Source organism: Ambystoma mexicanum, chromosome 1p (assembly GCF_040938575.1).
Source record: "Ambystoma mexicanum isolate Mex_15411 chromosome 1p, UKY_AmexF1_1, whole genome shotgun sequence".
In the NCBI taxonomy this organism is placed as follows: domain Eukaryota; kingdom Metazoa; phylum Chordata; class Amphibia; order Caudata; family Ambystomatidae; genus Ambystoma; species Ambystoma mexicanum.
In genome coordinates, this window is record NC_090921.1 from 113,506,572 (window position 1) to 113,578,660 (window position 72,089).

A 72,089-nucleotide genomic window follows, 5' to 3' on the forward strand; every position below is an offset into this window, starting at 1 on the left:
CTTTCTTCTTACACACTCATTCTGCAGGTGCTCTACCATCACCTGTATCACTTTCTTTTGCATTTCTAACGTATACTGACTATATGTGTCATATACGTCATCTGGAGTTATCGACATATCCGAAATCCATCTTATCGCGTCCTTTGTACAAATTCGTGCTTCCTCACCTTTTAATTCTCGACGAGGAGAAAACCGTTTCTGTAAGTACATAATACCTAAACTATCACCATCTATTTCCTCGTTCTGTAACTCTTCCAACTCCTTCATACACTCAAAACTCCTCTCGACATGCCCATATACCTTCTCCGCAGTATCTCTGGACAACGCTAAGGCGTTTAAATCCCCTAACCCTTGTGGGAAATGTACATCATTTAGTCTATTCCACATTATACTTAAATGAATCCCTAACCCTTCGATAAAAACATTTTTCTCAGGCATATCTTTTAAATTTTCGAGTGTGGAAAAAACATTAGCTTGTTCACCCTTCTCCATACAATGTTTAGCACAAGCAGTCAATTCACTCCTCTTGTCTGGGGACACAGTATTACGAGTCACAACCCTTGGTCTTGTTCCCTGGTCTACTACAAGCAATGCAGGATCACTTGGAAGAGGAAGAGTAGGCACATTCTGTCCATGTTCCTAACTGTCTCCAATTGTTTATTTTAATCATATAACCGTGTCTTTTCGACACTCGTCATATGTCGACGCATATGTTTCTCTCTACTCTTTTGTTGCTGCAAAGCTTCTGTTTTCCAACTGTGCAACGTGTCAAATACTGCAGGTCTAGCCTTTTTCTTTACTAATACAGACTCTAAACATTCTATACAAGGGATTTCAAAACTACCATTGGTTGGCCACCGGAGATTAGAATTATGTCTGGTTTGTCTGTGCCCCAAATGTCATTAAATGCTATACTACCAAAGCCTTTCTTACAGTACATAGTACATGCCGGCGACCCCTCCTGTGGTGCGGGACGGCTATCTTCCAAAGATTGTCTGTCACTGCGGAAAAATGCCCTAAAGCAGGCAGACAATTTCCCAGGCATATCAAAGTTCTGGTGTTACCTGGTTAAATAATTGTGCTCGCGAGTACAATGCTCCAAATTCAAATTTGTCAGGGTTAGATTAAGAATCGGGACACGATTCACCCAACCAAAGGACTGGGAGGCCCAATCGGGTTACTAAGGACAATGGAAAGGACCCACGTGTCTGGTGATTTTCGGCAAATTTACCCACCTCAAATATATGGGCCCTCGTCAAGACGTCGTCTCGGGCTACAGCTCACCGTCCAGGGATCGGATCGTGCAGTTTCGTCGAGGAATTCACTTCTCGTCTTAGAGTGGCCGGTTCTGTTGGCACCGTCCGATCCCGGTCCGATAGCCAAGCCAACCTTCAACGAGACAAAGTCAATATTGAGGGTCCATATACGGGCGCCATCTGTGGAATCAGAAAAAATACAATATTACGGCTGTTACACCGAGCAAATGAAAATACACCCACACGGGCTTATAAAGATTCCCAGAATCTTTATTACAAAACTGAACAGTATTCAACAATGTACACAAATAGCTATTTGGCCGTCAATACATCACAGAGACCACCAGCAGGGTTCAATGTGAGCAGTGACAGAATTTCCTAGCTGGACATCGACGCATTTATACAATTTGTAAAATGATGTCCAGCCCTCTTACAGGTTAATCATACACTGGGCTAGGGTCACGCCAGGTTCACTTTCCTAATTTACATATCTTGTGCATGCGGTTTACTTTTCCATACATTTACTAACACACTCCATTATTCTTTAATTTAACATTTACACTCTTTGCATATTGTTTTAATACAGACCAAACAAATGTTTTGCAAATTATATTCGGATAGCATTACTGTTCTTGTATACTTGTAGTTTAACATTGCTGATTCAAGTAATCCCCTGCTCCCGAGGTCAACAAAGGACAAGGTCTACATGACCCTAACATATAGCCTGAGGGCAGGTTGGACATTAACTGCCCTACAGAGGTTGGAGAGGTTAAGGCAAGAACAAGGACACACGAGACGGCCATTTTAGATTACAGGGTGACTTTGTATAAAACCCCAAAATGGCGGTTTCTAACCTAAAATGGAGGCTTGATTCAAGATGGCGGCTTACATCAATTTCTAAGGTCAAGACCTTGCCACAGAGAGTTATTCGCGTACAATTTAAAGCAACTTGGCATAGGCCAATATACATACAAATCGTTTGTAATAAGAGGCATAATTTAATACCCGGTTTGACAAAGGGGGGAGCATGACGTTTTGATCATGAAAATATGACCTATGCACTATTCGGGTCAGGCAGCGGAACCTGTCGCTCTCATCAAGGCATTTAGAGCCTCTCAAGGACGGTGTGTCGCCATCTACTCCGACTCGGCATATATCACGACAATGCTGCATGCAGGTTTGTGTCAGTGGAAGAGGAGAGGGTTTTGGAGGGAAGATGGCTCTATAGTGCGGCATGCAAGGCTGTTGGAAGAACTCATTGAAGTATTATCATGGCCCTCCACTGTGGCAGTCATCAAATGCACTGCCCATACTAATGCCATGGATGAAATCTCTAAGGGCAACGCGGCTGCGGACCAGGTGGCCAAGTTGCATCCTATCTCTCAGATACAATGTTAACCGAGTGTATAGTGACCACCCCTGTAGAAAGCGAGACCACAGTTCCATACACAGCATTGCCCATATCACAGATCATAGAGTTGCAAAGGAGCGTGCCTGAGGAGGAAAAAGAGCTATGGTTGCAGAGGGGATGTAAACAGTCTCCCACTGATTTATTGTGGAGGCAGGAGATTTCTGGGAAGGTGGTGATGCCCCAAGAATTACCCTCTGTAGCATTTGAGCAACTACATTTCCCCTCCCACAGCTCTAAACAACATATTGTGGCAGATATCCAGAAGGACTGGTTTGTGCCAAACCTCCAATAGATAATTTTGAAAAAAGTAATACACTGCCTGACACGCCAATGTTTCAGCACAGGGATGACATTACGTACATTAAGAGGTACAGTGCCTCGCCCTACACAGCCATTCCGTGAATTGCATGTAGATTATCCAGATATGGGGGAAAGGTGCAATGAATATAGGTACCTTATTGTGGTGGTTTGCCCCTTTTCAAGGTGGGTGGAAGCAGGACCATGTGCACACCCAGATGTGGGGCAAGGTGTTCAGAGAGGTGTTTTCATACTGGGGCGTGTGCGAAGTATTGATAGTGGATAATGGCACATATTTCTTTAATGCGCTGTTTCAGCCAGTTGCAGTGCTATTGGGAATAAAACATTAAATGTGCTCAATTTACCACCCTCAGACTAATTGTGTTGTGGAGAGGATCAATGGGCTTTTGATAAGTAAACTGTCAAAATTGTGTTCCACGTTGAAGAAAAACTGGATACACTGTTTGCCCTTGGCCCTCTTCAGTTTACGCACACAGCCCAGTAAGAACCACCATTTGACATCACATGAAATAGTCACAGCAGGCGCATGCAATCCCCCATATCCCCTGTGATGAAAGCATCAGATGCACATCAAGCAGCGACAGTGCTAGGAGTGGAATTTAGGGAATATTTAACAGCACTAACATGTGCTATCAAATATATCTCCCAACAGATTACGCCACCCAGGAGTGAAGGACAGGACACACTTGAAGGGAAGGAGACAGCAACTGCAAACACATCTGCCACAACTGGACTATTATTACCTGGGGAGCTGATGTACGTGAAAAACGTTGATAGTCGATGAAACAGTCCCAGGTTTCAAGGTCCATATGAGGTGGTGTTCTGTACACCTCTCGCCGTCCGTGTGAAGGAGTTCTGATATTGGGTGCATCTCTCAGATGTCCGAAGAGCACCTGAGACAAGTGCATTGCAAAGAACAATTGACAGATCAAAGACATAACTGATGAAGAAGACGTTTAGTAAAGTGTCCATGCCAGTGCGGTGTGCAGAGGCACACCCCTTATTTACCTTTTTTTCTTTTCAATTTTTGAAGGTCTAGAACGCGGTCGGCCCTAGTGGGAATAGGGTCACTTTCTCTCACTACTTTTCTTCTTTCTTCTTTCTTCCTTTCTTCCTTACTTTCTTTCTTTCTCTCTATCTTGCTCTTCCTTTTTCTTGGTAACCTGTTTTTCTACTCTCCAGGGAAAAGCAAGGATGCCTGACCGACGTGTTCAAACCTCCCTGTTATGTAGGGATAACGGCAAACTGAATGTAATTCATTCTAGGAATTATGCATCATACTTTCTTGGTAGACCGGTGATTATATTGTTGTGTGTGACACTGTATGAAGGAATGTCTGTTGTATGGGGTGGCCATATGACGGGGGGTGGACAGTTACATATAAAGGAGAATAATGTTAATAGATTTGTGAACAATGGTATAAATATGTCTATGATAAATAAGAATCAAACAATGTCTCACTTTTTGCCGGCCACCCACACAGATTTTCTTAGACGAATAAGACGGGAAGTACGAATGATGTATGATTTATATAAGGGATTGGGCATTGACGTCCTTTCTGACATTCAGCATTCAGAGTCGTCTAATAGCTGGTACTCCAATATGCGTACTGTGGGAAGGAATGTGATGAATGAAAGCTGTTACGTGTGTACAGTGTGCACTCATCCTGCATGCGTCACAGTCTCCTATGGTTTTAGTTCCACGACCAGTCCCAATTATAGAGGCACAATGTCTGGTACATCTGGTACATCTTGCACTATGTAGGATAAAGGACACATTGCAGGCACACAGAATTCAGTTGAAGAGCAACAATCTAGACCCAGCACTATGCAATGGCAGTACAAAATACAGCAAGTATCTACAAGCACCATATTTTTCCATGGGAGGTCACTCACAGGTCAACAACAAATGGCAGAGTTCCACAGTGATGTGCCTGGCAGATGGACTGATCGAATGCAGCAAATAAATAATAGCCTGAGTAGAGACTATGTGCGTGCAAATATGGTCCCATTACATCAGAAGGCAGACATGGTTTGCGGCAATGGAGAAGCCAGTGCGAATACATAGAGACATGGACTATGAAATTTGTTTTAGAAATGAAGGAACAGTTCTTGTTGGCACAAAGAAAGAGTGCAACCAAACTCTTGTGATCCATGATATGATGAAAGGTATGGGTGCAGTGATGGATTACTACTGGGTTTGTGGCCGACAAGCCTACTTGCTCTTCCCATCATCCGGGAAGGGCAAGTGTTCACTGGCCACGCTGCACTCAGTACTACTGGTAATCCCAAAAGAACATCCGAAGAGAAAAGAACTGCCTATAAAGGTGCCCTCAACCACTGCAGCACCTAAAGAAGCATAGAGACACTAGCAGATCACACAATAATTTTGTATGCTGCCAGAAAAAGAACAATTTCAACAGCTGAAAAGAAAGAAGAGATCGAACTATATCTCAAAAGACTCTTCCGCACTGCTCAGAGGGATATCTGACGAGGATTGACTTTTTAGCTCAGCTGAGAATTTCTTTTCATCTTTTTTTGACTCCTGGGTTACAAGCAGCTGCTAACGCCAAGTGGGTTCAAATCGTCTGATGAGAGCTACTCCAGCTCGCCAATGATACAGAGAATGGGTTCAACACCATCAAAGTAGCGCTCCGTGCGTTGAGACTCATGACGATGCAGAACCACTATATGCTGGATCTATTAACAGCCATAGAAGGAGGAGTGTGTAAAAAGTTGGGAAGCCGCTACTGCACTTTTATACCCCTGGAGGATGCCGAGAATGGGTCACTATCCCACATCATCGAGGCAGTGAGCAATCTAGGTGTTCAAATGAAGAAAGAAGGTGGAGTACAGAACATGGATTGGCTATTGCTTGCCTTTGATTGGGTACCGTCATTGCTGGGGCAGCAATGAAAATACTGGTACCTGTTATCGTGTTCTTCTTGGTTCTCTTCTGCACAGGCCAACTGAGTCTCTGATGTTGTGCCAATGTAGTACCTGGTGGTGCAAAGATGATGGTATCAATTGGGGGTTCTAATGCACCTTGCCATACAATAAACAGCGAAACTCAAACTTATATTTTTGGGGTTGTAGATATGTTGGATGGGGATGAGTTAGTTACTGTAGAAGTAACAAAAGGAGGGAATGTCAGGAAGGAACAGGGTCCTCCCTAACCCCCAAGCGATTTAGAGTTGGGCAAGACATCTTCAAGGCACTTTAATGGACTAGGGAAGAGGGGTGGCACTGGGAAGGCTCTCTCATGCAAGCATAATCACATTCACAGGCATAGGAGAGCACTGAAGAAGGTAGTTATTGTCTACAGAAAGATATATAAGGCGCAAGGAACTATTAGTTGGATAGATTTGTAATATCAGATCCCAGGCATGGTAAAAGCTTAGTTAGTGCTCTCCTCCCCAGAAGGAATGTGGCCTCTGGGGTCTCAATAGACCACAGTCGCTTAGTGTGCAGCATTCTTCACTATGGCCAAAGCACGAACTGATTCACCAGATGTCCACTGTCCGTGAAGGGTCCATGCGGGTTAAGAATAGGACTTGCATGTGTTGTTCGGCAAAGTGTAGAATGAGATAAAATATGAGTCTAAATTGAGGAGGAAACTACAGACTCAGATAACGTGAGCAAGATGAATGGAATATGGATGGATGAAATATGTTTGTACATGGATAACAATGTTTAGTTTTCCTTGGGCTAGGCCTCAATGTTTGTAAAAGTCTGCAGCGGTGCAGTGCCTTTTTGCATAGTTAGCAAAATGGAGGAAAGCATGAGCTGCAGTGTGTTTTTGCATAGCTAGCTAAATGTAGAACAGCATGCCCTGACAAAACCTTTGACAACGAAGAAACAAGGCTTTGAAGCATCCCTATTATGGAAAAAGGACAGATTGGGCTGAAGTCATGATCCAGCTCCAATGACATCACCATGGCAAGTTGGATTTATATAAGCCCCTGCTTGAAACCACTTCACTTAGGCAGAAAGGAACGGGGAAAGGGACAGGAGAAGAATGTTCAGGCAGCAGAGCCCTTTGCTACCATCCGCATTTGTAAGATTAAACTTGTTATCCTGATGTATTTAACTTAAGTCGCAATCATCTTCTGCCTATCCTTACCTCTCTTTCTACTTTTCTCTAACCCTGTTGCCAGTTCGCTTGCCTGTTGTATCTCGCCCCCAGCTGCTTGCTTTTGATGTCAGTAGGCCTCCTCCTGATGTCCCCTCCTCTCTCCTCTCCCCCTTCCTTCACTGTATCATCCTTAGTACTTACCCTATCAGATGTGGCCCTTGACCTATTTTGTTCTTCTCCTTCTCCCTGCTCCCCCCCACCTCGTGTAAAATTCCGGCACTACCCTCAATTGTCATCAGGCCTAGTAGCTTGTCTGTCTCATTCTCCCTCCCACCTGCCCCCCCTATCATTGTCAATAGCTCTTACTCTATCAGAAATGTTGCCTGACTTGTTTGATAGCAGCATGTTTGTCTCTTCCCCCCCTCCCTCATTTGTTCTACTCCCTCTACCCCTCCCCTATCTGAAATTTCGTCAGGCATAGTATGATGGGTGTTTGTTTTGTTCTTGTTCTTCTCCTACTCCCTGCTCCCCCCCCCCAACTCATGTAAAATTACGTCACTACCTCAGGCCTAGTAAGGTAGCCAGCCGCTTGTCTGTCTCATTCTCCTTCCCACCTTCCCCTTATTATTGTCAAATGCTCTTGCACTATCAAAAATGTCGCTAGGCCAAGTATTATAGTTAATTTCTCATTCTTAATGAATCAAGGATCTGTAAGATGTTCACTGTATTCTCCCTGTTCCCTCCCTGCCTTGAAGCGCTTTGAAACACATTGTGTATAGGCGCTATATAAATAAATAGCAATCAATTCAATGTGGCGGTTGTGATCAGAAGTAACACCATGCACTATGCCTGAATTTAGGCATAGCTTTTATTTAGAGTTCACCCTGCAAGCAGTATGATTCATGATCATCAGTTTTGGGTACGGTGGGGCAGATCTTAAATGCTTCCTCTGCGACACAGGTACTGGGATGTCTCTGTGGCTGTCAAGTAGGCATCTCATGACCTTTGAACCCGCTCTGTGCCACGAGTAGAGCATGTGCCGCAGGTCAGACTACTGATGTGGCAGGGTACAATGCACAATGCTTTTGGCATGAAGTCGACGGGAAAGGGGGAATCTGATTGGCAGATTTCCCCTTTTTGAGACGAAATTAGAGTAATCATTCTATTTGTTAATACACATTTTTAAAAGGCAGGGTTTACCATCCTTGCCAGGTGGCAATTCCTCACACTGCCTACTCTGCCATATCTCAGGTCATCTTGCCTCATCCAAAAAAGTGTATTTCCATGTCTTTGTCCCATCCATTGCAGCCATATTTATAATCAATTTTAGGCTAAGTTGCACGAAATGTGTATCTAACCGGTAACTCAGTTCTATTTACAAGTTAATACCTCGACCCGTGGCCAACCTGGGTAAATGACTGTGAATTGAACAGATAGGTTCATGTTTTTTAATTGAAGCTAAGCTGACTTCACCAGAAGCACACAAAGGTATCATCATGCTCAGAAACCGAACATTCCTTTGATGTTACCAATCTTACCTATTTATTTATTTATTTATTTATTATTTGATTTCTAAGGCGCCGGTAGCCCGCAGGCATAAGGGCACACATACACACAAAGACAGCAAGAAACGGGACAGGGCAAGTCTAACTCAAACAGGGGAGCGGGCCAATTACTTGAAGAGCCTGGTCTTTAGTGTTCTCCTGAGCAAGTTTTCTTCAAGTCTCAATTTAGGAGAGAGGGAATTCCACAGCTGGGCTGCACGGACTGGGAAAGATCTTCCCAGGCCTTTGGAGCATTTGAACCAGGTCAGACGAGCGCAGTGGTATTACTGGCGAGTGACGGAAAATGGCAGATTCATGCCGTAAAGAACGAGGTGGACAAGGGTGCATGTTTTGAACTTGATCCGATCTTGTATACACAGCCAGTGAAGAGCTTTCTGATATTCCAAAATGTGTTCTTTCCATGGGACATTCTTTATAATTTGTATTGCATCCTTCTGGATGTTATGGCATCTTTTTAGGCTGGTAGTGTTTGCCCCGAGTAGTAAAGCTTTACAGTAGTACAATCGCTGGAAAATAATAGCATGGGCAATGGGAGCAGAATTCTCCTCAGTTAAGAATGGTCTAATTTTTCTTATCAGTCCGAGATAGTAATTACATTTTTTGCTGATCAAATTGGTATGTTCGTCAGCATTGAGAGAGGATACAAGAATGACACCCAAAGTTTTTACCTTATTCTGAACTGGGGTGCCATTGATGAGAATATTTTCATATTTAGCCCTAAACTTACATCTAACCTTGTGAGAGCCAGAAATCAAGAGCTCGGTCTTTCCTCCATTGATACCCATCCAGTTTTGAGACATCTGATTGTATAGAGAGAGAAGTCTCAAGGAGTCTTGGGAAAAACCCCAACTGAGTTCCATAACCAACTGCGTGTCATCCGTGTAGTTGGTAACAAATAGGCCTGAGTTCCAGTGATGAACAGACTCCCTGCTGCACCCCTCATTCGATGAGAGCTTGTGGGGGAAGAGTGCCCTCCCAATGTATTATGGACACTCGGTGGGTTTAGAGAGATTAAAACCATTCAAATGCAGTTTCTAATAGAGTCAAGTGCATTCAGAAGGCTTTGGTGGTCAAGCAGGTCCAGGAGGACCAGTAGGTCTGACTTGCCTTTCTCCATGATCCCCAACACGTAGGATTGTAAATCTACGATGGCCGTTTCGGTGCTTTGGGCTGGCCTAAAACCCGATTGGCCACTTTGCAATATGTTGTTGGCCTCCACAAATAATTGTAATTGTGTTGTTGCAACTTTATCCAAGATCTTCAAATGAATCACGGTAACCACTTTGATGGAAGCAGGGATATGCCTGTCACAGAAAGAGGAGTTAACTATACGAGTCAGGAGAGGGGGGAACGCAGCTCCATGTTCAAGGATGATTTTTGGCGGAAGGAGGTTTTTGGCGCAGGAAGTAGGTTTCAGGGTGGAGAGTAACTTCTCCATGTCTGGTATCACGAAAGAAATTAAGGAGAATTGCGGGAGTGTATTATGGCCCCGCAAAGATATAGGTGGATTACCACTTGATTTCAGAGATATTTGGGAGGCCGAGACCTTTTCGCTAGACATAGCAATTTTAATTTCAAAAGCAACTTGAACAATCACATGCTAAGGGCTTCAGTCTTTTCCAGAGATTTAAATAGTTAAATATATGAGTTTTCCCGATTTGAGGCATCTTCAATTTCTGTGTTAAAAAACATACTTTTTTGTTTCAGTTATTTTAAGTTTATAACTTTTTTCTAGAGCTTTCAAAAGCTCCTTGTTCTCATCGGGAGGATGTTTCAACCATTTAGCTTCGAGAGAACGTTTGGATTTCTTGAGAGCACATAGTTCTGGGGTGAGCCAATTATGATGCCTTGGATTGACTCTAGTCAGCCTTACTCGAAGCAGGGCAATTTGATCAATCATCCCTTGAAAGGAAGTGGTATAAGAATTTACAGAGAATTCAACATGATCCGAGTCAGCCGTGAATGCCATGATTGATTTTAGGCACGATTGAATGTCGGTGGATGAAATATTTTTAAAATTCTGACTCATAACCCTCTTAATAGGGTTAAGAGTTTTTTGAAGATGAATCTTAAAAATTCTATTGAGAATTCAATTACATAGTAATCGACCTACTGCAAGGAGTAGTTTGTTGGATTTGAACTGTTAGGTTTTGGGCTGTAACCCAATCTAGCATGTTATTATTGTCATTTGTGGGTTCATAATTTATGACCTGGTATTCAACGTTGAGAAGTGTCTGTTACAAATCGATGGTGTCTCTATTCAGGGCCTTTCCACGCCAGGAATTTAGGTCACCCAAGAATAGAGTGAAACTGTTGGGCCCATTAAATTTGCTCAAAAAATGTGTGATTTCCTCATTGAAATCTGACACTGTATGGGGAGGATGGTAGATAAGTACAAAATTAATACTAGATTGGGTGGTTGTCGTCGTTTTAATATGTAATATTTCACATTCGAAGCAATCACATGGCGAAGTAAAAAGCTGAAGTTCAGTTTTAGCAACAAAAGCCACTCGTATTCCCCTGCCCAACTCCGTTTTACAAAAGAATGAGTAGCCTTCAGGGACGGCTATGTTTTAATCATGGGTCCACTGGCTTCCTTAACCCAAGTCTCAGTGAAACACATAATATCAAAATCTTTCTGAATAATAAAATCATGAATTCCCTTAGCAGGATTGTTTAGGGACCTTGTGTGCAATGTTTAGCATTTTGTTGGAAATGGTTTGGAAAGGGGGTATTTTCTCTGCTGTCTTTGCAGGTAAAGACCCCCAGGAAGCAACGACAGTGACCATACGAGTCTGTGGCAAATAACTAGGTTGACTAAAAGAATGTGATCGATTCAGAGAAGGGGTGAGGTTTGAAATGATATCTTCATTGTTAGCTAAGTTTTCTTTAGCAGGCACATTTAAAGCATTAAGCTGATCAGCCGACTTTACTTTACTTTATAACATTTGTATTGCGCAGCCATAGACCCGTGGGAGTGAGGGCGTGGACAAAGACAAACATGACAAAAAAACAGGCAGAAGGTATCCTGAGGTCAAAGAGATGCCAGAGAGAGAGGATATCAGATGGAAGCTTATTTAAAAAGAAGTGTTTTTAAACCCTTTTTGAAATTACTCAAGACTGAGGAATTACTCAGGTGACTAGGCAGGGCGTTCCAGAGTGCCGGGGCCACAAAACCAAAGGCACCCAATTGCGCTTTTTTGGTTTTAGATCTTGGCTGGTTAAGGAGGTTAAGATTGTCAGATCTTAAATTTCTGAGGCAGGTTTTTTTTCTTATATACCCCTTTGTAGGTAAGGGGGCATCATTCCCTTAAGACATTTGAAGGTGATAACCAAAAGTCTAAAGGGTATCCCAGACTCCACAGGGAGCCAGTGCAAGGCTCGACGTGCTTCTGAGACATGGGCTCTATACGAGAGTCCCACTTCGACTCTGACCGCGCCATTCTGAACCACCTGGAGACGATTGATGGTGGATTTACTGGTGCCTGCTAGCAGGCTGCAGCAATAATCCAATTTAGCTCCTACAATCGCTCGGGCAATAGACTCGGCATTCTGTTGAGAGATGAGCGGTCTCAAATGCGCCAACAATTTGATATAGTAGGTAGCAGATGAAACTATGCTGGCTACATAGGGCTTCATGTTAAGCGACTGATCCAGGAACACACCCAGGAGTTTTACTTTAGGGAGAGTGGGGATTGGATCATCCCCTAACTGGAAATGCTTATAAGCTGGATCAAGTTTAGCTAAAATGCCCTCCGATCCAACCACCATAAGTTCAGTCTTACCGCGATTGAGTGCGAGGTTATTTAACATCATCCATTGTTCGATAATGGAAAATATGCAATTGAGTTTCTTCTCGTCCTGGTCATGCTGACACGTGAGAGGGATGACACATTGTGTGTCATCAGCATAATTAGAAAATAAAATACCCTCTTGAGCGAGATGGGCAAAGAAGGGAGCCATGAATATATTGTAAATACAAGGAGATAGATTAGCTCCCTGTGGAACTCCAAAGAGCACCTGAATGGCCGGTGCCTTTGCCTCATTGGCACACACCCTTCTGACTCTGTTAGATAAAAATGAGAGCAGCCATTTGGTGGCAGCCTGGGAGCAGTTGGCAACTGACATAAGCCTGTCTGTCAGGATGGAATGGTCGACGAGGTCAAATGCCGCAGATTGGTACAACGAGATTAACAGCGAAATCTGCTGGTTGACCAGGACTGTCACACTGTGGGTGGAAGATGCCATAATGGTAAAATGGGGGGCGTTGCTGTATATTGACCAGGTGAAGGTGAGAGGGTTCCCAAGTGAGGCTTCAAGAGCATCTAGTTTTATTTGTACACAGCGGTGTTGCTAGGTCTGGAAAAGATCTGGGGATACGTTAATGTCGGGACTGTCAGGAATGTCGTGATATACAAAGTACCAATTTGCTAATTAGGGCTTTAGATGACAGCATTAGCCACTGAATGCCAATAGTTCATTCAAAGTATGTGCTAAATGCTGAAAGTAATGCTGACAGTAATCTGTGGCAGCGCCTCCATTATGCTTTAGTGAGCTACAAGGAATATATAGGCCTAGTAGGGGTGGTAGGTCACATTTTGCATTGTAGATAGACAGGCAGGGTGAAGGCCGCAGTTCTGTAGCTAATAGAGACATTATTGGAGGGTTTGGAGCATTATAGCACCTATATAGCGCTTAGATATTTGAAGCGCTGGACTTGGTTCGAACAAGAGAGTGTCCGGAAACTGATGCTCTGTCGGCACCCTGCAGCGCTGTCATCTGAGCGGGGCTGGCAACAGTTAGCTTATGAGGGCCAGGGTCCCCCAGCGCTGATTGAAGGGGCGTAAGACTGTTTCTCTATGTTTCTCTAAGTTCTATGTTTCTCTATATTTTGTGTTTGCTCTAATGAGCTTTGTAATCTTCGCTAATACTTGAATTACAAAGTGTTGGTAAATTTACTGTTTATGCTTTTTTGTCTAATAAATGGTAAACATTTTGAAGGTGTCATTTGTCACTAGCATGAGTTCACTGCTCAGCACGATAGAACCTGTATTTTGGGCTGAATTGGGTAATTTATGTTAATAAGGGCTGATCCCGAGGAAGATTTTCCCCTTTCCAAGACAGGGACTCAGGGCTAGCTAGCCTTTTGCTTGTAGCCACTGAGCTGCTGTCCGGGATTACAACCAAAAGACCCGGGTCATAGCCCCCTCTGCACCCTCCTAGCAACTAAGCTGTTTTAGCCTCTGTGCAGTAAGTAAAAGGACAGATGAAATGAGTTCGATGTAGAAGGAGGCAGAATCCTGCTACCGTCTTCAGTGTTGACACACTTACTTTAATATGAGAAACTGGAAACCGTGCAGCCAATGGTAGTCGACGCGGCGATGACCGGCAGGTCACTGAAGCGCCTGACGTTTCGATTTGTAGCGTGAGAAAGCTGGGAAATGTAATTCCTGTGAACACGGCAAAACTTCAATTTCGGCAATTTGCTACACAAAGCTTTATGAGAGTGCTTCTCTCTCTGCAAAACAAAAGTATGGCGCACACGCGCTGTTGTGTTCAATTCTACATGTTAAAATAAACAAGTCAGTACCTACAAACAAAGTGAGGGAAAACCAGAAGAGTAATGGAAGCACGAGTGAATTTCAAAAGGTGCCCAAAGCAGCGTAGTCTCAAAAAGTACATTTAGCAATCTTAAATTTAACGGAAAATGCAGCAGTGTCTGGCCGTATGAGCCCAGGGATCTGTAACGAAAAATGTAAGAATAGCAATTGGAGTCATTATGAGATGTCCTATGTTACTCACATCTGCTCTTGGCCAGAGATCTGCCAATCTGCATATGTAAAATGTAACGGCGTCCGTCTTCTTTGACTATTTAATCTGCATAATTAACACATGCATACTTTATAATTCTACACCTGCCTTGTAAATTACATTGGATTTGCTTGCAGCCAGGCATTCAGACATGTTATCGGCTTGCCAAAATAAACATGCACTCCTGTTCAGCACTGTCTAACTAAACCAAAGCCTTTGTTTACTGCGTGCAAGACTGCATGTTCGCTTTCATAGTTGGCTTTACAAAAAAGCATAGTTTGCAACTATAATGCTTCCATATATTTGTGTACTCTTCTGAATAACTTATGCATTGTGCATTTGTGTTTCACAACATTCTGTACAGGACAGGTGCATCCCTTTGAATTGTACTAGAAATGCTTCTACTCCCTATCCTGCTGGCAATGCATTACACTGGTATCTGAATGCAGCAGCATTTGGCTTTTTGCATGAGGTATTTGTGGGGGATATATTCATATCTTGCTTGGTCCTTTGGAATATATCACACCACCCCATAGCAGAAGTCTGTCAGCAAAATCATTGCAGAACCCTTCTAGTCACATAACATTTGTGGATGAAGGTACCATGTAGAATGTCTAAAACACGTCTACCTTCGTGCATTGCATTTGGTACATTCTATTGTTTTCTTAAAAAACAAAACAGAGCATTATTACTACAAGATTCTGAAAAAATGTTACTAATTTTAATGATAAAAAAACATTCTGGCAGTTGATAAACACCGGAGTCCAGATACATAGAGCTATGATTAAAACCCATCTCAGAAACATCCTGGAACTCCTATTATTCAAATGAACATGCTATGCCCCATCCTATTAGCAATTGCCACACAATAGACCTCTCTAGACCCTGGCTGTTGGACTCCCATTTTGAAGAGGTGGTGTGGCTTATTAAGAATTCAAACATTTCTCACGCCCCTGGACCAGATGGTTTTGCCAATATAACATTGAAGAATGACGCTGACATGTGGACGGTAATACCATTCATATGGTACAAGTGCATCATTATGTTGAAAACTTTCTCTACTTCCTGGAGAACAGCCATAGTCGTTCCCATTTATAAAAAAAGGCGATCGAGAGGACCCAGCCAATTATCAGCCCAATTTCACTTATGAACACTCGTAGTACACACTTTGCATCTATAGTGCTTAAAAGATTAAACGCCTGGATGGAATCTATTGGCTATATTGATATTAATCAGGTAGGTTTTCGTAAGATCTTAGGAACATATTTGAATGGATTTATTATGTCATTAATGCAGCAGCAAGCCCTTATGAATAAATAAAAACAATATATGTTTAATTAATAGATCTGATGATGGTATTTGACAGGGTGAATAGGGAAAGGTAGTGGGTGAAATTGCATCACAGGATCTGCCCCAATTGCATTCTGGATGCAGTGATTCAGTTGCATGAAAATTTGCAAGCGCAGATCAGGTCGGACGGGGAGGGTTCTCTAAGCTCAGTGATACCGACCTATAGAGGTGTAAGACAGAGGTGCATGATGGCACCCTGTCTGTTCAGTCTGTACTTGGCTGATATATACATGGCCTTAAAGGCGGTGAGATCTTTTCCTCCAAGATTGGGGTTTTAAAAAAATCCATTATCTGAGATGTGCTGAAGCCTACATATTGCTAGACCAGACACCAGTTGGATTACAACTTTTCCTTGACTGTTTTGAAGTCTGTACCAGAGACCTGGATCTTGGAATTAATGCTGGTAAAACTAAACATTTGAACTACTCCAGGTAATGGGAAACCAGTTTTGACCAAACACACATGGTTCCCATGGAAACAACTTTTAGAAAAAGTCAAAACCTGGAAATATCTAGGTTTCCAGATAAAATACAACGGTATTGCGACATCGAAACTCAATGAAATACAACATAGGATTGTGTTCTTAGCAGCACAAAAGAAAAAATGTATTACACATTTGGGAAATGTACACTTTTACCATTTAGTCTGGTGTACCAATATTCAGAAGCCCCTTTTAAATAAGGTTGCCTCTCTCCAAGAAACAATCGCTGCCAAACAATTCAGCATCAAAGCACCTCTCCCTGTACCGCCTAAACCTATCCACGGGGACCAAATATCCTTCAGTTTCCAGAAGGTCTCTGATACAGGAGTTAGCTTGATCATCAAATATCTCAAACCATCCAGATGTAAAGGGGACACTTGCCCTGCCTCCATCATAAAAGAATGTGCAGGTGCCCTCATTCCATTCATCACAAATGTCATTAATGCTTCCTTCTCCTGAGGCATAGTTTCCACCTTACTAAAGGAATCCTGCCTTTCTCCCTCCTAAATAAAGCCTCCGTAGCCTCAGCCTCCCCAAATAACTACCAACCCATAACAGTCACTTTTCTACTCAAAAATCAATATACTTAGTCATCGGAGCCTGGATGGGCGGAAATGGTCTCTGCTTAAATGATGAGAAGACCGAATTCCTGCTGGTCAGGCCTCCATCGGTATTAAAAGCTTTAGAGAGCCAATATGCCAACTTCAAGATTTATAACCTCCCGATACCAGTGTCTACATCAGTAAAAACCCTAGGCGTCCGCCTTGACTCTTCCCTCTCCCATGCGCATCAAGGAAACGCCATAGCGACATCAGCAGTTTACACAACGAAACTCATCAATGCTGCCAGACCATTCCTCACCCCAGACCATTCCTCACCCCGCCAACTGCCTAACCATTGCTAGAGCATTCACAGTAGCAAGACTGGATTACTGCAATGCCCTCTTCGCTGGCACTTCCTCGCACAACATTCACAAGTTACAGGTAATCCAAAACAATGCCATTAGAGCAGCCCTCAATATCCCGAAAAGAGGACACATCTCGGAGGCAAAACAATAGGCCCACTGGCTACCCATCAAGAAAAGGATTATCTTCAAAACTCTATCACTCACCGTTGCCTATCTAACTCGGCACCCACTACCGCTCGCGAAGCTTCACAAAAGTACAATCCCTCACACCTACCAGAAGAGAATACACAGACTAGTTGTGCCTAAATCCAAGCGCTCCAAACATGGAGGCACTAGCTTCCCTTCCATAGCTGGCAACCAATGGAATGCACTCCCACCACATCTGAGAGAAGACCAATTGAACTGGATCTCCAGAAGAGCCCTCAAAACGTGGAAAATTCAACTAATACCCAAAGACTAAAACACAGACTCATTGTATCCTAGACCCACTCTGGTCTTCCCCTCTCCCAACCTCAGCCCACGCCTCCCCAAGTGAAACATGTCTGGGGATACTTGCGGTCTCGTGCAGAAGGGATGTGTCCTAGCAGTTCAGGCTGGACAGCCTCTTTGGGGTGGCACCAAGCTCAATTTGCATATGGTCTTTCCCCTTCTGTAATGGCTTGGTAGGCGAAGAACGATGGTCTGGAGGGTTGCAGAGAGCAATGCCAGAGGTTAAGATTTATTCTAAACCTTCCAGACATCACACCTCTTGTGTTTTGCTTACATTTTATACGACCATGGTTATCCCAGCACAAACCCATGAGGCAGAATTCTGAGTTCCATATTATGCCTAATTAGATATGAAATAGCCCTTATTTGAATTACATCAATGGTTGAATGGAGCTGCTTAGCCTTGTACAGGAATATCTTAGTGCCTAAACCAAACTCCCTTTACAGTGACTTCCATGCTATCGCAACAATAGGACATTTCCCAGCCTTGAACCAACGGATTGAAGCAATTCATGTTTCTTTAGGGAAAATAAATGCTTCTAAGGCGGATCTAATTACTTGTCCACAGTTAATTAAAAGAAAATTCTGGCAGCAGGACTGGATTGAGATAATTGCGGGGAAAAAACAAATATAAGGCTCAATTACGATTAAAACACAATGGTAAAAGAATTGAATGACTTGCATCGACTTTACAGAACTCTTTATGCAATTACATATCAATCTATTCCCCAATAGGGAAACATGGGGTACTAGACCTAAGTGGCCACTACCATTTAGAAAGTGCAGGTTTGGTTCTTCAAATGGTAATTTAGAATTTGAGACATTTATTCAATGAATGTCAGAGGAACACATTTGCTGAAATGTGTTCATAGTGATAATTCAATGATAACTCAACCGTTCTGGTGTAGGATAGTTAACGAGAGCAATAACTGCTTGTCTGTTGCGGCCATTATGATTATTCAGGAGCTGTTAGAGGGACATCCTAACTCAATTGGTGGGACCTCGTTGGAAGCAAAAAGCGCAAGGAGGAATATTAGTCAAAATATTAAGGTTTTTGCAGTGACATGGATATAAATGTTTTTAACATGTATGTAGATATTGAAGTATATAATGATATTAATTTGTATGTTGAGTACATATAATGAGCTGTTTTATTTACCTCTTTCTTTTCTTTTAAATATGATAAATTGTTTCAATGTATATAATCAAATATTAAAATATCTTTTGTAAAGGATTGTATAAAAACCAAATAGAATTTAAAAAAAAACATAAAAACAAATAACAAACGCAACATTTGTAATTAAATAGGCATTTTCATAGGTCTTTGGTTACATTTCTACTTATGTATTTATAATAATTTCAGATCACAATTTCTTTCTTGAATTCTGTCCTTTTGGAGCCATTTGCATTTTAAAGATCTTCGAAGTAAAGTACAGTCTATTACTGTATTAAGTGAAAAGTTTTTTGTCACCTGTAAGGCTAAGTTTAGCATTTCATATTATGACAATAGCTTATTGCAGATAAGGTTTCGGATCTAGAAATTAAGCATTTCTTTATTTACAAGAAAAGAACTTCAATAAGGAAATGTCTGTGTTGTTCTGCCGCTTATTCTCCCAGTTCCATTGATCATCTTGGGGAAAATCGCCCAGGTACCAAGCTCCCTGTAACTCCTGTTTCAAAATCTCTGTACAATCATCCAGGAGTTGAATGACGCCATTTGTTATTGCACCTTCTATGGCATCCAATGATGACAGCACTGCTGCAACTCCTTAATTAGTTGCAAGTGATGTGGAGGCTATGGCCATCTATTGCAGATTGCTTGCTTTTGGTTGCACAGCAGAGCTGGTGCTTGGAAGCCAGAGCTCTTCTTCAGCCGCTGTGCTACTTTCATTCACTCTTGTAGTTGACCTAGTTGTCATGCATTCTGCGACCAAACCTCTATCTTGCAAGTAATCATACTAAAGTAGTCAGAAGACCATCATCCAGGCTTTGATTCAGGTTCATGTGCAGACATCTTCTGCACCCAATTCCAGACAAGTGGAGAATTCCTTCTGTATTTTGCCAAACAGTGGGATTTTGGTGGAGCAGAATTTTAATTGAATTTGTGCAGTGGTTGAATTGCAGCATGTATTCAAAGCATATTTGAATCCTCTTTGGAATTCACTCATTAATTGGATTGCATGTATTGGATATTTATAAGGTGCCTATATGTCAGGGTTTATTGGATGGTCACTCTCGACTCAGGGAGGTGCCCCTTCGATCCATATTAAGGCGTCACATGACAAAGCGCTTAGCCAGTTACAATTTGGATAGGCCTCCAACCTGTATGACACCATTCAGCAGATATGCTCTGTATTACCAATAAGCTCGAAACAAGAACGGTGTATTGAAATATATTTCTAGAATGAATAATAAACAAATCACAAGACCAGCCCCCAACTCTGTGGTATAACACAATAAGCACAAATGCAAAGTATTTGCATCAATTGACTGACATGTATTTCTTAATAGACTTTCAGTTACTTACTTTGCACATTAACAGATAGGGAATTTTAAAACACACAGTAATTGCTTGGGTTATCACAATGCTCTTCTCTCGCCGAGCAACTCCGCACCCCCAGGCATCAGTTATATATGACCCCCTTGGTTTGGAGGCAAGGTACAGGGAGTGGGAATATAATGGGAATTTCGTTTGGGCTTTTTATTTGAAAGACAATGTTTGGGAAAAGAAATCAATGGGAAAATCGTTTGGGGAACACACATTCAAATGAAATGCAGGGTTTGGAATAATAATAATAATTTAGCATTTATTTAGCGCTACGAACCCTCAGGTATCTGAGCGCTGCTTATTATTACCCACGGGGAATGAATGGGAAAATGTGTTTGTGACAATTCGTTTGACAGGGAATGCGGAATGGTTGGATTTTTGTTTAGCAGTCACTAGCACATTCAACTGAACAGCAGGGTTACCCAATTACATTAAAGACCAGAGGCATTTACTGTGCACTGGGATAATCTTTGTCAATTTTGAATTTTGACAAACACATTAGCCGATGATAGCTGACCCTATGGAAATTAATTACATTACATTGTTTGTTAAATAAGCTAAGGGTATAACGCTTTTACCCCCTTCCCACTAATGAAAAGGAATGGTTTAAAATAGACAGCTAACCCTCACACTTCCATTTAAAACAGACATGGTGTTTTCTCTAAGGGAATTAAGTAATATTTTTAGTCAAATATGGCCAGGGTCTTCACAAGTTTGCCCCTGCAACCCCACACACCCACCCAATAAAGGAAAGGAATAATGGCAGGTAGCTCCGCACAATTGATAGTTTAGGGAGATATCTATTTACATGGGAGATCTCTGTTCTTAGCTCAGGAGGGTAGCCAGATTTTAGGACCCTCTTTTGGTAGTTAGCTCATACCTCAGGCCTCTATTCACAGCCAGATTCTAGGCCTCTCTCAGATAGGGCTCCCAGGTTTCCAAGAAAAAGCCCCCAGAAAGTGTCCCAGTGACTCCTGTCTACCTCCTCTCCTGGGTGTTAGCCTTCCTTTTGTCCGCTCTATGTTGTTGTCAGTCTGCTCTCCTCTTTTACCCTTCTCCCTCGTTAGATTGAAAACTGATATTATATAGTGCTGATGACACTTACACATTATAATAAATTCCCACGCTTTGGATTGGAGGTCTCTCTTTGTCCCCTCCCACCAATCCACCCACTGCCAGCAGACAGGGCAAGGAGATTTGAAGGTCTGGATTCTGGATAATGGGGGGGGGATGCTTCATTTCAAAATTACATGTTTTTGTAAATGTTTAATTTTCTCCAAGCGTCACATCATGGCAACTATCTTCTCCTTTCAGACAACTGCATAAACACATATTTTTGAATTCGACATTTTATGGCGAATCTGGGAATAATAATTTTATTTTGGCATGACCTTCCTGGGAGAAGCTATTATTTTTTGTGGTTTGTTCCGGAGATGAAATAGTTACAACTATGACACTTCACAATCTGAACATTAATTTTGAATTCTATCAGTTCACCAATTTTTGAGTTCCTATGATTATGAGAAGGCCTGATCATAGTTTTCTTCCGAACTAAAATTCTTTTAATCACACATGATTAATATTTACATAGAATGGACAGTCATTTTGTGATGTTTAATATGATTCCTGGATGAGCTCACTGGGAAGCCCAATTCTATATTTATTAAGGAAAAGGAGTCCAATGTTAATGAAATAGCAACGCATAATATGTGCCCCTGAATTCCACATCTAGCTCACCCCCGATGAGTTTCCATTTCTCACAAGTCACATGACACAGGCATCTGCCTGTTTCCATGTTTACTCCGGCCCTGCCATTATGTCTCTTTAAAGGTCTCAGTTTGAAGCTAATGCACAGTTTATGTGGAGAGTGGTCAGGCCTTGATTTTCCTTATCAAACCCCTACATGGATTCAATCTCAAATGATGTTTTTCTTAGCATTTAACAGAAACAGACCTGTTTTCCTGGTGGGCCTCGCCAGAGGTTTTGAGGTCAAAGTTTCAGAGGCACAGACCTTTCAGTTCAGTGGAGAAAACAAGCCGCATCCATAATTCTGAAAGGATTGTAGTGATAAACCGAACCCGCACCCCCTGGGATCCAGCCCTTTGTGCAAAGTAAATCACTCCTAATTACCTTCTCACACAACTAAGGTTTAAGACGCACAATGAACTCAGTCTGGAAAAAAGACAATCACACAGAATATATGATGCTTGCATTTATTATCTACAGTGCCTATTGCGAACTAAGCAGCAATTTACAATAAAATGGAAATAGAAAGTGCAAGCTGTATAATGCAAATTGTCAATCACAGATGAATATGCAATTGTTTTGTCTTACGCTCCTAATAAAATGTAGATGAAGGTACGATCAGATCACACCCGGGACCCTCGCCGCTACAGGTGCCCGGAACTCCTCAGGAGAGGAGGGGAGGACTGGCCAAGCCCCCACAGTCCTGCACCAGAGCGGGGGTGTGATGCTAGGAGTCTCGGCCCAGATAGTGCACAGCTGGTCATCCAGGCACTGTTCCTCTTGGTACGCGCGTCTCACCAACAGCCGAGGATGAGTCCCTACCTCACTGGTCCAAGTATAGTTCTCTTATTAGGGGCTGCACATCAATCATCATGACGTATCAGCTTCTAGGCTCACCCTTCCGGGCAGTAAACATGTTTTCGCTTGGAAAGTTACAAGACTGGAAACAGTCAGTCTTGGCTCCCAGGCTTCATGCACTGTGTTTTGAGAAGATCTGACATTCTGGCCTTATCAGTGCACCTGACTCGCAGAGCGAAGACGAGCAAAGCCGTGCCTGGCTCCCAAGGGCTGCGTAGAGCCTCTTGCAAATGCTAGATGTTTTATGTCTTCAGGAAAGGCCTTCGCAATTAACCCCTTGCAAGCATGCAGGCTCACCCAGTTCGAGAGTCCTGGTTGATGTCAGCATTTTTCTCCACGCTTCGAATAGGCTCTAATACACACAAGATAGCTCAGTGGGTTAGTGCAAGTGCAGGTTACTGCAAGCGCCTAGCAGCTTATCACGACAAGGATGCATTTTAAATTGACACTATGTGTTAAACATGTAACATTTTGTATTGCCTCTGAGCCTACTGTCCAGGAATTAACTCCATCTTTAATACAATAATTAAAAAAAACGTGAATCCACTTTCAGCATTATTCACATAGGCCACAGTTAACATAGGAAACTAGTGTTCACTTCTACAAGTAGGCCTCTTCTTTTAAATTATGTCATTTTGAATGTTGAACTGTACGCATTGATTTGTGACAATTGCAAAGTACATGGCTTCACTTTAGATTTCTGGATCACAGTTAATGTGACATGCTGCTTCCTGTCTCCTTAAATGGAATGGTAGCTTTTCATATTTAATGAAAAAATCATTTTCAGCCACACAGGTCTTTTGCCATGCATTGTGCACATTCAGTAGTTTTAAGTTCACAGGCACATTTTCCTTCACTTGAGAGCCTGTCCATTTTAGTAAAGTTGAAATATGCCCATTTTTGTTAGTTCACTAGACCTTATGTCGGAAATCAATGTTTGAACTGGCCTGCATATTCCATTGGGATTCAACATCAGCCAGCTTCATTCTCACAATAGAGCCTTGCAGAGCCTCTCAGTCTCTGTTACTCAGGGCCGATAAGAACATTCCTACTTGGCCTTGTGACATTCGGATCATGCACGTGCAATAACAAGAAGTGCAAAGGGGTGGGGAAGTGCCGGTCTGCCCAAAGTGCTAGGGTGGAAAAGGAAGTGCAGGGTTAAGAGGAGAGAGTGCAAGTAAAAGCGGGGCACAGCGTCTAGGTGAGTAATAAGGAGATGACAGTAGGGCATGAGCCAGGGATTGCATGGGATGAGGGTCCACATGCTAAGTCCGAGGAAGGGTGTGGACTAGGCAGTGGTGGTCTGGTGCCCTGTAGAACTCAGAGGGAATCATGCGGCCAGTCACAGAGACAGATGGGGGTGTTAGCAGGGGAGAGGAAAGGAAGAAGAGAAAAGGAGGGTCTTGAGGGGCTTCCAGAGCATAAGGAAATCTGACTCAAGCCTGAGATGGGACCATTCCAGAGGGAGGTTCCTGTGGAGGAGAGAGATCTTCCCACCACTCTGCTTAGAGAAGCATCTGATCCGCAGAGAGTTGGATCTAGAAGACCAAAGGGGCTCTAGCAGGAAGGTATTTAGGGGGATAGAGTTGGATGTAGCGTGGTCCCAGGCACCTTGTGGATGATGCAGAGAGTCTTGAATTTGATCCTAGCATTGGAGAGGTTTTAGGACTAAAATGTGATCCCTGGGCTTGAGGCCAAGGATTATTTTATTTTTATTGTGCATTTGCAAGGCACTTATACAGCAAGAACTTGTGTTTCAAAGCACCCACAGGGCAAAGGGAGGGAACATGGGACAATGGCAATAGAATATAATAATGAGCAGGATAGGAGGTGGTCCTACTAAGCCTTGTGAGCATTCGGATTGTGCAAGTGCAGAGAGAGAAGGAGAAGCTGCCGGGGATATGTGGGGTGGGGCGGGGTGGGGGTGAGTGCTAGAGATTCCCCAGAGGAGGAAATGCCAGGGAATAAATTGCCGGAAGCCAGTGAAGTGCTTGGCAAGAGTTGTATAGTAAAGAACGTTAATCTTCTGATACAATGATAAGTCTTGCAGTCCTATTCTGCATCAGGTGAAGGGAAGATTGAGGATGAGGCTGTTGCAGTAGTGGAGCCTAGAGAGGAACAGAGCTCTGGACCCATTGGGCCTCATTACGAGTCCAGCAGTAACCCTGCAGGTAGTTCCGGCGGGTTGCCGCAGGACTCACAACACTTTACCAGCGCCTCACTTCACGGTACCACCAGGAGATTACAAGTCACGGCGGAACGGGAGGTCAGGCACCAGTAAATGTTAATCCCCAATCCTATGAACCTCCATGGGAGTGGGGAGACGGAAGCACCTGCACTGTTGCTAATGGTGCCGGTGCTTCTGGGAAACCTCTGGGGTGGGTGCCGTTGCACCTAGCAAGTCAGACCTGCCGGGCGCAATGCCCAAGCCTGCCGGGAGACTTGTAGTGTGGCGGTCCGGAATGGGTGCCAGTACGTTGCTACCAGCACCCTTACTTATGGACTGCCACACTCATAATGAGGCCCATTGAGTTTCGGGGGTGAGGGGGAGAATACCTCTGACGAGGTGCAGCTGATAGTGGCCTTTCTTCACTAGGTCTGCGATGCGAGAGAGTCGTTGCTTTCTATAATGTTCAACATTATCACAGCATCGTAATTCTGCCATAGTTCAGAGATCCCTTGTCTCAGCTCTTTGGGTCTTCTTTCCTTATCAAAAAGACATTGTGGTGTTCCCGCCTGCCTATAAAAACAAATCCCTCTGGAGGACTTCCGGTCTGCTTCTTATGGGTGTGCATTGTGTGATCTGAAAGGAAATTGTGGTATGCGTTTGTGTTGCTGTGCACGGTTTGATGATCATTCACTAAATGCATTATTTGCATATGTTTTTATGCTAATTCTTGGTTGTGTTTTTTCTTTATTGAAACACAGCTTTAATTATTGTATATTAACACAGAGGGTGTGTATCTGAAACCATCTTGCATTCACAGGCTATGTACAGGTATGTATTGTTCAAACAATGTTTATTTGTGTGTATCTCTATGGAGTTTGTAAAAGGAGGCTCCCACTATAGACCATCTCTTATTATTAATAGGAAGCATATGATGTATATTGCGTGCTGGGCATTTCCTTATATTATTGTTAATGATCAGACAATACATAAAAAAAGGAACGTCAATTCTTGGTTCGTCTGCAAAAATACATTTTTCTTTTCTGGTGCTTTTACAAACAAAAAATCAATATCTTTTTCTGGCTATTACATTGTGAAATTGAAGAGATGGGGCAGGGATAGATCTATGGACTCTACATATGGTCTTGCCAGATCTATGGCCTCTTCATATGGTCTCTGTGCTTTCTCCTTTCTCTTCTTCTCCCATTAATGGTGGCACCCGGTGGGAGGCCCTCATGGCCTCCTTCCACTCCTCTAAGGTCATCAATAATGTTTACTAATGGTACCATCTTGGTCCAAGGCCCTCAGGCCAACCTTCTCTTTGATGGACGCTTCCCACGCCTCATCAAATTTCCTTCCTTTCTTCTCCTGCCGTCCCCTCTTCCCCCTCCACGGCTTCCTTGCCTCCCCCTTCTAGCCCCCCTTGGCTATCTTTCCCTCTCCTCCTTCCTCTTCTGCCCCCTCCGCAGGCTTCTTCTACACCTCTGCAGGGCGTACCTCTGATTTGTACCCCTCCCTGGAAGTCTTTCAAGCATGGCAACCTTCTCCATATTGCCACTCTCAACTCTTGCTCAGCTGTCAAACACCCCTCTGACATCTGCCACCTCCTGGAAGAACTTGACTTCAATGTCCTCGGTCTCACCGAGACATGGTACACAGCCAGCTCTGTCACAAGCTTTGACACTCTCCTCCTTGATGGCTACAAGATCCTTTCCTTGCCCAGATCCAACTGTTCCAGAGGTTGTGTAGCCCTAATCTTCCCACAGTGGATTCCTGCCTCTGTCATTCCTACGCAGGCCTACTCTTCTTTCAAATGCCTCGTCTGCAGTCTCTCTCTCTCTCCTGGCCACTCTCTTACTGTGGCTATCATCTATCAGTCACCTGGTGAGATCTCCTCCTTCCTCTCTGAGTGGGTGGACCTCTCCTCCTCCTCCGTCCTGGCCTCAACAACTCAACTCCTCCTTTTTGGAGACTTTATCATCCACCTGGATGCTTCCTGTCCTTCCTCTGGGCTCTTTCATGACCCTCTGTGACTCTCTATCCTCACCTCTGGCCCGACTCACTCTTCAGGGCACACTCTGTATGTTCTGATCTATTCAGGCCTACCCTTTCTATCCCTCTTGCCACTCCTCTCTCCTGGAGTGATCACTTTCTCCTTTCCTCCCATCTCACCCTCTCTACCCCTCAGGCCAAGCCAACTCCAGCACTGCTGCCTACCTTTGCGGTTATCTGCCCTATGAAACGTGTGTCAGTTGAGGCTTTCGCCACTACTTTCTCACCCCTCCCGTCCCACTTTGGCTGACCCACATCCTGACACAGCCCTTTCCATGCTCCACTGTGCTATATCTGATACTCTTGATTTCTTGCCCCTGTCAAGAGTATCCACTTGAAGCCCAAAGCCAAGTGCAACTGCTGGTACGACTCAGGCTTCGTAACCCTTAAACACAAGTGCAGGGTGGCTGAGATTAAATGCCATGCTTCCGGTGCATCCTCTGACAAACTGGCCTGCCACCTGCTCTAAAGGCAATACCGGCTCTCTTTCCACACCATGAAGAGAGCCCACACCCAAGCCCGCGTCTCTGTGGCATCCAACAACTCTGCCAAACTCTTTAAAATCTGCAAGGAGCTGGCCAATCCTGCTGCAGTCTCTACCTCTCCAGTCCCCTCCCAGGCCCTAGTGTGTCTCTCTCTCTCTCTCTCTCTCTCTCTCTCTCTCTCTCTCTCCTCTCTCCTCTCTCCTCTCTCCTCTCTCCCCTTTCCCCTCTCTCCCCTCTCTCCTCTCTCCCCTCTTCCCTCTCCCCTTTCCTCTCTCCCCTTTCCCCTCTCCCCTTTCCCCTCTCTGCCCTCTCCCCTTTCCTCTCTCCCCTTTCCCCTCTCTCCTCTCCCCTTTCCCCTCTCCCCTCACTCCTCTCCCCACCCTGGCCACCTCTCCTCCCTGCTTCTCTGCCTTTCCCCTGTTCTCCCCTGATGAGGTTTCTAGACAAGTCTGATCTATGAAAGTCTTGTCAAAAAAGGTTCTCCACTGTTCCTCCAAAACCATCAAGGACCACATTGACACCCTTGTTCCTGCTCTGACTGTCTTCTGCAAACACTCCTTTGACCCTCAAGTTTTCTTTTCCCCCTGAAGCACTCTCTTGTGCACCCTCTTCTTAAGAAGCCCTCAGCCGACACCTGCTGCCTGGCTAACTATCGCCTGATATCCATCACTCCTTTCCTGGGCAAACTCCTGGAAAAGCTGGCCATTCCCAGCTTACTCTTCGCACTGAATCTGTTGGTTGTCTCCATGACCATCAGTCTGGCTTCAGAGCAGCCAGAAGCACAGAAACTACTCTCCTGAACATCTGTGAAGACCTGCTCTCCAACCTCGATTCTAATGCCCCCGTGTCCTCGTCTTACTTGATCTCTCTTCTGCCTTTGACAATGCCAACCATGCCATCCTACTCAGCTGTCTCCATGATAACCTGGGTATCAACAATCAGGCCATGGCATGGCTGACCTCTTTCCTCTCTGATCGACCCTCTCAGGTCCAACTAGGGTCCTTCTTCTGCTCTAGCTCTCTCTACTTGTGGTGTTCCCCAGGAGTCTAACCTCTCTCCCATGGCTGTTCAACAAACCCCTGGCAATTCTTAACCACCGTATTGCCGCTCTCTGCCCCAAATTTCAGTGCTATGCAGATGATTCTCTGCTCGTTTTCAGGCTCCTTTCTGCCACCTCCTCTCCTTCCCTCATCTCTGACTGTCTGTCTGCTATCCAGGAGTGGTGTGCCGCCAACAATCTCTGCCTTAATGCCAGTAAGACAGAGATTCTCCTCATCGGCACACCTGCTTCCTCCTTCCCCGTCACTCTCTCGCCAGCCTCCCTGGCCCTCTTCCTGCACCCACCTGTGAGGCTAAAAACCTCGGGGTCATCTACAACTCCACTCTCCTTACATTTCTGATGTCTCTAAGAAGTCACACTCCCAACTGCACCTTCTCAGAGGTATTCTTCCTTTCCTCTTGTTCCCCTAGAAGGTCACTGTCTCCAGAGCTCTGGTTCTCTCTAGGCTGGACTATTGCAACAGCCTCTTTCTAAATCTGCCTGCTTCTACTCTCAGCAACTCATATAAAACAGGACTGCAATACTTGTTCTTGGCCTCATGCCCAGGGATCGTATCTCTCCAGCACTGAAATCTCTGCAATGGCTCCCAGTGACTGTGAGGATTAAGTTCAAAGCCCACTGCATTGTCCACAAACCCTTTTGGGCCTCGGGCCTCAATACCTTCAACTCTCTCTTTGTAAATATCTTCCTTCTTGAGCTCTTCGCTCCTCCGCCTCCAACTCCCTCAGGGTCAGTCGCTTCTCCAAGCAACGGGTTGGTGCTAGATCTCTTTCCTTGGCTGGGGCCTCCCTCTGAAACAGCCTCCCTGCCTCTCTGAAACTTGAGAACCCTCTATGGTTCTGGAAGCACCTCAAGACCTTCCTCTTTGCTTCTGCTTTCTCTCTTCCTCTCCCCTGCTGAACGCCTGGCTGAAACAGAAACTGCACTAGTCACCTGGCTACCCTCTGATCTCAGGCCCAGGTCCCCTCCGCACCAGTTGCCCAGTTGCACACCTGCACTCCCCCTTCCAATCCGCATACCAGTACTTGGAAACTTAATGTCTGCATTTATCCTTGCACTTGCCACCAGCTGGACGCTCTTTTCTTTATTGTTTTACGGTTTGTTTGATCCCATGTACTGCACTGTGCCCCTGCTCTTTTCCGTCGCACTTTTCGCCTCCCCTGCACTTGCGCCATCTCAATGTCACCTAGCCTAGTAAGATTGCTGTCTCCGTCTTCCCTTTTGTACCCCCCTCCCTTGTGTATAGGCGCGTTATAAATGCCATATCATAGTATTCCTTTTTCTTCCTTCTGGTCTAGTTGTGGTCCAAACAAATATAGATATGGTTCTTCTTTCAGTCTGTCTGTAGCACGAACAATTCCAGTTGAATCAGCATTCTGTTATCTGTGTATTAGGTAGGCCTATAATTACTCAAATGTGCAAATAAAACTATCCTTGCATTATGCTCTGCAGTTACCGATTCTTGATAAACCACATTTTACGTAAGGCTTGCTTGCAGGAAATCTTTAACAGCTGGGATGGTTAATGCACCTGCACCAGTCTTGCTTCTTGATGGACCCAACTGCTGCCCTCCTGCTGGCTCTTTAGCAGGGATGCTTGCGTTGCAGAGGCTGCCTGGCTGGCTTTGCACAGTGTGTCTTCCACAAAAAGAAAATGCCTTCAAGGGAAAGGAAACTTTTCTTGGGTATTGTACCGTGCATTACACGGACTTAACTTCACACATCCTGCATCTGATCAAATCAGAGCGAGCACAACAGACATTCTATTGCTGTAGGTGCATTGACTACATTCTGAACTCAGATTCTGTCACTATTCATCCAAATGCACACCTCGTAGAGCTGCTTAGGCCAAAGAATTCCCACCAAGCAAACTCCGCTTTACAGCCGCTCTTCTCTTCCTTTCGCCCATACAGATTCGTACACTCGACGGTGCATCAGGAAAGTGCTCATATTGGTAATAAGATAGCATCGCCTAATAATGTTATTTTGGCTCCATAGGGAGAAAAAGCACAGCATCTTTGGACCTTCCGGTTCCCATAATATTTCTAGCACTCTCTCCCTCTCTTATTGGTGGTGTGCCTTATAATTGGATTTTTCTTTACTGAAAGTTGTTAGCATTTGATCTGCCTACACATATTTAATATTTGTATTTATTAAGTTTAGATAGCGCTTTACACCAAAGCGCATTATAAATTGCCTAGATTACCTTAAGGGTCCGCATTGTTGCGAGTGTCCTATTTTTCGACGGATTACAGTGGTTAGGTCCAATTGAAAAACGGCAGATGTGTTTGACCAGCCTCAGCAGGTCAGTATTGCGTTTCGTGGGAGCGCTTTAGCCTTGTCCAGCTTCACGCGATTAAACCCGGCCTGCGCCATTGCATGACTTGGGGCGAGTTAAACAGGTTTGTGTTCGGCTCATTTCATGGGAAGGCGTGGCTATTAGCTGTGTAAAATAAACCTTGGTTTATTTATTTAAACCATAGATATTCTGTTGGTTTATGTGCTGCTGTGACCTCAGATCTCATCTGGGTGATTAAAACTTCATGCAAGAGAAGTCTGCTACACGAGGCAAGGATTTTATTCTTTAAACAGAAGTCAGCACTTCAGCCATGGTTTCCAGTTTGAAACTCCTGTTTGATCGTGAAGAAGCAGAATTATTTCCGAGGGGTTTCCCCATCTCCGGAGCCTGGAGGGGTGTGTGTATACACACACGGGGGGCATGCTACTGCCGCTCAAAACAACGAGTTTTAGTAATGTGTCTGCATAAAGATTTAGAACATCTGATTACAGCATTTCAGTGCACACTCCATGCATGAACACGTTAAGGACTCGATGCATTCCTTTCCCAGGCTTATTAACGTTATGCAATGCCATTTATTTTTTTTTTTTAAAAAAGGATTCTAATTTATATTCCGATACCTTTCTATATTTTTATGGAGTAAGTAGGAAAAGAAACAGGTGTTGTAGGATCTCTACAATGATTGGACCGATGTATTTAGATATTTTAAAGTGCGCGTTTATTGCTCTACACATGACTATGTACCCATTGCTAGGTCGGCGTTCAACTTCTTAGAGGGACAAGTGGCGCTCAGCCACACGAGATCGAGCAATAACAGGTCTGTGACGTCCGGGGCTGCACACGCGCTACACAGAACGGATCAGCGTGTGTCTACCCTTCGCCGACAGGTGCGGCTAACCCGCTGAACCCTGTTCATGATAGGATTGCAATTATTTCCCATGGATGAGGAATTGCCAGTATGTGCGGGTCATAAGCTTGCGTTAAGTCCCTGCCCTTTGTACACACCGCCCGTCGCTAAGTCCCTGCCCTTTGTACACACCGCCCGTCGCTATGTACCCGTTACTCCATGCACCTCTTTATAAGACACAATATGTGCAAGTCCCCAAAGTAGTTATTCCCTGGTTTATGCAAATAATGGCGGTGTATGTACATATTATTAAAAGAATAAAATGGCTTTTTTGCTCATATTAAGCTTATTTGGCATGCACTTAGAAGCATCCATATGCTTTGGTAACGCAGAATAGAAGTATACACTTTGGCAACTCTTGTCCTTCGGCGCTCCTTCCACTGCCAGCAATACGGAGAGAATGGCCTTTCAGCAATCTAGACAATCTCACTGCTGATTTGCTGCTCATGCTTGTAATAGACAAGTGTTTGTATTCATGGATTAATCAATGACTATTGCGCACTGAAGCAGCCATTGTGCAGCTTCTTATTTTGTGTTCATGCGACTATGAATAAACGAGCTGCATTATTTGTTTGCTGAATGGCACTCGAGCGTCCATGCACTCACTGGGCTCTTTTATTATTGGTCTTTTTTGGGCTGGTATAGGTTTTATTTGTTCTCTCAAGACGCTTATGTTTATTTTTTTTAATCAATGTGATTATTTGGACTTATACAGTTTGGACATTTGGTAGTTATAACCGCTCAATTTTGTCTTATTAATGCAATGTTTGTGATTAAATCAAAATAAAGAGATACAAAAACAAAGAAATGGTTTCAATAGTCCCAACCCCAGACACTAAACAAATGTCAGCTTTATACCAAACACATTAAATAAGGGACTATTAGTATAGAAACTCAAAAGCATGAATATACCCCCCAGGTTTCAAAAGGCATTCACTTAGTCTTACATAGTTATGTGAAGCAAATACAATGGGCCTCATCACGAGTTTGGAGGTAGCCATGCCGTTCTTACCACCATGGCTACCCCCAAACCGGGGACCGTGTCTGGGTCCCGAAAAAAGGGAATTACTGGGCCATTCTGACTTTTGCGGACCCGGTAATTCCCATTTCCGGGACCCAGACCCGGTACATCCCCATTCGAGCCGCCATAGGGCTCAATGGGAATGGGGAGGATGCTAACAACGGGCCCGTTAATGACAGTTTGCTTCAGAGCGAAAGGCAGCTCAAGGGAAGGGAGAATACAGAGTTTTCTCCAAGGAAGTCAAACAATCTCCCCGGTAGTTGTCTCCTCCTATGGAATCCCTCCTCATAACCCAGGGTCAGGCAGCATCAGCCATCCCCTGGCCACATAGGAGGTGGTCACGGATGGAGAATCAATGATGACTCTGCAATGAAGGTGCCGATTCAGCACCAGATAGGGGGGCCGGGAGAGAAGGGGTGCACCTACCAATTGAGGGAATAAACAGGGTAGGCTGGGACACCTCGTTGGGGGAAGGGGTAACAAGGGGATTCTCAGAGCTGCAGCGATGCATCAATCAGATCTGGAAGGGAACAAGGGGTAAGGTATGCCTGGTTTATGAATAAAGGGCTAAGCACACTATGTAGATGCCACAGCTCGGTCTCCACCCTGAAGGCCCACTTCGAACACATAACCCATGCACCAGTTTAGGGAAAGAGGGGAGCTTAACTGAAGGTCGGCAAGCCAGTCCCACAGTTACTTGTCCAGAGAAGCACTCACATAACACCAAGGAGGTTTCTATTGCCCTTTTGCCAGCAGGTACGGGGAGGTGGAATGGAACCACGTCCCTTGAAGAATTAATCAGACATTAAATTCAAGGTCGCTATCTTGCATGTGCCGTGTGAATGTCTCCCTTCCCACTAGTTCGGGGTGTCTTGTGTTCCTTCCGCTGTGGGGCTGACCAATCGCAGATTAATAAAGTACCAGAGGACAGCACACATATTTTTACTAATTGCAAACTGTTTGCCAATGCGATGCAATGTGGCACCACATGAGGAGGAGATGAACCTAAGAGAGGGCAGATCTGTTTGCTCCAATCATGTTTTACTAATGTATGTGTAGCTATAGGGGTATGACGGATTTCAACCAGTAGGCTTCATGGGAACATCAAAGGATGTGAAGTTTGAGGCGTAACAGTTTCCAACTCCATGAACATTGTATTAGCAGTATAGACATGGTGTTCGCTGTGTGCCAGTTTGTGTCATGGGTATCGGGCAGGTAGTTGGGGCAAGCTGGGTGGAGGCTTGGCAGGCCTGGCATAGGCACACAAAGAATCCAAAACAAATCCCTTCTTTCATTCCTTCCCAGTGTTTGTAGTAACTTGCTGGTTACCACTTCCTGTTGCTAAACAGGAAGTGCATGATAACTCATGAACTCTCTAGTGTTTGGGTGTGGCTGGCTATATAAGCCACACCCAAGATTCTTCCAGTGCTTCGGGTTGCTTACTGTGAGCTGTAACAGCAACACACTTGCCGTGCTCTGGATCAGCCAGCATCTGCTTACCTGCTCCGGATCATCCTGCTTTTGCGAACCCGCTCCGGATCATCCTGCTTCTGCTTACCCGCTCCGGATCATCCTGCTTCTGCTTACCTGGTTCTTACTCCACGCCGCAGCCATCTCCGCCAGAAAAGATTGAAATGCCCGCAGTAAAGAATCTACATGCCAGCATCATGAAAGCAGCCAGAGAAGCCAGCAGGAACCTACAGCAAGCCAAAGAAACACAGAAAAGAAACGCTGATCACCATCGACGAAAAGCCCCAGATTATCAAGTGGGAGACTCGGGCTGGCTGGCAACAAGACGCATTGCTTTAAAGGGTCCCAAGAAATTTCAGCCTAGATACATCGGCCAGTATACAATAGAAAAAGTAATCCAGCAGCCATGAGACTGGCGTTACCTCAAAATATGTGTATACATCCCGTATTTCACGTGTCACTATTAAAACCGGCACACCCAGGAACCCGAACTTCCACACCTCCCGCGCCCATACAAGTGGGTGAAGAAGCACCAGAATATGAAGTAAAGAACATATTAGATTCCAAACAAGTACGAAAGTCCCTGTATTATTTGATTGACTGGAAGGGGTACGGACCTCAGGAAAGATCATGGGAACCCAGCACGCACGTGCATGCCCCCCGATTGGTGCGGAAATTCCATCGAGAGCATCCTGAGAAACCAAAGCCCTCATACACACCATTGGGGGGGGGGGGTCTTGAGGGGAAGACTGTCATGGGTACCAGGCAGGTAGTTGGGGCAAGCTGGGTGGAGGCTTGGCAGGCCTGGCATAGGCTCACAAAGAACCCATAACAAATCCCTCCTTTCATTCCTTCCTAGTGTTTGTAGTAACTTCCTGGTTACCAGGTTACCACTTCCTGTTGCCAAACAGGAAGTGCATGATAACTCATGAGCTCTCTAGTGTTTGGGTGTGGCTGGCTATATAAGCCACACCCAAGATTCTTCCAGTGCTTCGTGTTGCTTACTGTGAGCTGTAACAGCAACACAATTGCCGTGCTCTGGATCAGCCAGCATCTGCTCACCTGCTCCGGATCATCCTGCTTCTGCTTACCTGCTCCGGATGATCCTGCTTCTGCTTACCTGCTCCGGATGATCTTGCTTCTGCTTACCTGCTCCGGATCATCCTGCTTCTGCTTACCTGCTCCGGATCATCCTGCTTCTGCTTACCTGCTCCGGATCATCCTGCTTCTGCTTACCTGCTCCAGATCATCCTGCTTCTGCTTACCCGCTCCGGATCATTCAGCTTTAGCTTACCTGGTTCTTACTCCACGCCGCAGCTATCTCCAGTCAAGAGGGTACTTCTACACCGGCACCTGTAAGAACAAAGAAGAACGGCGTTAATACGTGCACATCAGTAAAGCTGTGCATACTCACTGAATCTTCCCGCGACGCTGGAATCCAGGTTCCAGGTTAGTTGCACGAGCGCACAAACCCCTGTAAGAAAGAAGAGACATTATTCATTGCGCTCGCTCCAATAACGCGGACACTTATTTTACTGCGCTCTCTCGCTCTACGCGGTGCATACTTACCAAAAGCCTCCGTGCAACGTTACCTAACCAACAAGTCTGGAGTAGCGTTGAACCCGGACTCAAGGCGCTAATACCACATAATTTCTCCTGCAAGGGAAAGGGAGAGACATTACCAGGAGTGCTTGAATTGAAGGCGCTGCGCAAACCTACCAGCAGCTAGCTTCTACACGCAGCACTACTCACCCACAAAAATACCAGCAAACAAAGACAATACGGACAATTTTGGACACTCAACATTCTCCACACAACGTTCACTTGTGGGAAGGACTTTCTAGCCAGTGAAGAAACTGGCGCCTTGAACTCTCAGCCTCGCTGTGAAGGCATAAAACAGCGTTTGGCATCTGAACTCAGCCTACGGACATTGGCACCAATCAGTTGAGTGAATCGCGCCCCTGCAAATACAGGATGGAGTGCACACCCTACTAAAGATCAAGGTAAGCCCATAGGGGGACATTGCAGCACACAGTAAAGAGAAGGGAAGGGCCTAGGGGAATCGGGTGAATTCAGGTCCGAGTGTACACCTTGATTTTGACAGGTATTCTTCCGGGTGAAACAGGGGAAGTGAAGACTCCGGGTCAAGGGAGGCTCGTCCATCGCTCCTGCAGAGACACAGGTGAGTGTGACAGTTTGTCAGCTCTCAACAACCACTTCTGTTCCACTGTGCTATTTGATTTATGTTCGCCCAGCTGTAATAAACAGCGTTACTTCTTGCCCAGAGTGCGCACCTTTTTGTACTACTTGTGGTAACTTTACAAGCTTTTGGAGGACCCCTAGTACATTTTTGGAGTCCCCAGCAAGGTTCTCACTCAGCTGAGGGTATTCCGGCCGCCTTCCCTGGGGGCACAGTCCAGCAACCGCAAACCTAATCCACACACATCACTGTGGAGGCTATGAAAACACCAAGTTCAAAGGTCTCCATGGTCCCCACTGCTGCCCACACTCAGGGGTAAGAGTGAGCCCGTACTGGAGGCTCAGTGCCAAGGGGACTCTAGGACGTGAGTGTAACCGTGCAAGATGCACAGCATCATGGTCGCATGCCCACGGCGGGGAGGGACAGAATTTGATGGCGTTTCGGACACAATAACAAGGTGGGATGACAATCAGCTGTAGTATTAGATTTTAGCACATGCCACTCTAAAGGGAGTGGCTATAGGCACACCTGCATTAGAGCAGGAGAGGTGCATAGTAAGAGGCGGACCCTATTAGACATGAGTTGCGCGTAGCACCGCAGATTGTATAATTGTGTCATTTGGGGAAGACGAGTGATAAGGGTGGCCCTGGTTCAGTCATTATTCAAAATAAACCCCAGGGAGATGAACATTGTGCAAATAGAAAAGGTGTATTCACAGCCGGCTGGTAGTGGTTAGACAAGCCCAAGTTGTTCAGTTAGCCAGGCAAGAACTCAAAGCATGCCCATTTTAAACACACTTTTATAGAGGATTGCACGATATTTCTGCTAATATGGACCTTACATTTTAACAGATGTAATTGGTCCCTTTACTAAAAGGTCAAAACACCACTCATTGCCATTGGTCATAAACACTTCCGATGCAAATTCCCAAATTTCACTGATCATACAATTGATGTTGCAACCTTAAACCGGAAAAAGCAGCTATGAGTGTGACACATACAATGTTTTAGTACATTCTGTTCAAGGCCATCTTGCTCTGCTCATTAGCGTCAACCTACAGCCACATTTTATTTATAGAGAACCTTTCAACACCACAGTTAGAAATTGTATATTCCTACCATATAAACTGCTGAAACAACTCCTACTGGCTTCTGTCCAAATGCACTCCCATTTCTGCACACGACTCTTCATTACTGTGTTCTGAGCACTTTTTAAAAACACTTTTACAATTCTGAGACCTACAGCCATGCATAAAACACTGACTTTTGCTAACCTATATGCTACATCAGAAATCTATATGCGATGTTTGTACATAATGTAAACATACACATATATCCTCTATTGTCCTAAATACATGTTTGCAGTGTGTACCCATTTCTAATGTATTTTGCCTTGAATAAGGGCAATTTAGCTACCTAAATAGACAATACTCCAGATTTTTACAATGTTGGACAAGAGGGATGGATATTGGCCCTAACTACTATATTTACCTGTCCGCCATAATAGGGTAGGCACCTCCTCTACACAGATCATATTGTTGTTTCAGAGGAGACATACACACATGTGGGTGTTGGTGTGAGTCACATGGTTTTGTGGTGTTAGCTCATGGAGGCGAGATCAACAGCGAGAAGGTACCTTATGCTTAATAGAGCACGTGTCATTTTAGGAGGGATTGTGTGCAAAAGGCAAGAGTAGGCTCAGCGCTTATCTTCACTAACAGAGGGAAAGGTGAGCCCATGGAGAGGTACTAACATGGAGTGAGTCGGGAGGCTGAGGAGAAGGCCAGTGAGATAAGTAGGTGGGCCTATGGAGAAGGCCAAAGTGAAAGAGGGGGGAGGGGAGTGATTAAGGGTGAGTGTGGGTGTTGCAAGAAGAAATATAGGAAGAGTGGGAAGGAAGGCCAGCCAGAAGGCCGGAAATAAGGTTCTATCTAGATAACCCCCTTGAACACATGTGTAAAAAATAGCCCCAATATACATATCATTTTCAGTGTCCATGCGACTGCAGGTCAGTGCTTTTTATGCTTGGCCCAGAGACGGCACGTTCACTAGTAGAATAATAGAAAACATGTTTACATATTTGTTAACAAAAGGGCTCCAAGTTGAAAAGGAGAGAATATAGCAGGACTCTGGAAATTGTTTGAGGAAACAAATGAAGGGCGAGGGGACAAACCAAGCTCCCCGCCCCTGCCTTACAGGAGACACAAAGCGAGAGGCAGGTCGCAGAAAACGCTGCAAAAGCAGAAAACAAACTGGTACAAAGAAAACTGGCAATGCTGGTGTCTGACTCTGCCGCAGTCATACCCGCCAAATAGGGAGGATTTTTCATGGAGAACGCCACAGCAAGAGGCTTACATACAGCCACAGTGGGGAACCCCATAGCAGGTGAATTCTTTGCATGGGGATTCTTCCTGATGGCAAGAGTGTACCCGCAACGGGGAAGAGGAGGATACAGAGGGGCAGGATACAGTGTCTTAGGCCCATGCTTTATATTCCAGAACATGGGGCACTTTGCACGCACCTGTACCTTTGTGCAACAAGTGGCACAGCAACAATGGTTTGTCACAGCCAGTGGCAGCTTCTCTCAGCCCAGCTACAGCAGGGATAGAGCCCCAGCAGCAGGGGACTCTCCAAGTGCGGGGGTGGGGCTGTCAACAGACAGTGCCATAGGAGAACTACAAAGATGGAGTCTCGCGATAAATTACATCAGTTCATAAACAAGAGGGCCTTAGGTAGACATGGACCATCAGGACAAGAAAGTTCTGCAAGATTACTCACATATTTTATTCTTAGGACATCATAAAAACCGTTCTCACTCGGTTAGACATATAAACATGTATACAGAAAGAATCAATTACATGGAGACAACGAATTGAAGGGTGCAAAATGAACAGCTCAGTCTTCACAGACATGGGTACTACATAGACCCCTCTCCACCTCATATAGACCATAAAGTGCTAGAAATTTTGTATAAATACCTACAGTACTTTCATATAGATACTCAAATTATTATATCTACAAAATTTCAATGAAAAAAGACAACAGTCATCTGCCAACTAGAGGAGGTTCCAACATCTTATTTATTTTTCACTTTTTATAAACCTCCCCTTCTCCAAGTTTCGACAAACTGGCATCCGGTGCAACAATAGCGCTGATGCCCGACTTCCTCAAGATGACCGTTGTATATCTTTTTCGTCGGAATTTTGTAAATATAATTATTTTTTATCTATATGACAAAGTACTGTAGGTATTTATACACAACTTCACGCACATTATGGTCTATATAACATCTGTGTTGCAGAAAGGGGCAGTGATGGACTACTGGTGGGCCTGAGGGTCAAGAGCCTATGCCCAGCTGCCCGCAGACCAGGGAGGAATATGCGCACTTGTGAACTCCACAGCCCTACATTGGTCGTGTCCCAGGCAGACTTGTTGCCAGTCAATGAACTTTCCACCCTAAGAAAAGAACAAAAACTGGAGGTGCGAGACGAACCAAAGCGAATGACAAGGAAGAATAGGAAGTACATATCTGCCAAATCAAATGAGCTTGGACGCAATCCCACTGCATTTAAAACTTTTCAGCAAAGCACCCGTGGTCGCCACATCTCTCCTGCTTCCCGGGGTGCGAGCAGCCGCCAATGCTAAATTGCTGCAGATCCAGTACAAGGCGCTTCTGTTGGCAAACTCCCCCATCCCCCATCAACAAAAAGAAATGAACAGTGCGTGAAGAGTTCCGTGCCCTGCGTCTGATTGCCTTGAGAAACAGATGAATTCTCGATTTAATAACCACCGAAAGGAACAAGCTGCTGCAACAGGTTCTCTCTAGGATGGACTATTGTAACAGCCTCTTTCTAAACCTACCTGCCTCTACTCTCCGCCCTCTGCAACTAATCCAGAACAGGACTGCGAGACTTGGCCTTGGCCTCAAGACCTGGGATCGTATCTCTCCAGCTCTGAAATCTCTCCAATCGCTCCCAGTGCATGCAAGGATTAAATTCAAAACCCTCTGCACTGTCCACAGGTCTTTCTGGGGCCTGGGTCCAAATTACCGTCAGCCATCCCTCTGCAAATACATCCCCTCTCGAGCTCTTCACTCCTCTACCTCTAACTTCCTCACAGTCAGTCATTTTTCAAAGAAGTTAGCTGGGGGTAGATCGCGGTCTTCGGCTTGGGCCTTGCTCTAGAACAGCCTCCCTGCCACTCTAAAACTTGAGGAGAACCATCTCCAGTTCCGGAAGCACCTCAAGACCTTCCTCTTTGCTTCCGCCTTCATCCCCCGTCCCCCTGCTGATCTGTTCTCTCCTGGCACCGTGCACCTGACCACCCTGTGTCCTCCTGGCCCAGGTTCCTGCTCACCCTGCCACCCACCCATACTGCCTCCTGGTCACTCCTGGCACTGGGGTCTGTTTCTGTACCCAGACAGTTTCCCCACCCACCTTTTCTTCTTCCTGCACTTATCTGACCTACCCTGTCTAATGCCTTAAACTCGCCACTCGCTTGCTGCACTACCACTTTTGTTGCTTTTTATTTTATATTATTATTTGTTCTGTTCTCCTTTTGCTCCGCGCATTTTCCACTTTTTCCCCCTTCCTTGCACTTCTCCTCCCCCATGCACTTGCGCTTTCTCAATGTCACTGGGCCTAGTAAGATCGTCGTTTTGTTCTCCCCTGTTCCCCTCCCTTGCCTTGTCGCGCTCTGAAACACTTGTGTATGAGCGCGATAGAAATAAAATATCAATTCAACACAACACCCACCAATGGCACACTTACAGAAGCTTTTGAGGATATATGTGCCTTACATGAAACTCGTAATACCACAGCTCGATTAACTATTAGCCTGGGTGCCAGAGTGGCTAGCTGCCATTTTCAGAATAACTGTCCCAGTGCACATCATGAGGCTCATTGCCATCTGTGTCAGTCAGTGGATCATCGGCCAGTGTGATTGTCACAAGAGGAAAGCCCAGTATATAATGTCTGCTAACAAAATTAATAAGGATGGTAATGAAGTAGAAGGGCAGCCTCCCAGGATGAATGAGGGAGAGGACGGAATGCATGTGGTTTTTGCAGCACCCCACTAGCAGTGGAAGGTTGAACAAATTATGTAATGATCAAACAATTTCATAGAGCTGACTTGGAAAATGTAACATGCAGTTTCAGATTTATAAATTGTTCACTGAACTAAATTGTGGTGACCTGGTCGCGGACCTGGGAAGGGAGGAATGGCAGGTGCGTGCATAGAACTCAGGTGAAAATTCTTAAAATGTGTTCACATATAATAGCACCTCAGTACACACCGTGCAAACAATAGGGCGGTAGCTCACTGGATTCATACGGTCGCCTTTCTTCAAAGTTGGCACGGTAACCGAGGAGTGCCAAGAGGGGTGGGGGAGAAGCCTGGTCAACCAAAACATCCTGAAACTACATATGTAGTTTCTTCAGCACAAGATTACATATAGACCGGGGGCAGAGGAATTAAGCCAGATTGATTCCCACTAGATGTTCAAGTGAAATATCCAAGATCCATGGCTCATTGAGGTTTGGATTGGTTGTTTCCTCCTCCCTCCCCCCCACATGTTTGTACCATTCCTTGAAGTGCTTACACCAGGTTTGTTCTGGAAGAGGATTCGGGTTTTAAAAAGGATTCAGGCACAGTTCGCGAATTTACAATATTCCAAAAAGTGTCTAATATTTTTCTGCAAAAACACAGTCAACATCCATTCTCCGCCTCGTTGCTTGAGGAGGAACCTATGGTTCTTAATCCAATTTTGATAGAGCCATCTCTCTTTACGGAGCTGTTCATTTTTCTCCTCTATTGTGTGAGCTTAATCTTGAATCTTCTTTTTACGCATTAGTGATTTTCTTACCTGTACTTCCTTTGTGTAAACATTTAGGAGACTAGAGTCCTGTCTAATAACATTGTTACCTATGAGGGCATATCCGTTCTATTGAGTGTGTGTAGTCTTGCCCAGGGAATGTGTAAACATAGTTTTGCGCCCATAGCCTTTATGATGGGTCAATTGTTGTTTAAATTGTCCCTGAAATGACTTTTGCTGGTTTCAACTGACCCTCCATTGCCCCCGGAGTTATTTGCGATATAGGTGTACCTTTGCGATATAGGTGTCCCTTTGATTTTAGTATTCAAGTATGAACCTTCCTCCCTCGGAATGCGCTTCTCCACATGCTCCTCCATTTGTGCTTTATACATGAGCAAGTCCCCCAAGTTAGCCTTCCCAGTAGTAGGACTTGCTACTTCGTGAGATGCGGAAGGCTCCTGGCAGTTTCTCAGTCATTCTAAAAATGACCACCTCCCATGGTCAGCAAACTAAGCAGTATTTTGTTCATCATCAGTTATCCTTCCAACTGAGACATACTGCAACAGAGAGGCGCTCGCCTTCGTTGGAATCTTAGCTTGATGGGCACGATCGCGTGCATTCTGGGCGGTCAATTGCTCTATTAACGCTTTTCTTTCTGTTTGGGTCTCTATGGTAACAGAGCACTCAGACTCACCCCTCCCTTTAGCACTGGAAAAGCTTAAAACCTTGGGGGTTTCTACAGGTGTGTTTTGTAAATCAACCATCAAGAAGTCACTATGTCTCATATTCATTGGAGGAGGGTGATCCTAATCTTTTGGCAACAACAAGGGGATCCCATAGTGGGAGGAAGACTGTGCTCAGAGTTCACGCTGGTGTCATTCTTTTTTTTCTCCCTCTGTGTATATGTCCTCATTCATGGCTCACTAGCTGATAACTTCAGAGGAGACTGCGGGCCATCATTCACCAAGGTTACTGCCTTGGAGAGTGGACCTCTTAACCCCCAGAGTTCTAGACCAGTTTGGGTGGTGGAGGAGACAGTTGTCCTACCTTTCTCTTCGTTCCCCCCCACCTGAAGGCCAGGTTGTTTTGACATAGGCACCCACAGATTTCTGTTGCACCGGTAGGTCACTTTCTGCACTCAACAATTCAGAGGCTTTTCACTTTTACTATCATTCATATTTTTACATTTACACAAGCCAAGTTCATTCTCAAGTTCTTCTTTCACTCACTGGGGACAGATATGCATTTTAGCTTTCTCAGGAATCTCATTTTTTCCTGTGCTCGCGTCCCCAATGAACACTTTTCTACCAATGATCGAAGGTATTGGCATTTCCCCCTACATCTTGAGTTTTAGGGTCTAGCATTTCTTCCTCCGATTCACACAAGATAATAGGCAGCTGAAGGATTTCTTGCCCACCTCTCCTTCAACAAAGGCTATTGCGAGACCACCACCATGCCAAAGGACTTTGTTAAGGCCAAGTCCTATATTTTTATATTCAAGTCGCCTAACATATTTGTATGTGCCCTGACCCCATCCCAAATGAGGTCATATAGGGGAACAAGTGAGCTCAGGCCCATATTTAAGAGTTGGTGATGTCAGACGGATATGCTCGTCTACTTCTCTCAGGGAGTGGTGAATGGCATTTCCTGGAGAACCAATACCCTCAAATAATGAACCTGGGTCAGGATTCTGCAGCCTCTCCTGGTCAATAAAGTTTGTTAGATCCGTGGGAGAGCCATGTATTGAGGGAATCGCAAGTCTGTTGCATCACTATCCCCCCCAAGGAGGTCTTACTCCAAGGGCAAAAGTCAGTGTGTTCCATTAGGCTAAGATCATACATATGAGAGCCGCCCAAGGTGGCCAAAGAAATTACCCCCCCTCCCTCAGGTTTGATTGTGGTGTAAACTTTGAAGTAGTCCATAATGGCTTTCCCCGCAATTGGGCAAATTTGCGGGTGCGGGTAAAGCTGTGGGCCCGAAACTTCATAGATGGCTTGTATATCGATTTCCATCGTGGGACGAGCTCCCAAAAGGCAGAAACTAGTCTGTTTCCATTGCACAATTTTTTTTTTTTTCAAACTTCAGAACCTTGCATTTTCATGTGACTCCCAGGTTTGTCATCAGTGTAGCTTCCATTTGGTATGCCCTTAACTTTCCAGGCCGACTCCCCTCCATGGCACCTTGAATAACTATATCTTCAGCTGGCTGACTTTACAGCCCTCGCCGTGCGACTATAATCAAATAGATATTGTGGGTGCAGGTTACAGGGGTGGAAGAATACACAATCAATGCAAGGATGAGGTCTTGGACATGATAGATACTGGTTACTCAGTACTTTTTCTCTCTTTTTTTTTATTGGCAGAAATGCCTTTAAAAAAGAACAACAGATATTACACTACAATTTATTCTCTCTTCTCTCCTTAAATGTCCGGGTAACTCATCTCTGTTGAAACCTTAACATCATAAGATCACAGGCCGTATTCAAGCCTTCGCCAGCTGGGAGCCTCTTTGATGCGTTCTCACAGTTTTTCCCTTGTTTTAGGTATTATGTCAGTAGTTTTTTCACCAGGCTCAGGAAGCGAATTAACGCGTAGTTCAGTTGTTTCTCCCGGCTGTCGAACAGGGCTTGCCACCAGTTGTCCGTACTTGGCGTTTGAAATTTCGTTAGATGAGGCCCTAATGTCAGTGTTCTCTCCCGATGTAGTCTCTTGCAATGGAGTGTCAGATTTTTTAAGGTTTCTTCCGTCTGATTGCAAAATCTACAGGCTACATTAAGTTCTTCTGTTTTGCGTAGCACTCTAGACCACTCTCTTGTTTTAAATGCATTTAGTCTGAAATGTAAAAACAGGGCTCTGCTGCCATTATCTGGGAACAATTTGATATAAGACTGTAGAGTGTTTAGATTTCTAGCTTCACACGGGACATCCTTTATTAAATTGTTAGCTGATCTTAAGTTCCCAGTCACGATCCAGTCCATTCGCCAGACCTTAGTTTTTGCGGCATCCGGGTTGTCCTGTAGGGTTTTTAGGTCAATGTAGTAGAAAGCCAATATTTCCTCGCAGCGTTTATACCACAACGACAGCAGACAGTTGGGATTTCCTTTGCTAGGATTTTGTATTCAAATTGCAAGGCCACTTTCTTCATGGTCACCTTTCTGAAGAGGCTCAGTAGGTTCCAGCTAACTCTTGGGAAAGAAGGAGGCGGGGGGGGGGGGGGGGGGGGGCACGGAAAGTCCTTAGAGTATATGGTCATTCCCTCATGGCAAGCTCACACCAAATGTGTCCCTCGCACTGTTTAAGCACACAAGGAATGGGCTCGTAAGTTAAACATCGGTCCGTTCCTGACCAAACGATAGGGCAATTAAACCAGGCAGGAATTGTACACTCAACATGGCTGATTGGAAAGTTGCCATTTACTGGCCCTTCAACAAGGTCAGAGGGTGGGATGCAGAAATATGCTCCACTTCCGTAAAGACAAGAACCAGTGTTTATGAACATGCCAGGCCTGGCTGTGGCACGCAGGCAAGGTAGCCTAAGGTGGAGTGGGGCACGGTGGAAGCAGTGTGCAGTCAACATTTTCAAAGGATCCTTTGGAGTTAGATTAAGAACCTCCTCCCAACACAGTTAAGGGCTCCGTTGCTTCTCAAAACTCAGTCAATGCTCAATATATACCATTATAATACCTCAATTACCATCCCACATAAGTTCTTTCAAAGAGGAGTAGGTGGGAGAGGAGCACATAGAGGTAGGGAATTCCAGTGTAAGAGGGCAAGGAGCAGAAACGAGAAGAGGCACATGGTGGCGGGAGAACAGAAAGTAAGAAGAGATCAGCAGAACGAAGGGAGTGAGAGGGGGTATATAATGAGAGAAGAGAGGTAAGAAGGATCAAGATTATGAAGAGATTTAAAGACAAAGGAAGTGAAATTTAAGCTGGGAGTGGAAAGGAAGCCAACCTAGATAAGAGTGTGTGTTGGAAATTGAGTCATAAGAAGAGAGTAGACAAAGAGTACATTTAGCAGAGTTATAAAGGGATTTGAGGGGGGCAAGATGGGAAGAGGGAAGACCGAAGAAGAGAGAAGAACAATAGAAAAGGCGAGAGAAGATGAGGGAGGAAATTTTAAGAGCTTGGTAGCATGGAAGGTGAGGGAGGGACAGACTTTACGGATGTTGAAGCGATGATAGCGACAAGCCCGAGCAGTGAGGGAGATATGATGACAGAAGGAGAGGGAACAGTCAAAGTACATGCCTAGATTACGAGCATGGTTGGAGATTGGAAGATTAGAAGGGGGGAAAATGGATGGAGGGGGAGATGGGTAGGGAGTTGACAGGAAAGAAACAGGACTTCAGCCTTGTCAGAGTTAAGAGACAGATAGTGAGATGACATCCAGTCTTTAATTGTAGTTAGACATGAAGACAGGTTAAGAGAGCCGTGTCCGCTTTGTCTTTAACCTTGACCTTCTTACCGCATTCTAATTACACAAGGTGTTTCCCTTACTTCACCAATGGCATTCCTCTTCTAAAAAGTTCCTTCCAATAACACAATCTTTCTTTGCTATAGCGTTTACAACTGTGGCCATTACTTTATCTCTCATAACCCACTTGTGATATGGCCCCTTGAGAGGCGCCATTAATTTTACCCTCAGAGGTGGGTTCTGGCGATTTGGCTTGCCTTCCACATGCTTACCGTTTTGATGCTGTCTTGATATTGGGCAAATTTTCCTCGGGACCAGCCCTTGGGAGCAAAAATTACCCAATTCAGCCCAAAATACAGGTTCTATTATGCCGAGCAGTGAACTCATGCTAGTGACAAATGACACCTTCAAAAAGTTTTAGTATTTATTCTAAACAGTGAATTTCAGCAACATCTTGGGATTCAAGTTAGAGAAGATTACAAAGCACAAAACGTAGAGAAATGCAAAATATAGAGGAACATAGAACATAGAGAAACACAGTCTTACGCCCCTTCAATCAGCACTGGGAGACCCTGGCCCTCATAAGCTAGCTGTAACAAGCCACGCTCAGAGGACAGCGCTGCAGGGTGCCGACAGACCCATAAATTCCGGACACTTGATCTTGCTCGAACCAAGTCCACAGATCGATCTCCAACCTGAGTCATGTGGGCATGCATTTTTATAATCTCATGCTGTCAGTCCATGACGCACAGTTCCAGGACTTTCCATGTGCAAAATATAGTCTTGCTCATGGAAAAACCCAACTCTGTGAATTTCCACTGTGCTCCTTTTCTGTGCCCCTCCCTACTTGGAGCCCATCTGCCCCAAAGCTCAGGAATGTTTTATCAGTGCCTTCTCAGAGAAAGAGGATTTGTTTACAAAGCCATGCAGGGCTACCGTTAGAAAGGCAGAATATTCTAAGAGAAGCCGAGATGAATTAACCCCATGTGAGCAAGCTCTAAAAGGCATGCACTCATAGCTTAGTGTTCATAGCGCTTAAGACTGGCTATCTAAGCGCTACATAGGTGCCATAATGTTCCAAACACTCCAATAATGTCTATTAGCTGCAGAGCTGGGGCCTTCGCCCTGCCTGTTTATCTACAATGCATAATGTGACCTACCACCCCTACTAGGCCTGCATATTCCTTGTAGCTCACTACTGCATAATGGAAGTGCTACAACAGACTACTGTCAGCATTTTTGACACATACTTTGAATAAACTATTGGCTTTCAGCGGCTAATGATGTCATCTAAAGCCCTGATTGGCAAATTTGCAATTTTGTATATCACTACACTCCACCCCTATTCAAAGTGTGTGCGACAATGCTGGCTAATACCCATCAACATAGTATGTAGTGCAGTGATAAAAAAACTTGGGGCTTTGCAAGAGGTTTAAGCAAACTATCGTCTAGCGGTTAGTCAGCGTGGCATGCAAGGTTAGTAAAAACACTACCTAAACAAAAATGTACACAAAGTGAACAGTGACATATACCCTTGCCAAAACCTGGCCTACACAAAAATACCTAAATAATTATTGTATAACTGATTGTCAGTTAAAAAGCAGAATGCAGTTAGAATGTCAAGGCAATCCGGTGTAGTCTAATCTACAATGCACTATTGCATTTATGTATGGTTACCAATTCTAAACCTGGCAGCCTTTCACTCTAAGGGCCTACCCTCCCCTGATCCCAGGGCATTCAAACGTGACTATGGGCTGTGTGATTAGACACTTCCCCCCATGTATGTGGAACCCAACCAAAAACCATCTAATTTCATGAGCAAGGTGCACCCATGGGCACCAGGTTATCAAAATAAAAACAATTCTACTAATTTGCATTAAAGCATGGCATGTGTTATTCATGCAATCAAAAGCAAGCGATTTGATCCATATGTTTGCTGGTAACTGTAGCTCTGTGTGCCAGTGTGTTGAGGGTGATCGCCCCCACTCGGAGCGAAAAGCCAACACCTGCTGATTTAACAATGTTTGCAATAAAAATGCATCGTGTGTATTTTAGCAGTCTTGTTGACTTGCCCTATGGCAGAAAAAGTGTCTTCATAACTAAGATTCTGCCATCTCCAGTGGTTGCCAATACTTGTAGCAGTGTTGGGCTGAAGTGGGAGAATGGAAGACCAGGCTCCCGTCCTTCACCTCTCGCGCTTGGCCTAGAGGGTCACGACCCAGACACCCGCCACGAGAAGAGTTTGTCCATTTACCAGACGACCAAATACCCTGGTACAGGAACATACGGATGTGTCCATCTGCCTGCCCAACAGCCCGCACTGGCCATGCCGACACCTGCGGCACGGACCAACTAGACTAAAATCTACACGTCGTTAGAGATGCCATGACGACCTAGACAACGGGAAGCATATCTGTACAAATATACACACTGGACATTCCCACACCGATCTACACGAAGAATATACTCAGTGCTATAACGTAGGCGACAGGCATATTCACGGACGTGCATCTTTATTATTTTTACATAGGCTTTCAGAATGCAGAAACGCAAGACGCGTCATGAACTCATCTACAAAGCTTGCTCACGCTTCTCTTGAAACCAGTTACCACCATAAGAAATATAATGAAGACACGATACTGGTCATGGAACTATATGCTACTATAACCTAAAGCACCTATGCACCAAACGGACCACTTATGCACCAGGCCCAAGTAGGCCTCAAACAAGAGCTCCCGTGGACATTAACAAAGCAAGAGTCTGGTTGCTGATCCCGCAGAATGGGCCCGGTGAAACAACCAGCCAAGGTCGCAATGTTGCAAACCCACATTCCAAGAACAAAGCATCAAAGGCACGATGTTGCAACCTCGCTCTCCGCGCACCACTGTTAAGGTCACACCTGCAAATTAAACCAGACACACAGTGGAAAAGCAATATTAATTGTGCAGAATTCTGCCTCAAACACGGTCCCTCCCCACGTGACCAAGCCGAACCGGACGAGATGCCAAACCCAGGAGAGAAAAGGCATCTGGATCCCTCGCTACGAGACACAGGCAGATACACTTGAAAGGCTCACTGGACATCTGCGACAGTGGGAGCGGTCAGCCTTCCAACTATGAATAGATCCTCACATTGTCTGCACGTACCCATAGTGAAACATTGCTGCAATTGCAGGTACACCGAGAGCTGGGAACAGCGGTGGTCCCAGGCTGGGAAGCTCACGGGCGCACCAATCAGAACATGGGGCTCTTATCACTGACGCCAGTAATATTAACCAATCCTCAGGAGTCTTCATGTAACAATTTTCATGTATCTAATTGTAGGGACAACCCAGATATATCACCTGACTACCCTTTGTCCACTAACATTGTCCTCTATATGTGTGCTATACTAACCCTACCACTCGAGCAACCAATTAAGAGTGGCGATAGGTTTTTTTGTTAACTTTCTGAAGTGACGCAAATAGCGCGTCATAATACAGTAAAAAGGGCCTGCGAGCCCCACGATTGTGTGTGTCAGGACAGACGCGTACGCTCCTTGACCCATCCCTGCCGTTTTGTCTAATAAACAGCAGAGTCACCTTGTTCCTTGTGTGTGTGTCATACTCTCTCATCTGGGATATACGGGAGGAGTTGGGGCCTCCCTGCCTGGAGGTCTGCGGACGGCCCGGCCGACCCCGGCAGAATTTCCCCCGACAAGTTGGAGGCACTGCTGAGATCTGTTTAAGATCGACTTTTTATTTTTTACTTCGACTTTTTATTTTTACTTTTTCCAGGCACTCCCGTTGCGAGGAGGCCCGGCGGCGCGGCCCCCTCTGCCGTTGCCCCCTTCTGAGGACTACAGGACCATCGCGGAGCTGCGAGAAGACCGGACAGCGCAATCCGGATATTGGCCCTCGGGAGCCGGTTGAGAAGTATCCCGCCCGCGGTTGGCGACTGTCCAGACGTGGTCCAGACGAGGGGAGGCAGCGAGCCGCTTGGAGGGGTGCACGCAGTCGAGCGGCCCTGCATCGAGAGAACTTGGTGAGCATGACACGCACAACAAGCAAGGCGAAATTGTGAGGGAGGGGGGAGGAAGTAAATAGGGGAGGTGTTGTACAGATGCACGGCGAAGGTCTAACAACTTAGTGTTGCCAATGGAATGAATGGTAACGAAACGAGTGCGAGAGCAGTCGGCTACGTTACGCGAAAGAGGGAGGGCGGAGCACGAAAACATCACGTGCGGCCGCTCGTAAGGCACTGATTGGCCTAAGTTGTGACTACGTGTAAGGGTGGGGGTGTGTGGTTTCCTACGATTTGGCATTTATTGATCAATGAGTAGACGAGGATCCCTATTGTTCGAGCAAGAAACTCGATAGGTAGATGACGATTCCCTGTAGGCGGTGGCTAGTTGCCTAGTTGCCCAGTTGCCCAATACGGAAGATAATTGGCTGGTTAAGCCCTCGGTTGAGGGGCGTATCACACGCGAGGCGACGCAGCGTGCGCAGTCCGGTTATATTATTGATTTGATTACCTTGTTCCAGGAGTGACAGGAAGACAGCTGTAGGGTTAGCGGGGGTAGATTGCAAGTGTACTTTGAACTTAAAGAACATAATAAGAATGTACCAGTAGCTCGAAGAGATCGGTGACGTCACCAGTAGGGATTTAATAGGATATCGCGAACACAAGGAACTTTGGTTTTGGGAGTGGTGGGGAAGAGAAATATGATAAGAGAGCGGACGCGGAGATAAACGAGTGGATCGGGAAAAGGAGAAGGGGAAAGGGGCGTGGCTGCGCACGGAGAACGCCGGCCACGGCAAGTGTAAAAGGGGGAGGAGAACGGGGAAACAGGACGACTGTATAAGAGTGTCGTAAAGGGTACGCAGCCGCAGGGGGCTGCGTGCGCTTCGGCCGCAGGGGGCCGTAAGGGTGTAGTAACAGAAGGGAATAGACAAATGTAAAACCATACATAAAGGATTGTCATAAGTCCCCATACTTACGGGGCCAGGTAAACAATATAAGGTTGTATATTGTAAACTACTAGTGAAGGGAAGGATAACAAGTGGAGCGCCACTATGTCATACGGGACAGGGTCGGGAGGGTGGGGGGGGGGGGAACACCCTCACTACACCACTACAACACATATGCACCACACTGCCACCCCATAGGGAGAAATTAAGTACAGCATAGAGTGGACCCAGGGGACGGATAACAAAATGTTAACACCATGGCCGCCTAATGGGAGTTTCGATCCATATGCCCAACATTCACTGCTAAACCATCTGCACAATACATACAAGGGGAAGAAGTTGGCAAACCATGTGGAGGTGTTTAACTTATGGAGGATGTTCCAGGTGTCCCGACCAGGACCAAATGGAATGTTCACTATGGAGGAAACACCGGAAGAAAAGGAGATTAAGAAAGAAGGAGAGGATGGGAAACAGGGGCGTGAAAGCACAAAGAATACGGGGAACAGAGGAGATGGAGGAGAAAGGATTGTTAAATCAGACGACATAAAAAAGGAACCGAACAACGAGATACCCATAACACCGGGAGTGAAAACGGAGGGAGGAGGGTTGTACCCTTTAAGAGAATTAGGAGAAATAGAATGACAGTTAAGGGCGGCTGAAGGATACTCGAACCCGGCATACAGCCCTCCACCATATGTGGCTCATAGGAAGATGCCAGTGGGGGAGGGGAGGATTGGAGAAGAGCAGACTGTAGAGATAGGAAATGATGAGTGGGTAGCTGCACAGATATTATTAAAATTACGAGGTTCACTAACTGGAGAAGAGAGGGAGGTAGTAAAGAGAACAGACGAGGATAGTGCAAGAGAGTGAAATGAGGGGGGAGGAGCTATTACGGCAAAAGGAAGAGATTTTAGAGGAAAGATTAGCAAAGCTAAGGGCTGAGCAGAATGAATTGATCAAACAGCTTGAGAGGGAGGAAAGAGAGAGTGAGGAAAAGGAGAGAAGGTAAGAACGAATTGGAAAAATTAAGGGAACGAAATGAGGAGCAAAGGAGAGAAACTGAAAGGGTAAAAGCAGCAGCAGACAGGGTATCAAGTGTAGTGTTGAGAGAGAAGAAGAAGGAAGAAGAAGAAAGAAAAGGAAATGGCAATATGGAAGAGGAGGGTACTATCAGAGACAGCTAAGAAATATGAAGAGGGGAAAGTAATAGAAAGTATAGTAGAGAGAGAAAGTGAAATGGGAAAGGAAGAAAGAGAAAGAAAGAATATTGGAACAGATGAGCAACGAAGTGATGGAGGAATTGAAAAGGAAGAGGGAGGAAAATAATAGGGAGATGGAGGAGAGAAGTGAAGGGGAAAGAGAAGAGAAGAGTAGGGAGAGTGAAAGATGGGAGGATGTATATAGAAGTAGCAACAACATCAGCACTAGGGGGAGCAGTTGATAACAAAGGAAAAGGAGAAATAGACCTAATATACTTAGAGACAGTAACAATAAAAGGGAAAAAGGCAGAGTGGGGTGCCATTTATGAATGATTTTTGCAGTGAAGAGGAAGAAGGAGTGGAGAGAGAAGGAAGAAAGAGTGAAAGGGAAAGCTTAGATAAGCTATACCTCACTCGAACAAACAGACTCGCCATGGATCAGTAGGAGAAGGGAGGACTTGGAGAGAAGTGAGGAGGGAGTGAAAGGACTAGTGGAAAGACAAACCCATGAAACCACACCATCCCCATCTCCATCTCCATCACGCCCTCCCCCATCGCACCCTACATGCTCAACCACCGCACGCTCGCTGCGCAGAATAAAGCTCGCACCCTTCATGGACGAACTGACACCCTATGCATGTCGGCTTAGAGACCTCCCTAGTCGCAGGCAAGACAGACAAATAAACACGCCCACATTAAATACAGGAAATGACGAAAGGGGAAAGGATGGAGAAGGAGCTAGGAGCAGGGGTAATAAGGACGGAATTGAAGAGGTAAAGGAACCGGAAGAAGAGGAGGGGTGTGAGGACTCGATATTATGGAACATAAAGGGTGACACAAGACACAACTTAATGCCACTGTTGGAGAGAGGGGTTAGACCACAGTACGTCCCTTGGAAGCATACGGATAAGGAAAATATAAAATGTAGGCTCCCATCACTAAGTGGAGGTGCGGGTAAGTGGATATATGAAATGGAAAAACACACCGCAGGACAGACACTAGCAGTAGGAGATGTAAAAGGCCTGTTAATATCAATATTAGGGGATAGAGCGGATGACATTTGGAAGAGAGCGGGATTCCATGGGGTAACAATAACAAACACATCGCATGATGGGGCACCATTTGCAAACTGCAGACATGCGCTATGGCAGGCACTGAGAGTACAGTACCCAGACACATCAGACATAGGAGCAATTACTTCCCGTAAAATGCGCGAGAATGAGGATCCTGTTGATTATATCCAGGATATCCAAGAGAAGTGGCGCATGGAAACTAGAGAACAATGGGACAAAACACCACCCATATTTTATCATATACTAGTACAAGGGCTCCCAGAAGGAGTTCAGAAACAACTAAAGAAAGTAGTGGGAATGGAAGCAAAACCATGGCCAGAAATACAACTGACTATAGTACATCACTGCAGGACATGGCAAGGAAAAATGAAACAAAAGGAAGAGGACAGGAAAACAGAAGAGGCTAAACTAGTACAGAAAAAACTTAATACACAATGGAAGGGGCACTAATAACTACGCCCACACCAATGGCCCAAAGCCCCACACAAGTAGTGGCTGCACAAGATCCTGCTCAAATAGCACCTCCACAGACTATAACACAACAAGTCCCGCCACTGCAATTACACGCACCAAACATGGGAGGAGGGTACCCAATGCAAGGAGCTGGGTATTATAGTTATAATAGGGGGAGAGGAGGATTTATGAGAGGGAGAGGATACGGATATAATGCCCAACAGCAGGTGGGAGGACTCAGAAATTCCTACCCCACAGGGCAACCAGTATACCAGGACAACACAGGGAGCTTCCCATGGCAAAGCAGGGAACCACCCGTGTGTTGGAGTTGTGAATTATTAGGACACATGTCACGTACGTGTTGGGTCAGGCCAGGAACACCAGCATGGAATGAACAGGCACAACCTAGGACCTCACAAGAACAGCAGGGCGTACAACAACAGCAGACGTTACAACAAGGAAGTGACCCACAACAACAACAAATAACACAACAGCCACTGCCACAACAACAAGTAGCGCTAACACAGCAACCCCAAACTCAACAAACGCAATTGGGTAGGGTGACGGTCTTGGGACACAACCCTTACACAGGGAATGGCCAATCATTGTACCCACAATAGGACAGCCCACAGACGGCCTTGGTGTGTCCCATCCTGTCAGTAACACCTAATAGTGCGGAGGAGCCACGCATAGAGGTAACGATAGGTGACAAAAAATTATCATTCCTTGTTGACACCGGGGCAACCCGGTCTTGCATAAGGGAAGGTAAATTTAAGATGTCAGGCGAAGCCATGAACACCCAAGGATTTTCTGGGGCTAAAGGGTTGGTTCCCTTTACTGATAACGTTCCCTTATCTATTGGAGATTATGATCTGTCGGTTCCACTTTTATATTATAGTGCCTCACCAGTGAATATACTGGGGAGGGACATAATGAACAGGTTGAATATGACGATCTCCTTTACAGAGGATGGCATAATTTGCTCTACTCCAGGGATTAACATGCTCGCAGCACGACAGATTATGCAAGCATACTGTGGACAGACAGCGATTAGGGCAGAGCCAGTAGATGGCGAGCTATTCCAGTACGGAACAGACATGGCGTTTGCATGGATGCCAGGGATAGAAGGGAAGATATGGAGGAGGCCAGCAGCCTATCTGTTCCGACCAGAAACACCTGTTAATGAACCCGAAGGAAAGGTGTTTGTAATGGACATTGAGAGCATTATTGCAACAGCTGATTATATTGCTGTACATGCCCAAGATAAAGAAGGGAGAGCATGGAGGGCAGTGATAGCACTAGCAGAAGGATGTAGGCTGACCCAGGTATCAGATGAGGAGCTGTTCTCAGAAGAAAAGGAGGAAGGTGAAATGGTGTTCATGATGAGTGTAGGAATATGGCTAAGAGTGGCTCACAAACAAGTAGCACAGAAAATTGCAATGGCACTTGAGGCACCCGCATGCACCCCAGTCCCCTTCTTTGAGGAGGGTATGTCAAGGGTGCCCAAATCATTATGGATTATTAGCCCTTATGACGTGGGATGCATAAAAGCATAGGGGGTGTAAGGATAAAATTGAAAAAAGGTGCCATACTACCAAGAGTGAAACAGTACCCACTGTCAAAAGAGGCAGATGAGGGCATATATGAAACCATAACGGCCCTTATAAACAATGGCATATTGGTCCCCTCAGAGTCACCCTGTAACACGGCTGTGTACCCAGTGCGCAAGGCTAAAGGGGGGTCTTGGCGCTTCATACAGGACCTCAGGCCCTTGAATAACATAGTAGAAGCAGAGTATCCAGTAACAGCAAACCCGGCCACAATATTGTGTGGCATTCCAGCAGAAGCATCACGGTTTACAGTGATTGACCTTAAAAATGCTTTTTTCTCAATACCATTACACCCAGACTCACAAGATTTGACAAGCTTCACTTACCGAAATACAAAGTGGAAACATACCAGATTGCCACAGGGGTATTGTGAATCACCCTCAATTTTCAATAGAGTAATACAGATGGATTTGGGTAACGTTGAAGTGGAAAGCACAGTGTTACAGTATGTGGATGACATAATAATTTGCAGTACAAACGAAAGTAAATGCAGAGAGGACTCCTTAAAAATGTTGACGATATTGGCTGAAAAAGGGTACAAGGTAGACATGAATAAGATACAATACTGTCAGGAACAGGTACTTTACATTGGCCAACTGATATCCCAACATGGAAGAAAGATTGCACCACAAAGCACAGGCCATTTCAAGCACTCCAATGCCACAGACTGAGAGAACTGCAGCAATTTCTGGGGCTGTGCAACTACTGTAGAGCATGGGTATTTGATTACAGTTCATACATAGGACTCCTGCTTGAGGGTTTGAGAGAATCAAATAAAGGGGAGAAAAAGTTGAGGTGGACTATGGAAATGAGGGAGGCCTTTGATGAATTGAAAGACGCGATATCAACTGCTCCGGTACTGGCATCCCCAGACTATGAGCGACGATTTTTTATATTCTCACATTGCGACTCAGCAGTGATGAAGGCAGTATTGGCCCAAAAAACGAGCATGGGCTATAAACCAGTAGCATTTTACAGCGGTCACTTAGACCCTGTGATGTTAGGTCACTTCCCTTGCGAACAAGGTCTCGCTGCAGCTGCTTTTGCAGTGGAAAAAGCATCAGCAATAACCATGGGGTGTCCAACTACACTGTTTGTGGAACATGCACTATTTGCAATATTGAATAAACCTAAGTCCACACTAACAACGCAGAGGGCATCAGGTTATGAGATCATTTTGTCTAGAGCTGAACTAGCAATTGTTAGATGTAGCACGGTTAACCCTGCAAGGTTCCTAGCAGAAGTAATTGAGGAGGGAGATTACGCCCATGACTGCACCCAAATAACTGAAATGTACTCGTGTACTAGAAAAGTTGAAGAAAACGCACTAGAGGGAGGTGAGCTTTTGTTTATTGATGGGTCATCAACTATTGATCAAGGAGATGGGATACGGAGGACTGGGGCAGCAGTGGTAAAAATGATGGAGGCGCCGGTGTGTGTGGCTATGAAATGTGTACAATTACCACAGCATTATTCTGCTCAAGCCGCGGAACTGGTTGCACTAATATTGGCATTGAAGGAAAGTTTTGACAAGCGAGTAACCATATATTCCGACAGTGCATATGTTACATCCACTGTCCACTCAGGACTATCAAAATGGAGAAGAAGAGGGTTTAGGAGAGCTGTTGGCACTCCAGTGCAACATGCCCTCTTATTGGCTGAACTAATTGAAGTAATAAACGACCCCCAAGAACTAGCCCTAGTAAAATGCACCGCACACACCAATGGTGAAGATCACGTCTCAAAAGGGAATGCAGCAGCAGACGCACATGCGAAATATGCTGCATACTTTGGTGAGATATGGAACCCCACAGACTCACAGAGAGGGAGGAGAATGGCTAGGGAGATGTTGATAAGAGAAGGGTACACCCATCTTCCAGCCACACAGATTATGGAGCTCCAAGCGGCTGCACCAATGGCCGAAAAAGAAATATGGGTAAAAAGAGGATGTACAATGTCACCAACCGACGCACTATGGCGCCAGGGTGGCACTGGGAAAGTTGTAATACCGTTGGCACTTTTAAACACCGCCCTGAGCCAATTACATCACCCAGCCCATACAGGCAAGGAAATAATTGCAGCACGAATTAGAGAAGATTGGTTCTGTCCCGAGTTAAATTCTCATGTGTCGAATTTGATCAGCAATTGTCTCACATGTCAGCAGTTTACGGCCGGTCATACCCTAAAGGTGATAAGAGGTACCATACCCCGGCCAGAGGGACCTTTTCGGCACCTTCACATTGACTATGTTGATACGATCAACATATGTCAAGGTAATAGGTATATGATTGTAGTAGTATGTCCATTCTCTAGGTGGATTGAAGCAGGGCCCTGTTCACACCCAGATGCATTTAGAGCAGCCAAATTCCTAGTAAGGGAGGTCTTCCCCAGGTGGGGAGTGTGCGAGGTGTTAAGGTCAGACAATGGCCCACATTTCGCAAACGAAATGTTCCAGCATATCACATCCTTGCTGAGCATAAAACAAATTTGCATGTGCATACCACCCAGAGGCTAACGGTGTATGTGAACGCCTGAATGGCCTATTGAAGGAGGCAATTGCAAAAATACAACAAACAACAAAGAAAAGCTGGTTGTATTGCCTTCCATTAGCCCTATTTGAATTGAGGAATAGGCCAGGGTCCGACCACCACCTCACCCCTCACGAGGTGGTTACTGGACGTCAAATGCGCCTTCCCCTAACGCCAACGTCAAGGGCATTCACTGACCACGAAAGTTCAGCAAGTGTGTTAGGTGATGAAATGTATCAATATGTGTCTTCTTTGATTACTAGTGTTGTGTTTGTGTCTCAACAGCTCGAGCGCACACGGGGCGGGTCTACCAGCAATCAAGAAGAAGGCGCCAGTACAGAATTGGAAAAGGAGAACTTGTGCAAACTTGCCAAAGGTGACCACGTGCTACTTCGCAATTTCAATAGGAAGTGGAACGATAAGAGGTTCACTGGCCCCCATCTGGTAGAGGACATATCAACAAGAGCAGTAAAACTAAAAGACAAGCGTGCCTGGAACCACCTACATGATGTAAAGATCTACAAACTGCAGACCCGCCCCAGCGCCAACGACAGGTCCAGTGGAAGAACAGCAACAACATCCCCGACAGAGGAAGGAAGTTCTACCACAGACAACGACCCAATCGTACCCTTACCGTGTCACTACCCAGCTTCCCCGGAGACAATAACTGACGAAGAAAGGGGTGATCCCCATACTGCCCACCCCATGGTCACACGCTCGAAGAGTAAAAATACTTCCGCCATCTGAGCCCAAACCTCCCGCCCATTGACCCCCAAGTATAGTTATAACTGAACTGAATGACATTGCCTCACAAATACACATGTAAACACGTGAATGTTCTCTTTTTCTCTCGCACATACAGGAACTGCGTATTATTGTATTGTTAAGAAAATAGCTTACTAACAAGTTCACTGCCCAGGTGTAGATGGTACTCCCAGACGATAACTACCCAGAAGAATTGTCACACCAATTTGTATACGAAATAAAAAGGCCAACGTACCTAAAAAGGAGAAGGGTGCGTGTCTACTACACAGCATTCCTCTTGGCCATAGAATATTCCATGCCCCACCTCCGCCCATACTTGCCGATCCTAAGAGACAGATCACTTAGAGTAGCGTGGGAACAGCTCTTCGCCTGGGCACTGAATGACTATTTGATAGGGAGAGCTTAAAGGAGACAAAAAACTAACATTTAATAACGAGCATTTTGAGAATTTTCAGGCGGGCAACTTTAACGTCGCAAGAATACGCTGCCAGGACTGCAGCAAGGTAAGAGCAAAATGCCGGTGAGATTAGCATATGTAATAAAAGTAATAGGGATTTTGATTATCACCGGGTTCTTGGCTGCCTCTGTATGGCAGTACAGCTATGCTATTAATTTTATTGCTGCACCTAAACCTAATGTACCCCCGTCCCCTGCTGCAACAGGTGTTACGTCAGGTGATAGTAGTAACCTTGCACCCAAGCAAAATAGAGTTAAACGCAGCACATACTCAGACAATAAAGGTATTGATAATTATATACAAGATTCAGCACACGTCACAAACATATGGTACCAACACATGACTCGCATTGGTAAGCAGACAACTGAGGACAGCTGCTACGTTTTCTCATTAATACCATACGCCATGAGTGCTTCACGAACATTTGTTGCCACAGAAATAGATGAAAAGACAGCACAGTGCATAATATACTTGGCACTGTTCCAAACGAAAGGAAGATTTCAAGGGACGGTAGTGCACATGACATGGAAAATACGAGACTCATATCCATATGAAAACAACTTCCTCAAGACCTATTTGAGTTACCACAAGAGCAGTTTACATGCTGAAGCATTCAGATACATAACAAGTGGCCCTGCAAAAGGAGAAACAAAGAAAGTAACACTGCAGTATCTACCATGTGATTGGTACGCCACTGAAGCTCCGGGTAAACAAGGATGTTGGGAGAGGCCGCTGGTGACGATAACAGGAAAGGTGTATCTGGACAACAGCTGGGAGATAGGAGTGATTGGCAGCAACATGATAACAAAAGAAACTATCTCAACTATCGAGGCACACAATCACCGATGTTGGACGACGTGGATCAAGTATGTACCAATGCTCACGTGGGTAGAAACAGATGAAGACCCAATAACAATACTACCGCTGACTGCGCCCAAGGTATGCTAACAGCATAAAGGAGAGGTGGACGTAGGATATAACACCAATTGTGCAAGTGTGATGGAGTTACCTGAGGGGGGAGCAGGAACAGCAGTAATAATGGACCATTATTGGGCCTGTGGAGAAAAGGCATACCATACACTGCCCCCCCTGTGGAATGGTGTGTGCACAATGGTGCACGTCAATGTACCATCACTAGTGGTACCTAAGAAGCATGTCAATGTGGCGAACTTTCCCAAAATGGATGAAGGGGACAAGAGAAAAAAGAGATCTGCACCACTTCAGGAGGAGCAAAGGAACAGGACCAATAGCAATGATACTGTCCTAAATAGAAGAAAAAGACAAGGAGAGCCACTGACAGGAAATTACCTGTGGGGAAGGTCGGAAACGGCACTAACCTCCATACCGCCAGAACACAGACTATTCAGCAGAGCAGCAATGTTCTTCTCCTCAATACTACACCCGGGACTGCAGGCTTACGCAAACGCGAAATGGCTCCAAATAACTAGATGGGAACTAATGATGACCATCAATTCTACAGTAAATGGGTTTAACGCAATAAAAGAGGAGCTGCGAGCTATAAGGATGGTAGCACTCCAGAACAGATATGTATTGGACCTTCTCACAGCAATGGAAGGAGGAGTTTGTGCAAAGATAGGACAATCATGCTGCACGTTCATACCTGCCAACGATGCTGATAATGGTACGCTGACGGAAGCAGTTTCACAATTGGCCCAGATGCACTCCAAAATGATGGATGAAAGTAACGGTGTAAACAAGGATAAGAGCTGGTTTTCACTATTATGGTCATGGATGCCATCCTGGCTGTCAGATGGACTGAAAATAATAGTGGGTTGTACTATTTTGGCTGGAGCTACGCTGATCATAATTAGATTTTGGAAGGCCCGGAAGGCACGTACCACTGACGAGTTGCTCGAAATGGTGGGAATGCACCCCTTGATGCCAGCAGATGACGGCCAACATACAGGTGTGATAATACAGGAGAGGGAGAAGCTGCGCACCCAAATCATCACCAACCATCTAGACCCACCATCAGTGAAGATCGAGAACCCAAGAAACCCCAGGAGTTACATAGGGAAATGGGTATACTGTACTCCTGGAGGAACCTGTGAATATATGTATTGGTCATTTGAAGATCATGTAAACCATTATGGATATCTAGGAGGAATAACTAAGATATGGCGAGTAAGAGGAGATAACGAGAATGATATATTTGTGGTCGACAAGTCGACCAGAGGAGGGACTGAAGTGGGAGAATGGAAGACCAGGCTCCCGTCCTTCACCTCTCGCGCTTGGCCTAGAGGGTCACGACCCAGACACCCGCCACGAGAAGAGTTTGTCCATTTACCAGACGACCAAATACCCTGGTACAGGAACATACGGATGTGTCCATCTGCCTGCCCAACAGCCCGCACTGGCCATGCCGACACCTGCGGCACGGACCAACTAGACTAAAATCTACACGTCGTTAGAGATGCCATGACGACCTAGACAACGGGAAGCACATCTGTACAAATATACACACTGGACATTCCCACACCGATCTACACGAAGAATATACTCAGTGCTATGACGTAGGCGACAGGCATATTCACGGACGTGCATCTTTATTATTTTTACATAGGCTTTCAGAATGCAGAAACGCAAGACGCGTCATGAACTCATCTACAAAGCTTGCTCACGCTTCTCTTGAAACCAGTTACCACCACAAGAAATATAATGAAGACACGATACTGGTCATGGAACTATATGCTACTATAACCTAAAGCACCTATGCACCAAACGGACCACTTATGCACCAGGCCCAAGTAGGCCTCAAACAAGAGCTCCCGTGGACATTAACAAAGCAAGAGTCTGGTTGCTGATCCCGCAGAATGGGCCCGGTGAAACAACCAGCCAAGGTCGCAATGTTGCAAACCCACATTCCAAGAACAAAGCATCAAAGGCACGATGTTGCAACCTCGCACTCCGCACACCAACATTAAGGTCACACCTGCAAATTAAACCAGACACACAGTGGAAAAGCAATATTAATTGTGCAGAATTCTGCCTCAAACACGGTCCCTCCCCACGTGACCAAGCCGAACCGGACGAGATGCCAAACCCAGGAGAGAAAAGGCTTCTGGATCCCTCGCTACGAGACACAGGCAGATACACTTGAAAGGCTCACTGGACATCTGCGACAGTGGGAGCGGTCAGCCTTCCAACTATGAATAGATCCTCACATTGTCTGCACGTACCCATAGTGAAACATTGTTGCAATTGCAGGTACACCGAGACTGGGAACAGCGGTGGTCCCAGGCTGGGAAGCTCACGGGCGCACCAATCAGAACATGGGGCTCTTATCACTGACGCCAGTAATATTAACCAATCCTCAGGAGTCTTCATGTAACAATTTTCATGTATCTAATTGTAGGGACAACCCAGATATATCACCTGACTACCCTTTGTCCACTAACATTGTCCTCTATATGTGTGCTATACTAACCCTACCACTCGAGCAACCAATTAAGAGTGGCGATAGGTTTTTTTGTTAACTTTCTGAAGTGACGCAAATAGCGCGTCATAATACAGTAAAAAGGGCCTGCGAGCCCCACGATTGTGTGTGTGTCAGGACGGACGCGTACGCTCCTTGACCCATCCCTGCCGTTTTGTCTAACAGCAGAGTCACCTTGCTCCTTGTGTGTGTCTCATACTCTATCTCATCTGGGATATATGGGAGGAGTTGGGGCCTCCCTGCCTGGAGGTCTGCGAACGGCCCGGCCGACCCCGGCAGAATTTCCCCCCGACAGGGCGTATCAAGGCCCCACTAGGCCAGAAGTTTTATAGTAGAGCTGGCATCAGAACCCATAGCGGCTAGCTTATTGTGCACAGTTTCTATGTCAAAATCGTTTAAAGCTCCTGTTACTCCCCGTTGCTCCCGCAATTAATGAATCTAGCTCCCTAGCTATGCGCACTCTAGCGATGGGCCATAGAAATGGACTCCATTTGTAGCAGCTTGGTAGTACTAAGGAAACATTGCCTCATGATAAATCTATGCCTAAGTGTATCACTGTAATAATAGAGGTGTGCATTACCAGCCTACAATTTAAATGTTGCCTTACTACTGGAAAATCTAGCATGTCCACAGTTTCTACCTTGTGTGACTTGGAGAATACCCTTCTCCAAGTAGGATGCCTACCATATACAATATTAGTTTTAGCTACAAACACCATACTACCATCCGGCAGTGGCTGTTTCATCACATCATTGTGTGAAATGCATTTAGTCAATTTATAGTCCATAAAATCTTGGCGAGAACACTCGCTGCAGTTCTTGGTCAGAAAAACAAATCGTTGGATCCATTCACTGAAACATTTGGGCCTAGGATTTCATAGGCACCAGTCATATGAGTCAGTGACAAAAGATGCCCGACAATGTGGCAGGCCAGTACACTAGCAATTTCATGTGGATACTCATTTGTAGCGCTTTTCTAAAGAATTATTCCAAATGTCTACAATCAAAAGGTGACTCTTTGCATTAGTGTGCTGGAGACAACTGTCCCCACAGAAAACATGAAACTGGTTGGTTTAACAAAAACCGTATCGCACACTGTGTCATAAAATCAAACATCAAGTCAGTCATGGTTTCATTTACCCGCCTTAAGGCTAGCTGTAAAAGTATCCAGTGTTTCAAAGGTTACCATCTCAAATTAGAGCTCACACACTTGGCAGCATTACTACAAATTAAGAACCTTAACCTACGCACAGTTGACTTTGATGTGCGCACTCATTTTATCTCAAAATAAATTACGCAGCTGCTTGCATAATCCTGCTGCCCACACAATTCATAAATCATTTTCCTGCCTACGTGCAACGTAGTAGTTTTAGAAAAGGCAAAATATCTCTGGTTAAAGCAATTCAGTTGAAGAGCAAAACATTGTTTTTTCAGATTCATCTCAAAAAGTGCATTTAAAAACCATTTTTCAATGTGTTAGCATTCAAGTGCTGTGTCACACAGCTGTGTGTGGTGCTGTCTTGATATGGGCCAAATCGTCCTCGGGACCAGCCCTCGGGAGCAATAATTACCCAATTCAGCCCAAAATACAGGTTCTATTGTGCTGAGCAGTGATCTCATGCTAGTGACAATGACCTCTTCAATAAGTTTTAGTATTTATTCTAAACAGTGAATTTCATATACATTTAGTATTCAAGTTAGAGAAGATTACAAAGCACAAAACTTAGAGAAATGCAAAATATAGAGAAACATAGAACTTAGATAAACATAGAGAAACAGAGAAACACAGTCTTACGCCCCTTCAATCAGCACTGGGAGACCCTGGCCCTCATAAGCTAGCTGTAACAAGCCCCGCTCAGTGGACAGCGCTGAAGGATGCCGTCAGAGCTCCAATTCCCGGCACTTGATCTGGCTCGAACCAAGTCCACAGGACGATCTCCCACCCGAGTCATGTGAGCATGTGTATTTTATAATCTCGTGCTGCCCGTCCGTGACGCACAGTTCCAGAACTTTCCCTGTGCAAAATATAGGCTGGCTCATGGAAAAAACCCAACTCTGTTAATTTCCACTGCTCCTTCTTCTGAGCCCCTCCCTGGCTCCCTGGAGCCCATCTGCCAAAGCTCAGGAATGTCTTATCAGTGCCTTCCCAGAGAAAAGGAGATTAGCTTGGGGCCATGCAGGTCTACCGTTAGTGAGGCGGAATATTCTAAGGGAAGCAGGGATGTATTAACCCCATCTGCAAGCTCTAAAAGGCATGCACTCATAGCTTAGTGTTTATAGCGCTTAAGACTGGCTATCTAAGCGCTATATAGGTGCCATAATGTTCCAAAACACTCCAAAAATACCTATTAGCTACAGAGCTAGGGCCCTCTCCCTGCCTGTCTATCAACAATGCATAATGTGACCTATCACTCATACTAGGCCTGCATATTCCTTGTAGCTCACTACTGCATAATGGAAGTGCTACAACAGACTACTGTCAGCATTTTTAGCACATACTTTGAATACACTATTGGCTTTCAGCGGCTAATGCTGTCATCTAAAGCCCTGATTGGCAAGGTTGCAATCTTGTGTATCACTACAGGTGCATGATGTCACAGTCCACAATCCATTGTCCACAGTCCTTTAAACAAGAAAGACAAAACATATCAACCAGGTTATTTCCAGCAACTGAATCATTTGAATGTGCAGCATCAAATATTTGATAACTAGCCAAGTCTGCACCGTGCCAGTTCAGCAAAAGTTATTACTCTGTTGGATACCTCTGGCAGATTGCAGAACAAATGTCCTCATACGTCATGCATGTTAGCAGCATTGAGTGTGGTGCAGGACAGGTTCAAAGTTCACATATCTCGCAGTGACTCGCTTTCTCTGAGAATGCGTCTGCTTGACTGATCAGTGTAACCCGCAAACTGCACACATCTACCCCAATCATGGCACACAACTGTCTTGGTTTTTTGCCTCGGCAAAATACAAACAGAAATGTTAGAATTTCATCAAAAGTACAATGTCATTGTTCTTCACGTTAGGATGCCATCAAAACTTCAATATCAGCGTTATCCACCCCTTCCCTTAACACCACCCCCGCCTTCAGAAGTCTCATCAGGTAAATACACACTTTATCATTGCTACCACAATTATTTGTCACCCTTCTGCAGGTTATTGGGGGCTTATTAGCACTCAACCATACGGGGTGTAACTGCCTAATCAAACTCATTTGTGCAATGCGATCCTAGTTGGTCAATGGTACTTCAGACTGATCTGTGATTTTACAAAAGCCATATAATAAGTACCCAGGTCGCACTTCTCAATCGATCAATGCTTTTCTTTGTCACCAGAGTGATCACGAATGCCAGGCGCCAACTTGCTTCCAGTGTTTCATGATCTTGATTTAGGTTGCCCTGCTGGCATCACTCCATATTTCAAAGGTAAAGTCTTTCAGTCCCATACCGCCTGCAGTTGCACAAGCAGCTTTGTTTATTTTTCTCCATACAGCCAGTGTCTTTAAAGCCTCTGGTTTTCCACTTGTCAGATTCCCAAAGGGTGTCTGCTGCTTTCTTGGGGCACCCCTTTGAGAGCGATAGTCTGAATCAGTTCCTTTTGTTGCTTCAACAAATCATTCATTCTTGCACTAAGCCGTGAGGCTTCTGGATCATGGCTAATGTGCAGTGTTCATGTTATACTCAGTTCTGCATGTTGTCTCTTGCAAAACGGCTACCTTTGTCAGTTTTGCTTCCATCTGGAACACCATAATGTCTTTGTCAGTTACTCCAGCCCTGGCAATGTAGCTTGCATTTTTGCCAGCTGTGTATTTTCACTTCTCAAAGCGCCTAGGTTTCTTCTCCAGTGCACAGCGCTTTACTTCAGTTCACATCACATGGAGCACTGGGATGCAGCTTGCACGGCAATGTCGCTTTGCTTCACATCACATGGCGCATGGGGATGCAGCTTGCACGGCAATGTCTCTTGAAATGGGCAGCTGTCTTTTTTTTAGCCCATTCACAGATGCACAGGTTCCCCAAATGTTCAGATGCGATGTGCCCGTCTGCCATTCTGATCAGCTCCATTATTGCATGCCAGTGTAAGGTAGATTGCGCTCTTTTTCATTTTCTCACTCACAGCAATTATTGCCTTCAGTTCTGTTTCAGCATTCTGTCTTTGCACCCCCCTCCTCAGTTTTTGCTCACACTGACGGTGTCTCTCACAGGGGATGGAATGCAGGAATGTCATTGTTTATCTTTCCTGTGCACATGGCAGCGCCATGAGCACGCAGCAAACTTCTCTTTGCCTATAACTCTTAAACTGTGGCGGCTTCAATGAAAGGCACTCGGTTCAGACAGTTCATTCAGATTAACTGTTTCCTGCACTGCTTTCAGCAACTCAGAAAAGCTCCCATATCTGCCAGCTTCTGTAAACACCATTTCACTGAACATGAGCGCAATATTCTGCTTTTCTGCCGTCCTCCAACAGTTTTTTTTTTCCTCGCGCACCTCGCCCAAGACATTGCAAGTTATCTTCAAGGCACAAGCTCTACACAGCAAGACTCTTATTTTCAAAAGAGGCACTTTTTCTTATCAGATTCTACTCCATGTAATTTAGCAAAATGTCAAAGCGTCTTTTAGCCTGTTTTGAACCTGATCAATGTCCCATTTAAAGGCATACATTTCTTTTCCTCGTAACCTTGTAGTTTGGCTTCACAAACTCACTCCAATGCAATGTGCGATCTTTCAAAAGAACCCGCAAGCCACTAAATCTTTGTGCTCTCTTATCACACACAGATTTTTCATTCTGTTGTACCATTGCCAGAATCTAACCACTTATTTCAGTGCATTTAAAACATGCCATGTGTAGTGCAGCTCCCTGCACGTTTTTTTTTTCCTGCAAGAGCAACCCACACTCTATATTGCTTGTGGGCTGTTAATGTGTCAACAACATTTTTCACCATGTATCACAGTCAACAGGTCACTATTTCCAAAACATACATCACTTATAACACAACAGTACAAATCCATGGCATAGCGTGGGAACAGTCAAAAATACTCCAGGGGCAATTTAGGGGCAATTTAGAAAAATATAAATCGTTTTTTCCCCCCAAACCATTGCAAACTGATTCTGCAATTTCAAATCAATACACAAAAATCGAAAGTCCAAATACCATTCACTCACTTTCTTTTTTAAGTGAGTCTCTCACCCATTATAAGCATGGCGCAGCTAAAATGCAATGTAGCCATTTTAGTGTGTTTCCTTTAAACAGAATGCACCACCAGCACATGGAATTTACAGTTGCCAAAAGAAAAACAAACCCTTTAGGCTCTCAGCACAGATGTTACTCTTTCTCCTAAACACGGCTCATTCCCACGTTATCTTCAGGAATGTCAACACTTCAAAAGCATACATTAAAAAAAGCGAACCTTCTCCTCCGTACATTACAGCCCCCCACTCGCTAGCACACTGGGGCTGAATCAATGGTTAGATTACTATTCACAATTTGCATGTCAAATCCTTGCAACTATTTTCGCTGCCCTCATGACAGAATAGAGATGAGAACTCCGTCTCACTTTGCATTTCAAATTACAACTTTAAACTTGGGAAACCGCATGATAAAATTCTTTCCCAATTGAACATACATCTTTCTTGACCATTCATTGGAGCGCTTTAAACAAAGCCATTTCCCGCTTGTTTATCGCCATGTGCTCCCTAGCTCCATTCCCAAGCAATAAGTCAGTCACGACTGATTTACTGAAGGGAGTCTTAACCACACAAGCTATCGGCCATGGCAAGCCGACACAACGTTGCTGTCTTTTGTGTCTCAGAGCTGCAGTGAGACCACCAAGGAAATGTGACAGCCTGCTCCTCACTCTGCACTGTGTTCTCTCACACAATTTGTCATTTCACAGCAAGGCACTGCTCTGCACAAATCCCACCGCTGCCACCAAATGTCTTGATATGGGCCAAATCTTCCTCAGGGCCAGCCCTTGGGAGCAATAATTACCCAATTCAGCCCAAAATACAGGTTCTATTGTGCCGAGCAGTGAACTCATGCTAGTGACAAATGACACCTTCAATAAGTTTTAGTATTTATTCTAAACAGTGAATTTCAGCAACATCTTGGGATTCAAGTTAAAGATTACAAAGCACAAAACCTAGAGAAATACAAAATATAGAGAAACATAGAACTTAGATAAACATAGAGAAACAGAGAAACACAGTCTTACGCCCCTTCAATCAGCACTGGGAGACCCTGGCCCTCATAAGCTAGCTGTAACAAGCCCCGCTCAGAGGACAGCGCTGTAGGGTACCGTCGGAGATCCAAATTCCAGGCACTTGATCTTGCTCGAACCAAGTCCACAGGTTGATCTCCCACCTGAGCCATGTGGGCATGCGTTTTTTATAATCTCGTGATGTTAGTCCATGACGCACAGTTCCAGAACTTTCCCTGTGCAAAATATAGGCTGGCTCATGGAAAAACCCAACTCTGTGAATTTCCAATGTGCTCCTTTTCTGTGCCCCTCCCTGCTTGGAGCCCATCTGCGTGAAAGCTCAGGAATGTCTTATCAGTGCCTTCCCAGAGAAAGGAAAATTAGTTTAGAGGCCATGCAGGGCTACCGTTAGAAAGGCAAAATATTCTAAGGGAAGCCGAGATGTATTAACCCTATTTGAGCAAGCTCTAAAAGGCATGCACTCATAGCTTAGTGTTCATAGCGCTTAAGACTGGCTATCTAAACGCTATATAGGTGCCATAATTTTCAAAACACTCCAATAATGTCTATTAGCTACAGAGCTGGGGCCTTCGCCCTGCCGGTCTATCAACAATGCATAATGTGACCTATCACTCCGACTAGGCCTGCATATTCCTTTTAGCTCACTACTGCATAATGGAAGTGCTACAACAGACTACTGTCAGCATTTTTGGCACATACTTTGAATAAACTATTGGCTTTCAGCAGCTAATGCTGTCATCTAAAGCCCTGATTAGCAAAGTTGCAATTTTATGTATCACTACAGCGCCCCCCCCCCCCCATTTTAAATTTAGTGGGTGTTTTTACTCGGTGATTTGAGGCTTCGCCTGGCAGGGGTAATACCAACATTTTGATGTGGTGGGCCCTCTTGCCACAGCTGCTCCATTGTCCCTGGTTTGCTGCCCAGTTCTCTGCCCCCCTGGGGCCAGCCTCCAAAAGGAGTATTTTGATTTATGTGGAGGGGAATGATACCTGCGCGATGTGAGCTTCCTGTAATTCCCCCTTCTATTACTCTGAGACTCATGCGCCTCATTTTGTGTTTTGCAAGCTGAGTTCTCCTTTAAAACATGTACAGTATGGGATTTTCTTCTTCCCACGCCAGGACAGGGAATTTTTGCATTTCCTTTCTGACTTCCCTGTCATAGTTGAGCCAGGACTCCCTCAAACGTATTGTAGAATTCAAAGATCCTGTGGTGGTAGGCAGTCAGCGCTGCACCTTCCTCAGGGAATTTTTCCCAAAATTATAGTGTAAAGGATTTGAAATGATGCTTCCTAATTCTGTATATTCCTTTCCAATCGTGTCTTCCTTGCTCTCTCTTTCTCCTCCTCTCGTCTTCAACAATGTCAAGGCCTATTTCCTCATATTCCAGGAGAGACCATTTCTACAAAAAGTTTTTGACAATTCCCTCTTGGCGAATAGTGCGTGGTTATAAACACCAAAGGTGTGCCCCCATTTCAGTGCTGAGAGGGCGTGTCTCTGTTGCTGCAACCTTGAATCTTTGCTATCAAATAGTTGCTTTTCTCCCCCTTTCTGGGGGTAGTTTCCCCAGCTGCTGCCGCAAAATCAAGCCCTTCAGACACAGACCTGCGCCAGCTTTATGTCATCCTGTTGTGGACATACATCAGTGCTGCTTCTGCTGACTGTTAGCCACACAGTGTTTCCCTTTTTCATGGGTATGCGCCTTAAAATGTGTTCATTGTAGAATTACAACATGCTGGATCGATGGGTCACACCTGGTTTCACTCTGCCGTTTCAACCAACACCCAAAAGCTCTCCATGGTATTAATTCCTTGCACCCGCTTTCTTGCAATCTGTTGTGGCTCTGTGTCGTCCTGCTTCCAAAGAGGCCCGCGTTGGCCTCTGCAAGGCTCCTGAGCATGCAGCAAGTTACTTTGTAACTTAGAAGGTACGGCTGCTACCATGAGAGGCTGCCCTTACTTGCGGGGGTGGGTGGGGTTGTGGGGGCACGTTAGAGGGGTTGGAATGAAGTCAGTCTCTCAGCTGAGGCTCTCCTGGTGTCTTTCCCCCCCCCCAGGTGCAATTCCTTTCCCAGCTGTCCGATGAGCGGATGGTCTTGCTGTGCAGTCAAGGTTTGTGCTACCCCCGGACCCGCCATTCGTTTGCTTCCTTTCACCTTATGGTCTGCTCTTCAGATTTGGGTTGTCGCCACTCTGGTGAACAGATGCTGGGGCTACCTTAGTTATAAGCCAAAATAGGTAGCCCCTCTTTGAGACATCAAAGGCCCCTTGTAGTGGCCCTGATGGCCCTCCCTGTCACCGGCATGTTAATGGGCAAACACCTGTGAAGGTGCTGCCCGGCCGAACTCAACCCCCCCCCCACCTCACCTCACAGCTTATGACCCTGGGCCTTCCCTCCCACCTCCAGCGGTCCCAGGTCTGGTCTGTGCAGTGGGCAGACAGTCTAGACTAGCACTGGCTCGTCTGTCTTGATTAATACGCCTCAGTGCCTGTCCTCTCAGCTGGTAAACACCTGTAATCTGTTGGGATGAAAGTTCTGTAAACCGCCCGATTCTATGGCAAAACAGGAGGCGAATATTATGCATTAGCTTTCTTTACTCCGACATACACAGCAGCAAAGAAAATACAATTTTTAAACACAACATCAACACATTACATTTATAAATGTCCCATTCCAAGATGGTGG